The sequence below is a fragment of the Nuphar pumila genome, chromosome 3 (assembly GCF_984573655.1).
Source record: "Nuphar pumila chromosome 3, dmNupPumi1.hap1.1, whole genome shotgun sequence".
Classification (NCBI taxonomy): Eukaryota; Viridiplantae; Streptophyta; class Magnoliopsida; order Nymphaeales; family Nymphaeaceae; genus Nuphar; species Nuphar pumila.
The window spans coordinates 133,339,794-133,411,882 of record NC_143251.1 but is presented as its reverse complement, the minus strand read 5'-3'; the positions used below and the strand labels follow the sequence as shown (position 1 = coordinate 133,411,882).

At 37.0% G+C, this 72,089-nt stretch overlaps 2 protein-coding genes across 3 annotated transcripts; one reads left to right on the top strand and one right to left on the bottom strand.

Annotated features, from left to right (window-relative positions):
* The first annotated feature begins 16,988 nt into the window (after positions 1-16,988).
* LOC149843914 (receptor-like protein 6) lies at positions 16,989-21,879 on the top strand. 2 transcript variants are annotated; one of them, XR_016430937.1, is made up of 3 exons: positions 16,989-20,127; positions 21,171-21,332; positions 21,421-21,879. XR_016430937.1 is itself a non-coding variant. In XM_090000159.1 (2 exons), exons 1-2 carry the CDS (start codon positions 17,226-17,228, stop codon positions 21,272-21,274), a joined length of 3,006 nt encoding a protein of 1,001 aa, XP_089856285.1. In that variant the 5' UTR covers positions 16,989-17,225; the 3' UTR covers positions 21,275-21,879. The 2 variants fall into 2 exon arrangements, 1 of the variants encoding a protein (XP_089856285.1); XM_090000159.1 differs by having other exon boundaries at positions 21,171-21,879.
* A 9,330-nt stretch (positions 21,880-31,209) lies between these two features.
* Positions 31,210-67,111, bottom strand: LOC149843913 (uncharacterized). Its single transcript, XM_090000158.1, has 3 exons — positions 66,940-67,111; positions 34,236-34,349; positions 31,210-31,614 (listed from the first exon to the last, which is right to left on the bottom strand). The coding sequence occupies exons 1-3, from the start codon at positions 66,952-66,954 to the stop codon at positions 31,480-31,482; spliced, it is 264 nt and encodes an 87-aa protein (XP_089856284.1). The 5' UTR covers positions 66,955-67,111; the 3' UTR covers positions 31,210-31,479.
* Positions 67,112-72,089: the final 4,978 nt, after the last annotated feature.

Sequence of the window (72,089 nt, the reverse complement as noted above, 5' to 3'; positions counted from 1 at the left end):
CTCGTTGGAAGTACTGTTGGAAATCAGGCTGTCTAAACCCAAAATCCCTTAACATTTAAACCCACAATTCATCAATTACCCTAAACTAGTGGTTGCCCATGGGAAATTTATCGAAAGCCTTCATATAGGAGCTAGAAATTAAGCCAGAGACCTTTCAATTGATGAGCATTAACTCACTGTAGTTTTGCTGCAAGGTTGACCCAATTACTGAAGGTTTGACTTCAATTTTCCTTTATACGGATTGCTCTTTCAATGATTTCTTTTTTCCATTGTTTTAATAGCGTGTTGTAGAAGCTGTTGTTCATCGTTTTAGTGGATGTCTGATCAGAGATTTGGGATGTATTTTTTTCGATTGAGTACCTTTGAATCTCAACTTACAATGAGTGATTCCTCATCTCTCATTTATGTAGAAGCCAATTCTTCCTACCAACAATATGATATATTTATAAAAAAAAATAGAGATCAACATACAGGGAATTATGTGTGTTAGTGAAGCTAAACGAGAGAGAGAGGTCATGATGCCCGAAAGTGTGATTTCGGCAAGTATATGTAGAGTGAATCTTGGTGAGACTTTTTGGGTGGAATCTTAGTGACGTGTTGTACATCAAGCTGTTGTTCGTCAGGTTTGGGCAACAGAATGGTAGGTTTAAATGTTAAGAGTTCTATTAGAAAGAAAAGAAAATAATAGAAAAAGTTGGAAAGGGATTTTTTTTATTTTGGGTTTTGATGGCCCGATTTCCAGTAGGCACTCGCACGAAATATAAGCTTCGGGTGGCTTTTCCGGCAGGTAGATACAAGGTTGGGCAATTGGTGAGTAGACGCAGTGACAGAAAAAGGTGTTTATAGTTTTTAAACAAAGGTAGATTGATCATTGAATATAAAAATTAAATAATACTTTGAAAATCACCAAAAGCCCAATGCAAAAATTACAAAAAACCGCATTTTGAATGACATATTTTGTCTTAAAATAATTTGTGCATGACATTAAAATGCACAAACGGTTGTAAATTGTAACACTATATATATATATATATATATATATATATATATATATATATATATATATATATATATATATATATATAAACGTTTCTTTTCTTCAAGTAGCAAGAAGAATAAAGATAAGATGATACTATAAATTGGAGACAAATGCTTGACTTGTATTAACAAAGAACACCTAAAAAATTATTAATAATATTGGAGAGTCATACTACACGAATAGTTTTTCTTCATCCAGCTTCCCAAGGAGGAGAACTTGTAGCCAGTTCTCTAGATGATTTATCATGTACAGGTATGTGGGTGGTGAAGCCTAGAAGTAATTAAGCAATTCCCTTGGATGATTTATCATTCATTAGTAGGCCATCTTCTGAACCATAGAAATCAGTTGAGCAATAATGTATGAGTGTACCTTTTCAATAAGTACAACAGTTGAATAACTTGTCAGCAAGACTAACCGCGGAAAGTTGCACCTAAGTGAGTTAAGGCTAAACTATTTCTCTGCATTTTTACACATGAGGAATGGGTTCTAATATGGTAACAGCTACTAATAGTATTCTAATAAAGGGGAAGCTGCTTTAGAATTTTCAGAATGTGAAGAAACTGTTCAATTTTGTTATGTCGCACATTTTAGTGATACCATATTTTTGTTGTAGATTGAAGAATGAAATACCATCATATGCTAGAAAGTTCATTGAAGCTTGATCAACGGAATGAGAACTTCCTCTTCTTGGTGGAAATATTTCGACTATTTACAATTTCTTAGAACGATAAACCCCCAATCTAGGTGGGCATTCCGTTGATGCATCATATATATATATATGTAACTTGTGAAGTATTAAGTAGCTCCACATCGTTAACCAAATAATAGCCTGAACAGGGAAAGAGTTCTCGTCTAGTCAGAAAGTAAGAAATGAGTAAAAAATATTGGTCTCCAACTTTCCTAGCCTCTTAACATGCACTAACCTTATTTTTCACTTGGCCTTGTGTTGCTTCTGATATTTCAAGTGTTTGTGACCCATTATGGTACCTGTCATTTTGCGGTTTCAATCTAAGTGGAGTTCCATTATGACAGAAAAAATAAGCACTGAGGCCCCAAATTTTGTGGTCATGCTCATTTATAATGTTCATGTGATTTATGTGACTTCAAGTTTCATAAACTTTCCTAGGAGTCTATATTGTAGCACAGATTTGCTGATATTGGTTTCTGATCAGAAAAATATCAGCAATCAGGTACCCTTGTTACTTTCATTGTGGACTTGTTCTAATTAATGCCATGACCATTATTATTTTATGGAAAGTAATGGCTTCTTTAAGGTCTCCAGATCATTTGTCCAATCACAGATTCACAAGAGACATGATAAACTGAAGCTTAGTGGAAAAGAAAGGAAGAAAAGGAAAAATACGGTAACCTAAATGAAGGGATAACGATATTAGCAAACAACACATACTGAGCAAAGCCTTGTAGTCATCACAAGCAGTTTCATATCTAGAACGGCTGACAGAGGATAAAACTGTCATAGTACATATTAAAACGCTTTAAGAAAAACATATGACAACAGAACGAGCTAGAAAACCAAGGTTATCATGAAAAGAAGGTACCTTGAGCCGTAATACCTAGTCCTTCAACAGAACTCAAAATCTCAACTTGTATGAAGCCAGTGAATATAAATGCACAATTCCAAATCAGTAATTAGGCTTTGGCTTCTTGAACATTATTTCAGAAAAAGTATAATTTATATGCAAGTTCCGGGTGCAAAATCAACTACCTAGCGTCAAGAAACGCATTCGAATACTAAACCTATTTGCATAGTAAAACTTTAATCCTCGAACGGTAAACTCCCCAAGTTCCAAATTTGTAACAAGGAACTGCATGACCTAAGTTTGGTATCAAGACTCTAGCCTCGGAAAGGCAATAGAACAAGCAAAGTCCAATCTACTAGCAATGTAATCAGGGGAACTATTGCTGTAGTAGTTATTTGTCACCTCCTAAAAGTTGCAATTACTATAACGCCTAAAGCAACCCAAAAAAAAACCTCATTACTTGTCATACTACCCCTAAAACTAAACACCAACATCGATATACCAGACACCACCAACATAAATTCGATAAATACATGAAAGAAGCGATGGAGATTAGAAGTTAAAAAGGCAGAGTAAGCATCAAACGTTCCCATCTCTCCATTTCATTTATTCAACTTTTCTTTTCAATCAGTCAGGGATTTGATGTGACATTCATGTTGAGTTAGGGTTTTCAACGTCCTTAACCGGCATTACTTGAAAAAAACCAAGAAAGATAACAAAAAATAACAGCTAAACCTAAAAATAAAGAGGGGAAGAAATCGTTAGAAGAATGCGAAAGTACCTCTTTTATAGGCACTCTTAACAAGGGCAAGCTCACTCCCACTGCACCAACGAACTCAAATTTCACAGATCGAACAGGAAACTCTCACTATCATCCCACAGAGAGCAAGGGTTGGAATCCATGGGAGGCAATGCATTCAGCACGCTAGCATTATCATAGTCATGCCACAATAAGCTCGAAGTTGGTGACTGAGGAACTGCACTAACAGCACCAACATCACTGCTACTACTACCAGCATTAGTCAGCGAATCAGCAACAGGAGTAGAAGGGTTGGGCAGATCCGGCACAAGAACACCACCACCATCATTCCTCAAATCAAGATTCTCAGCCATGGCAGGACTGGAAGAAGAAGAGAGCGACAGTCTTGAGCCAACCGACCCAGCAAGCGAACCGATCTCTTCGTACAAACTCGAAATGGAGGAAGAAGAATGAGGCAAGTGAGGGTGATGTTGAGACTGATCAGGAAGAGGAGAAGGATTTGTATGAAGCAAAGGAAGATACGGCTCAGTGGTGGAGGAAGCCAAGGGGTAGTACTGACCAACAGAGCACTGAAAATGTGGTAACATGCAAGAAGAAGGGGATGCATTGTGGTGGAAGTTAAATGCATGGTGATAAGGAGAGAAGCGAGGGAGGATAGGTCTGAGAGTGGTGGTGGTAGTGGTGGTGGTGGAGGTGGACTCTGAAGTAGGCCTTTGGCTAGGAGAAGGTCCGAGATTGAGCTGAGCCCGGGGGCCGTACAAGATGGTTGCGGCTCGGTCGTAGGCTCGGGCGGCATCCTCGGCGGTGGAGAAGGTGCCCAGCCACTTCCTGGTCCTCTTCCTCGGCTCCCTTATCTCCGCCACCCATTTGCCCCAGCTACGTTGCCTTACTCCTCTGTATCTAAACTTGCTGTTATCCGGGCCTCCTTTGCCCTTGCACTTCCGAGTGCGGCCCTCGTTGTTGCTTCTGCTTACGTTGGCGGTGGTGGTGATGGTGGTGGTGATAGTGTTAGTAGTGGTGGGAAGAGTGGTGATGTCACCGCCAGAGGGAGAAGAGGAAGGAGAAAGGTTTTGGTTTTGTTCTGGTGCAGTTATTATTGGATGCTTTTGTTTCTCTTTGCCTTCCATGGCCAGACAGGGACAGGTCTTTTTGTGTGGAGTGTGTTGCTTTTGGAGGGGTCAAGCAAGAGCAACTTGTTCCTTCTTCTCTATGGATGGAGAGGGCGGTGGTCTTATTTATATATTTTACTATTTTAATACTATAGTAAGGGGTGCAGTTGGATAGTGGCCATGGTTGTGGCTGTGGATTTGTCAGCAACAAAGCGAGTATAGTTCACACATTTGCTCGTGGGAATTTCTCTCTCTAGAATTTTTTATGAGGGAAAGAGATATTGCTTAGTTGTAAAGCAAGTACAACAGATTTCTGGTTATGGGTTTTTACTTTTTACTGTTTTGCATTCAAATGCAAGGGCAGTGAAACAGGGATGGCGGTGCATGGGAAGGTAGGGACGTGGAAACAGAGAAAAAGAGGAGCAAGAGTAAATAAACCACCCTGTCTTGGGAATACGCGATTATATATATATATATATATTTTCTGTTGTTTTCTTTCTTCTTTTGGTTTTTCTCTATTAGACTCTCTATCTCCTTTCCTTCGGCCTGCCCCTGCAATTCACAGCTTTAATTTTCACGGCAGGAAGCCAACAAAAGCGAATTCAATCTCCTCTATTTGCTCTCTATTTTAGAGAGAGAAAGAGAGAGAGATAATGGGCCAATGGGTGAGGCAAAGAGTGTAGAAAACAGGAGATGATGATGAGGGAAAACTGTGGCCCACGCGGTTCGGTTTTCCGACGACGATGGCCAGATCTCGTCTTGCTGCTTTTTTCCCTACGACGACGCGCGCCTTTCCGATGCATCTATGCATATGCTTCCGTACCACGCTATCGGATGTTTTGAGAAGGTAAGAGGAGAAGGATGAGGGTTTTGAACCTTGTGAGGAAGGAAGAGAATGTGATGAAAATGAGGGAGCATGACGTGCTGTTGTTGCATGATATGAGATAAGGTGGCATGCACGCGTCTTAGCTGTGTGACTGCCACACAAAACGCCAACTAGGGAAGAAAACATACAACTGCATGACATATAGTTGGTGACTCCTCTATCTCTTTTAAATAAAATAAATAACTATATATATTAATATATATATTAATGATTATATTAGTAATGATAGGGATCCACAACAATCTAGTAGAAGCAATAAATGTTGATATTTTTTAGTTTTTTTACCTATTAAACCCAACACACACATACATATATAGTGCTTTTATGGTGGTACGGTACCACCATTACACACTTGATTTTCTATATATCTAAGCTCTAAATGCAAAATCTAACAAGTGAATCATGTTTAACATGTTATATTTACTATTTTCATGTGTTAAAGTTGATTACTATTTCTAAAAATAAGCTTACTTTCATGCATTATGATCAGCTGATTTTCAGTGTCTCAGAAATAGGATCTTAAGATGTATTAGACATGATAAAACCTTATAGCATAGTAAATAAACCATGCTAAACATATCTATACGGTTAGATCTACCATTTGATTGCTAGATCCATGCAAACAAAAGTGTATACCACCGTACGGTGTCATGATTTAAATTCCTTATATTTTCTCATATATGTAGAGAGAGACTAGAATATGAGAGTGAACTGAGCATTTTCAACCTTTTTTTTTTGCAAATTCAACCATGTAAATGTGTTCAGCATGGTGAATTTGCTAGGAATCAACTCTTGGATAGTGTATTTTCAATGAAAATATAATTTTTGGATGCTTGAATATTTAAGAAGATTGTGAGCCACTTATTTTAAAGCCTTTAAAGCTATTAATTCTTCATGCATCATAATCGGATTATTCAAGAGCTGGTCCTTATTCTAAGCATGTCGACCACAATATGTATGGTTATATATATATACATATATATATATATACATATATATATATACATATATATATATATATATATAGAGAGAGAGAGAGAGAGAGAGAGAAATATGTTTACCAACCAAATATGTTTGCTGGTATGAATTGAGATTTCCATAGGTTTTTTTTGTAAATCTAACCTTATAGATGCTTTCGTTATGAACCATTTGGTAGGAATCAATTATTGGATTATCGTAATCGGATCAAGAAATATAATTTTTTATGTTTGAATATTTATAAAAATTATAAGTCATTGGTTTTCAACCCTTAAAAGATCCTTATACATCATAATTGGATGACTCAAGAGTCTGTTTCTATAAAACCAAACGTCTAGATCACATCCGTACAGTGAAATTAAATAAAAAATAAAAAAAACTAAGATAATCATGGTTCATACCACTAAACATATTTGGTTGTTTAACATATTTCAGTTACCCTATATATATATATATCACACCAACTTAGGTATAAACAGTTTTTACAAATTTTCCATTTTTTTTTTAAATCTATACTATAGATGTAATCTATATGTTTAGTTTTGTACAAACCAACTCTTGTATTGTTCAATTGCAGCATGTGAACATGTTTTACTTGGAGATTCCAAAATCAACAGCCAACAATTTTTATGAAATTGAAGCCTCAAAACTTGTATTCTTCATCAAAAAACATGACTCAAGTTTCAATTCCTATCAAACGAATCATGTCAAAATTCTCTCTCAAAAAAAAAAAAAAAAACAAATCATGTCAAACACATTTGCAGGGTCAGATTTTGCATAATTTGAACATAGATTTGTGTTGATCATAGTTTGCTATGTAGAAAAAGTGTACTAGATTAGGCATGTTTCATGCTTCGATGTGTTTTTTAAGATATGAAAATTCAATGACTCACATTACCTTAAAACTTTGTGAATAACACATTCATGTTTTTTTTTTTTTTGACAGAGAAAGCTGGGGTTAGGCAGACCCCTACCAGTTATACAACCATACCATGGGGTTCAAACTTAAAACTCTCCAACACAAGGTGACGTGCACTAACTGCTCCTGCTAGACAAACGGAGGCCCCGTTGCTAACATATTCATGTTTTTGGCTAAACCAAATTGATGTAAAGCATGTAGTTTACTAAATAAGTAATGGCAAACGCATCCACAGTTGAAATTAAGAACAAAGCACCTACAACTATCATTGGTTGTATAGTCCTGATGAAGGGACTCTCTCTCTACACACTCACGGGTATTTATTTATTTTAATATTTATATTGATACCAAATCACTGTAACTTATGGTGGCAAACTCTTAATTTGTTGGAATCATCATGAATTGTGAGCCACTGATTTTTCACTATTTTGCAAATTTGAATATTATGATGTATTAGAGTTATTTAAACCTACTAACATAGTAAATAATCATGCTTAGTTAGATCCAACATGTGGCGGTTATACTTGTACAAATAATTAGAGGGCGAACAACCATATGGTATCGCGGTTCAGAATGACAACAGATGAGATGAGAGAGATAGAGAGACAGACAGACAGCATCTTACCCGACCAAGTAGTAACAGTTGTCACATGCTGATTGGTTATGGCCACGTCGGGTATAGAATCCAAGTGAGAAAGGCCAAATGGAGAAGAAACTGGATTCATCCGTTCACGAGATCTACTGTTGTGCTTCTGCATGATTGTAGACCTGCCTTGAAGTCCGAACTGTGAAGAACCTGCCCGTGGCACACTCCCTTCCCTGTTTTTTTTTTAATTCCCCTCTCTGTGTTTGATTAGCATTGTGCTCACAGGTAGGGCTGGAAAATGTGATGAGCAGCTCGCCATTCGGATTAGCTCAGTTCTTGATAAGCTCAACTCGGCTTGGAAATTGAGCTCCATGAGCCAAGCTACAAGCCAGCTCGTTTTAGGTAAATGAGCCGAGCGCTTACATGTCAAGCTAGGCTCCACTGGCTCGTTTTTCATATTATATATTTTGTACATATATTATATATATATATAATATGCAAATTATATATGTATTATATAAGGTTAATATTTGGTGCTATTGAAGGCACATAACTATTTAGCTGAAAATCATAGGTTTGAGCTTTATCAACTCATTTTGGCTACATAAATGAGTTTGGTTCATTAGCTAAGATTCAAACCTTAGATCATGTTATTTCAATCTAACAACATGAATTTTTGAGTTTTTTTTTTTTGGATAAGCAAGTTGGGGTTAGGTAGACCCCTACCAGTACATCAGCTTAACAATACAAAGTTACAAGGCAAAGGGAAACCAATCTGGTGGTTTGTCCTTCCAACACCAATCACTGCCAAGGACCTCAAGACTTTCCAGATGCACCCTCGTGTATATGTGCTCTCTTGGCATCCAAACACATCTAAATCTTTCAAATTTTAGGAAAAACTCCACAATCTCTTTATCAATCAAACCTCTATTGAGCCCACCCTCCATATATAAACTGTAACACCCCAATCCGGGACCTTTGGAGTCTGGGTTTGTGGGCATTACTTCTCAAAGAAAAATACCAAAGTAGCACAGATAAACATAACACCAATCTTTTTTTCTAAATAAACATTATCATTTAAATTTAAATAAAGAAATCCTACATAAGCCATAAAGGCTACATCATCCAAATGAGTCATCACCTCTCTAATTGAATAAAAAAAATTGCTCTATCGAAAAACGAGGCCATCTATGTCCCGCAGAAGGTTGACAATGTTCTACACCAAGTCTTGTCTTCCAAGTCACTTAGAACTTACAGTTGTAATAATTAAAAATGAGTGAGTATAAAACTCAGTAAAGATTAAATTATAAGCAAAATAACTCAAATTACAATTATAGTGGGTTCTAAGCCCCTAGTTTTATCTAGTTTCTCACTTGATTCTTACAAGTTAGCATACTCTTGATGCTAACCACTATCTACTTTAGCTATACTGGTAATAGTTTACTGTGGGTGTAGCAACCGGTGTAGAATACCTCAATTCTACAATATTAGCCAGATTATGAACCACTTTGAGTGATTTTGTTTGAAATCACTAGGCACTGCAGTGAAAAAGATCCACCGGTAGTAAACCGACAAGTCTGTATTGTAGAGTTATACTTGCCCAAAGGTTTTTCGTAGTTCTTGCTATATCTTAATCTAACTTTAGAGTCTTACTCAGGGCGAAATCCTAAAATTTCTTAGAACATATGCATCTCATGCATTCACATGAATTCTCACTCGAGTTGATACACACTGTCTCCCAACAAGTGTTCTCAAGAGGCATTCTTATTCAAGTACTTTCAATGGACAATTCTAGTGTTCTGAAGTTTGCCAATTTTTTAAGCATGCAGAGATGTAGTTTCTCTGTATCTATAATTTTTGAAGGCCCAACAATGGCGACTCTCACACTGACGGCCATCAGATAGTCATTTCCACTTGTCTCCTCCAGTAATTTATGAGGTTTAGCATGGTAAAGTATTTCAAGTCATAGTAGCACCTGTATAACTAGTATAACACTCAAATCTTATCTTAAGGATTTTGTTCTCATGCATGTACTTCTAAGTTCTTCACAAACTCAAGTATGCATTTAATCTAAAATATAATAATTCAATACATGTAACTCATGCTGAAGTATTATATATACATGAAATTATTTATTATCTTTAGGACTAATTCATACATATTCATTCTCGAAACAGTCTAGTGAGGTTTACCTCAGCATAAAAACTGTCACATTATTATGGATAGAGTCACTAAGGCCTCTAGGCATACAAAAAGACATAGCATAATAAACACCCAAATGGCTTTGTTTGATGCCAAAGTCAAGTTTCTCCTGCGTAACAGGGTGTAAATGAATAATTATTGAAATAATGCATCAGTTATACGTACAACGATGAATGAATGAATGAATAAATGTGTGTTAGTATTACTCATGTATCACCTTGTGTAAGGTATTGATCTCGGTACATTATTGAATAGATCGGGCAAATGACTCAATTTATATATGCATGGCTAAGTTAGGCTCAAGTAGCTCTTGTTTCGATTCATGGGATATCAATATGCTAACTCATAGAGACTTGAACTATGATGAATTCAATTGATGCCCTGAAGTGACTTTTTATGTCTTCAATGTATTATACTTGTTAGAATTGGAATGTTTTTTTACTATAGTAGAAATGGTTCTCATCCCGTTTTATGAGAGATATAGGTATTGAATCTACGGTGTGATATGTGGAGCAGGGTTGCATCAATATTCAGGGTTTCTCTAGACTGTGTTGGACATTTTGTTTACAAACCTAATTTTATCTAATATTGTTTTACCAAGCAATAATGTTTATAATAAATAATTTATTTTGGTTTGCTTAAATAAAATATTTTGGTGGACAATGAGTGATTGGCCACATATCTATGATTTGCCCGACATCTTCTAAAATTGACAACTAACTATCATCTATTTCTACTGCTAAAGTCTTTTTCAATTTCATTGCAAAGAAAAAAATTTATAAAATTTGGATAAAGTTTTGTTTTGGAAATTCAAGTTGTTACAGGCACCCAGACATGAGTGGCCTCTGACCAACCTTCATGGCCAGATTGTGGCATCAACAACACTATTGATGCTACTGCTAATCTCCATAGGAAACATAGAGGGCGAGAGAAATGGCGGAGGGCAGCACCAGCCTGCCAACTGCAATAGCAGTTGCTGCTATTGTTGTTGCTGCCTCCCAAAGAGGCCAAGGGAAGTGGCAAGATAAAGAAGAAGAAGAATGGAGGAGAAGAGGCAGGCCATACCTTGGCAGTGGCAATGACGGATGCAACCTCTCAGCAGAGGGGTGGCAGCATACACAGAGAGGGAGAGAGAGGAGAGTGAAGGTCAAGAGAGATGGTGGGGGATGGGGGTGTTATCAATTATTTTTTTTAATAAGAGAGTGAGAAGGGGGTTTTATAACCCCTTTCATGGTAGTGAGGGTGTTTGGGTGTGGGTTGAATTCGGTTGGATCCAACCCAAACCCAAAACACTCAACAATGTTTGGAAGGGGGTTGGATTGTGCTGGGTCCATTTGGGCCCAATTCAATCTAATTATACATGTGTGTGTGTGTGTGTGTGTGTGTGTGTGTGTGTGTGTGTGTGTGTGTATAAAGTGTGTGTGGTTTGGATTTGGACCCTTAAAAATCCAAATCCATTTCAAAACATTATTTTAAGGTAAAGTGCATCAAATTGAGATTGGATTGGATTCAATTTCAATTTTAATGTAATAGTGTTGTGTTCTTTGTTGGGTTGGGTCCAAATGGACCCAAACTCTAAGTTATTTTATGTGAGACCCACTTTGGGTCTTGTTTGAATCTCTTATCCAAACAATTCATTCATATTTCTATTTTGATATATATTCTATATATATAGGTCTTTACAAGTTTTGAGAACTGGTCTATATCTTTGGATCCAATTCTAGACCCATAGTGTTTATCAATATAGATCTTATTTGGATCCAACTTGTTTTAAGAGTGGATCATTCTAATGGATCTAGTCTTATGTCTTAAAGGTTTTGAGTGATCCAGATCTCTTCCGAAATCCGGCTCTAAATTATTCTAAACCCAGTCTGGGTCCATTGAAAGGATTCAAGTCCATGTTATGATGTTTCAAAATTTTGGATTATGCACTGGATCCAAAACTGTTTAATTAGGAGATTCAGTGGATCCTACTCATGCCAAATATATGACTTGAAGTGGGTTTTATGATGGTCGATCCTCATGGGTCCCCCATCAAGATCCAGATCCAAAGGTGTTTAAAAAGCTCGCATAAGTTAAATAACTTGATAAACATCCAAAAGTTCATCGATTATTAATTGTCGATAAATTTCTCATAAAAATACCGAGAATAATCCCTTATTATTTATGAAAAATCCAAAAAATTTATGGACTTTATAACATGTCTCTCCCATTTTGGATCCTAGTAAAAAGTTCTCTCCCTTAGCTGCGGGAAACGAATGATAGAAGTTGAAGTGCCATGCTTTTTTTTTTCTGTTAGGCTACTGTGAGTTTTGTAAATACAAAGTCGTGCCATGGTTGCTAGATATGTTAGTGTCAATTCCGATGCTTAATCGCAATATTAATATGCCTCGTTGCATTACAAGTTCAGGCATTAATTAGTGGGGTTTTTTTTCATCTGAGATTTGCAATTACATTTGGCATTTAAGCCTTTTGGTTTATAATTTGTTGCTTCGATTTCTATAGTTAAATTTTCTTTATGTTGCAAAACTTGTGAAAGGATAGTCGGCTGAACAACAACAGTCTCTCGGGTCGCATTCTATATTCTCTGACCAATATTAAAGCATTGCAAGTCCTGTAAGTACTAGTAGCTCATGGGTTTCTTTTAACTTTTATCTACTATTTGTGTTTAAAATGCTTATTGTAGTAGAATAGGGATTGAATGTGTAAATACAAACCTTTACTACTGTGAGATTTGCCTTGCCGATATATAGCCGAGACCAATATTTGTCACTATGGTACCATCCCATTATGATGCAAAAAACAGGATGAAATCCAGGTGGGTGGAAGCCCCAACACCCCCACCCCCCACCCCCCCCCCCCCCCCCCATCAAAGAGAAAAAATCGTTTTTCAAGGATATAGATCATAACATGTATGCCTTCATGAGAAGTACATGAATGTCATGCAGTATCTTACCTGAAGCCACCCAAAGCCTGAATACTAACTAGATCTAGTGCAATACAGTTCCCAACTCTTTACAACTCACAGTTGCATATTATATATGAGATAAAAAAAAAAAACAATAAAAACTGCATGGTTGGATATGCATCATAGTAGAGATATGGTTTATACAAGCATCAGGAAGAGTTTAGGCGTTGCTGTAACATACAAGGACTCTCTCTCCTCTCAGTTTTATATCTGATTTTTATTTTTTCATGTAGGTTTTAATTAGAATTAGTGAAATTGATGGTTTTCTGTTGCTTTTCATTCAAAAATACGTATATGACAATGTCGTTTTGCAGGTTATGGGGTATCATGATACTGATGTTGCTGAATTTTTGTTTAAAAGCAAGCCTCAGTTGGATCAGTTGATAAAATTATACTTGTAAAGACCTCAGTAAAGCATCTTCTACCAAGCCTCCTCCTGTTCCAGCGGTAAATGATGTATTCAAGACTTTAAACTAAATGTACTTTTGTATTTCTAATTTTGTTATTACAAAATAATTTTACTAGATGCTTTTTGTGCAAGTTCTGTTATAATCCACAAGCCTTGCTGATTTCCTCTTAATAGGACTTGCTGTTGGAAATTCAGTTCTTTCTAGCTAACCCTGGACTTTGGGCTATGAACCGGACTTGTTACTAACAAATGGAACCATATTCCACTGATGTTAGTTTTCTGGATGTTGATGTATGATATTTTATTAACCAAGGTGTATTATTTCGCACATATTTTGTAGGTGTAGTAAGAGGAAAAAAATGAATATATCACTGCTGGATCTGCCATACTGCTATAAACCAAAAAGTTCAGAAAGTGAATGGGGAAATAAAGATATAGCAAAAACAACGCAAGTATCTAGAAAAATTTATATTCCATTTGTTTTGTGGGTTCTAAAAATTGGTTCTATTTTCACAAATATAATTTTTTTAAATAATGTTTTTATTGGCGCAAAAACTGAACCAGTAAAAATATATTTTTTTTAAAAAAAGAGACTTTTGCCACCGATATTTATTGTCGGCTAATTGAACATATATGATTTTTTAATATACATATGACGATAATTATCATCGACTTTAATCTATAACCGATGATATTTATCGTCGGCTTAAAATAATATAGGTGACGATATTTATCGTCGGTTTTAACTAACATAGCCAATGATATTTGTCGTCGACTATTTGGACATATATGATTTTTTAATATAAATACAACAATAATTATCATCGCCTTTAAGAGATAACCAATGATAAATATTGTCATTGATATTAAATATGGTCAATGATATTTATTATCGAATTTAATTACTATAACTGATGATATTTATCGTCGGCTATTTGAACATATATGATTTTTCAATATATCTATGATGATAATTATCATCGACTTTAACATATATAACCAACAATATTTATCATCGGCTTTAAATAATATATGCAATGACATTTATCATCAATTTTAGCTAGTATAGCCAATCATAATTATTGTTGATATTAATTACTATTATTGATGACATTCTAGAGGCGATCATTTAATATCAACTATATCAAATTGTTGAATTTATTTTTCTAAAAATGATGATATATAAATATCATATAAAATATTAATATAAATGATAATAAAAATCTTACGCACTGGGTGATGATATTTATCATTGTTTATATTATTAGCTACCATAAATCATATATAAGTGACGATAAATATCATTGCAATGACATGCTTTCTTGTAGTGTATACTGCATGCCTACATTCGCAGGAAAAAACTAATGCTCCTTTTGCTTTTAAAATTTTTCAATCTTTCAAACCACATATATATTTATAAGATTTATCATTCAAATAATAAAACCGATTATAACAAATATGTGCATTAATTATCTCAAATAATTATAATTAGATAATGGTGAGTGAAATATCATCTAATCCATCAAATTGTACAAAATGCCAAATTTTGCTCCTGATTTGGACAGATCACTTTAGTGTTGATGTAGATTCTAAGAACCTTTTTTTTCTGTTAAGGATAGGCCAAATTAAGGAAAAACCGCTTATCACCAATCTCTGTGACAAATATCATGAGATTTGTAAAAATCTTGCGATAATATCTTGAGAAATTACTTGAAAGTTTAAAATGGAAATTTCTTGTGAGATTTTCAAACCGTGACAAATGTGGTGATATTTAAGGTTTTAGCGGATATTTATCGTGAAAACCCCCAAGATTTTTATTTTTAAATATATTTTATAAGAAAAATAAATTTTTTTTTTTTTAAATTTTTAGTGCCGAGATTTTGCTGAAAAAAAATGAAAGATTTATGAAAATTTTCAAAATCTCCCGACTTTTTTACTGCCCATATTTTGCCGTTTTAAACTTTTTGTCACTATGTCACCAACCCCACAATGGCTGGCCTCCGGTCCGTAAAACCCTTGATGTCCCCACACCACCGGGGAATACACCCACCTTCAACCTTTTAGCAAAAGATACCCCAAGTGAGTTTTGAAATCGTGACGTTCCATCAACTTAGTGACATTTATAAGTGGCTCCTACCAAGTCAGTGGAACCCATGTGGGCTAGATTCTTAGAACTATAATTAAAGATACCCCAAGTGAGTTTTGAGATTGTGACGTTCCATCAACTTAGTGACATTTATAAGTGGCTCCTACCAAGTCAGTGGAACCCATGTGGGCTAAATTGAGGGTGTTGACATTTGACCATATGAGAGTACATACCTGAGGCCAATTAATCTCTCTTCTTGGCAGCTAAACCGTTGGGAGAAAGCCGAATTATTCAGAGTGGGAGAGAGAGAGAGAGCGCAAAACCAGGATTAGCTTTTTGGTTTTGGTAGACAAATAAAGAAAATCACCACATTGACAAAACCTCAGGTCTTCCCTTCCCTGCTCACCAAAGAGCACACTAAAGTACGTTTGGTTGCATCTTATGTGATTTTATTAGATTTTAGAAAATAAATCTCATTTGAATAGTACCTCAAAAGTATAAAAAAAAATTAAAAAATTTAACACGTAAATAAATAATAAGAAAAAATAAGTTAGTACGGAACTCAAAAATAAAATTTAAAAAGTGAAGATTATAAAAGGTGAATATCACTTTCTATTATCTCATAAAAGGTAAATCTTTTTTGAACAATACTTTTATTTTTCAAAAATACAATCACTAAAGAATATGCATAGTGGGTTTAGGTCCCGTACTAGATGTTAAATATCAGAATTAGCTTTGAATTGATTGAGCCGTTGGTCAGGTTTCGAAAATATTAAAAACCACTTTGATCGAAAGTCAAAACACCTAATCCAATAATCTACAAAGCTAATAAAGGCTGGGTCTTTGTTGGCAGCCCAAGTCTGTGCGACTGAACCCAGGTCCAAGAGGGGCCAGATGGGCGGGCTCGCTAAGTCAAGGAGTGCTCACAGGGATTCGTACCGGTGTGGCTTTCACCATCACGAGTTCACGGCATCAACTGGGAACGAAGAAAGTGGGAATTTGATGATACAGTGACCAACCAACGCGTCTTCCTTCCACGCTGGGCCCCACTTTTGCACCCCTCCCCCCCCTTTTTTTTTCTTTTCTATGGTCATCGACCCACCGTAAATGCGACGACCTGCCGAGTTCAAAACTTGACCGAATTGCCTTCACCTACTGCAAATGGTTTCGATTTGGGTGTACCTCCATCAGGATCCGAGATATTTAGGAATAAGATTAGTGAAGCGTAAATTGATAAAATACATGAATAGCATTTTTATGTGGGTCCATTTTGGATCCGAATTAAATCCCACCCACTTATAGTGTTTGCGCGTAAAATGCTAGTTCATAACCAATTTTATTGGATCCAGTATCACCATATGAAATTAAGATCCGGCTTCAACTCTACCTTTTCCGCCTACCTAGGCCCTAGGGGATCGGATCTCTGTATGTGTGGAGCAAAAGTGCAAAAACGTCGACATTACCTTGCTGTGTATGCTGCGGACTGCGGAGGCTGCCACACACACGCCCAACGTTCTCTGGTTTCTGCGCCATCAGTTTGCTTCGTTTTTTCCACGGTCGGTCGTCGTCCTCATCAAAATTCCGTAGCAGCAAAGCAAGGGCAACAGTGTGTATTTTAGGAGAGAAGAGATTGAATCATTGAAGGAAAAAGGAAGAAATCGAGGGTTTCATTCACACATAATTAGTTATTTGATGCGTTGCGATGGCGTAGCAGTTTTGGTTTTGGGGAGGTTGGGAATTCGATGCGGTACCATCGGTTGCTATGGGCACCAAGCCGCGTGCTGTTCATCGTTGTCGTCGTCTTCTTGGTAGCGACGAAGGAGGCGCCATCAGCTTCCGTTTGGGCTCTGTGTCTCTCGAACCAGAGCTCGGCCTTGCTCCAATTCAAGAGGGGGCTGTCCTTCCAACAGCCCGATGGCCTCAGCTCCTGGCGCAACGGCACCGACTGCTGCGCCTGGGAAGGCGTCACCTGCGACAACGCCCCCGCCAGCTTCGTGGTGGCGCTCCAGCTCAGCGGCGTCACCGCCGCCGCCTCCCGGATTCTGCCGAATTTCAGCCGCATCGACGGTTCCCTCTTCGAGCTCAGTCGGCTCCGCCTCCTCGATCTCAGCTACAATCGGTTCGACGGGAAGATCCCTTCCAGGTTAGCGGAACTCAGGGACCTCACAAGTCTCAACCTCTCCAACGCCGGCTTCTCCGGCCAGATCCCCGCGGCGATTTCGCAGATGACATGGTTGGTCTCCCTCGACCTCTCTGTTTCCTACCTCAATTCCCCTTCCCTAACGCTCGAGGACCCTAATTTCGTCGCTCTGGTGAAGAATTTGAGCAATTTGAAGTCCCTCCACCTCGACGGCGTCAACATCTCCATGAGCGGGGCGGATTTCAGCTCCGCCGTTTCGTCGTCGCTGCCGAACCTCCACAACCTCAGCCTCTCCAGCTGCTTGCTCTCCGGGCCGATGAACGAGTCCATTCGCGGTCTCCGATCTCTCTTTCATCTCGATCTGAGTCGCAACAATCTAACGAAAGTTACACGATTCTTCGGAGAATTGACCTCGTTGCGATTTCTGGGGTTGAGCTCGTGCTCTCTGCAGGGGGTCTTCCCTCCCGGCATTTTCCGGCTGCCCCATTTGCATATTCTTGACATCTCCAACAATCCGAGTCTCAGCGGCTCCTTTCCGGACAGCATTGGAATGAGCGAGCTTCGGATTCTGAGTATTTCTTCCACCGATCTAAGCGGAAGCCTTCCACAGTCGATCGGCAACCTCACATGGCTTACGGAGTTGAAGTTGGGCAGCTGCAATTTCACAGGTTCGATACCTTCATCGCTCTCAAATCTCACCCACTTGCAGATCGTAGACATGTCGTTCAACAGCTTCAGCGGCCCGATTCCAGCACTTCGTGCATGTGGGATCATGCAGATCGATCTCTCTTCGAATAATTTGACAGGCCTCATACCTGAATCCTTTGGTGAGCTTGACAACCTGACCACACTGAACCTCAAGAACAACCTTCTAAGTGGACGGATACCTTCACGTCTTCTAAACCTTCCCTCCCTGAGGACAGTAGACCTCAGCCAGAACAACTTGACAGGTTCCATCTCCAATGTCAGTATTGCACTTTCTTTGTTAGAGACTCTTGATCTCAGCTACAATTCACTGAGCGGAGAGATTCCCTCTAGCATAAGTAGGCTGTATCAGCTCAAGGTTATTGCGCTTTCCTCAAACAATTTGAGGGGTAACATCGATATCTTTCTGTTCATGAGCTTGAAGAACCTTTCCAGCTTAGACCTTTCAGATAACAGGCTAATCGTAGAGTCATTCCGTTCTAGCAATTGGGACAACCTTGCTCAGCTTACCACTATAAGGTTGAGTTCCTGCAACATCAGCAGATTCCCTGAATGGATCCGCACACAAACGAAGCTTGGCATTCTGGAGCTCGGCCACAATGGCATAATTGGGAAGGTTCCAGAATGGCTCTGGGGTGTTGGGAGCCTCTCATACTTGAATCTATCTCATAACATGTTAAGCAGCTTGGAGGAGCCGGTGGATATCAGTAACATGAGATCTTTGTTGATGCTGGATTTGCACTCCAACTTTTTAGCCGGTGATCTTCCTCCATTTCCTACCTCAGCAATCTTCTTGGATTTCTCATCCAACAGGTTTACGTCAAAAATCCCCCCAAACAACAGTACCTCCCTCTTATACTTGTCAATCTCAAACAATAACATCACTGGAGTAATCCCACATTCTCTCTGCAATCTTGCACTAATTGTTCTTGACCTGTCCAATAATAATCTAGAAGGGGCAATACCTGATTGCCTTACTAATTCAAGTGAATTGTCTGTGTTGAACCTGCGCAAAAACCGACTTACAGGCCATATCCCTGATGTGTTCAACACTGGCAGCAGTATAAGGACTCTTAACTTGGACAGCAATCAGCTCACAGGGAAAATTCCAAGATCCCTATGTAATTGCAGTAGCATGGAGGTTTTGGATTTGAGCAACAATGTGTTGACTGATGAATTTCCCTCTTGGTTAGGGTGCTTGACGCAATTACGAGTGCTAGCCTTGCGTTCAAATCGTTTTAATGGTTCGGTTGCTCCCCTTGGGTCTGAGAATCCATTCCCTGTGCTACAAATCATCGATATCTCTTGCAACAACTTATCTGGGATTCTCCAGCCTAAATTGTTTAAATTGTTCAAGGCTATGATGAAGAGAGGATCAATGGATAAAGCAAAGCGTGTGGGTTTTCGATTTTTGAGTAATGTCTACTATGATGATTCAGTGGTAGTGACAATCAAAGGGGTGAATTTTCAGATAACGAAGATAATGACTATTCTGACCTCCATTGATCTGTCAAATAATACTTTTTCAGGTGAAATTCCAGAAGAGATAGGGACACTAGAAAGCCTTTTGGTGCTGAACATCTCTAGGAACCATCTAGGTGGTTCAATTCCAACGTCTCTAGGAAAATTGAGTCAACTTGAATCATTGGATCTTTCACATAACCACTTATATTGGAACATACCGGTTGAGCTAACAAAACTCACATTTCTTTCAGTGTTGAACCTGGCATTCAATAATCTCCAAGGGAACATACCTTGGAGTACTCAGTTCTCTACATTTGATGCTGCGTCATTTGAAGGTAACCCTGGGCTTTGTGGGCCACCATTAAAAAAAAATTGCACAGATTCTGGTAGTCTTGATATACCTCACACCGACATTGCTAATCAAGGAGTCCAAGAGCTGGAAGTGGAATATGTAGCATCTGGGTTGGGTTTTGGAGCAGGAATTGCTCTATTTGCTATGTCTGTTTTGTTTATAAAGAAACAGAGAAAATGGTACTTTGATCATGTGGACAGAATGGTAGTAGCATTGCTCTTTGTGCCCATTGATTGGTTCTGTAGTCGTAGAATGATCAAGAATGAGGGAGCTGTGAAGGGTGATGATTTTGATGACAATGATGAAGATGATGATGAAAGAGGGAAAAATTTAGGAATAGCCAATGACTGTAGTCGGCATTTTTGTGTCTTCTGCACACAATTGGGGCATGGTGCAACCAGGGCAGTTCATAAAGAATGTTGTTGCATTGCTAATGACAGTGTGCTTATTCATCCTCCTTAAAGCACAAACTGTTCTCTGGTTATTTGGAGTTCTGCATATACCTAAGGATACCTGTGGGCTGTAAGGACAGTTTGAAGTGGACATACATAGGCCTAAAGATACACGTGGGCTGTAAGGGCAGTTTGGTCATACATAGAACTGGAAGCACTTGCAAGTTTGCTTTGGATTTTTTGTATTGAAGAGGGATAAAGTTGTGGAACTGAAGTGATGCTTGAGCCAGTGACCACCATTCACCTAATGATTGAGCAATACATGGATCTTGGCAAGCACCACCATCTGCCTCAAAGATGGATTTTGATTCCTTTATGATCAGATTAACAAGTCCATGAAATCTTATTTTTATATGCATTTTTTACTCCATGACAGGAAACATAATAAGGCAGTGTATCATAAAAATTTCCCGCTTGTTTAAGGCAGGAAATTGCCTATTGTGTACGTTCAGGTTCAGGTACGCCCAAACTACAGGCGTGCCTGATAGACAATTGTATTCTCCTTTGCTTTGGACATCCATGCATTTTCAAATTTGTACATGATCTATAATCCATTTGACATTTGTACATTTAGTCCTTGCAGGACTGTATCTGTTGTCAAAGCAAGAAGTATCAGATTGCCAGGGGACATATTCACTTCATGAATCTTGCCCATGGTTACTTTGTATCTTTGATTAGGGGATGCATGCTTCTGCCATGTGATGGGTGTGCTCTGTAGTCTTCAAAGGTTCCAAATGTAAGTGTTCTACAGCTCCCTAATTTTTTTAAACTTTTGCTTTGCTTTGGATGGTTGATTGGTGTTGTTTCTATGAAACAATCTACAGAACAACGTATCTGCTCTTTGACAAGGTAGAACTGTATCACTCTTTAGTATTGTACAAAATCTCACCAAAGGAAAAAAGAAAAGCACAGGCCCCCATACCTACAACCACGTGCACGCATCTGCATGTGTGTGAGCACAACCAATCGTGCATACAGAGGAAAGCAAGTAAATCAAGTCAGCCATTCCATTGTCTCTAGTATTGTGGGACTAACTGAAGTAACTCACTACCAAATTAACTGATAAAAGAGTGCTCTATGTGTTCGTTTCAGGCTAGGCCTATCTCCTTTCTGGGATCTCATTTCATTGTTGCTAAGACAACTATAAGACTTGCAATGTTGAAGATAAGCTAAGTGCATGTAGCTCATTTTCATTTATGTCACTACTGATGTTATAAAATACTGCATATTACTCTTCTTTTTCAATTTATCTTACAGGTTAGGGATCTTTATTATTGTTTCAATATGCTGTAATTCAATGGCTCTCTGAAATTTGTTGACCAATTAACATTCATTCACTTACTCCTAGGACCATACAGTAATCTCAAATGTAGAGTACAAATTGGAAGCTAGATATGAATGCTTACATGCAAGTAAGCCAGCGATAAAGCTTAATATCACAATGTTGCCTTCTCTCCAACAAGACCTTTTCCCAAGGCTTGTATTCATTTCTTTGGTATAACTACTTGTTCCTGTAATGTCATACATGCTACTTCCATTTTATTTCACAATTGCATAGTGCACTTGAAGTAAAGCAAGAGCTTGTTATCTACTCTAACTGAAATTAAGCATAGAGAAGTTATCTGCCAAAAGTTGTGTAGAGGTTAACTTTGGGGTGCACATATATCTAATTCCTACTATTGCAAGAAAATGGGGAGAGAAAACTTAGGTGCAAAGTTGTCAGATTGTAGGCTCTATTCCCCTTTTTAAAAAGCATTTCCTTGTCTGCGTGAGATCCTTTGTAAGAATGCATCCATTCAATACACTTCTGGTGGACACCCTTGAAAAGATTTTAGTATAGGTAGCAAATATTTTCGAGATAATGTAAAATGGATAAAGTTCTCATCAGTTCCCAAGTAGTTGAGCACGACAACCATGGTGTTGAATTTGGTTGCAGAGGGCCTCTGTGACAGGCAAATCCTTTAAATAGTGCCCCACACATACTGCGTGGTCAGATGGCATAGCCAGTTAGAACTGCTGCAAGCTATGGGCTTAATAGGATGTTGTGTAGTGTATGTACAGTAGACAAGTGTGCGTAAGAAAGCATTTTATAAAACTAGGTGAAGCCAGCTGAGTGTATATACAGTAGATAAGTATGCAGAAGAAAGCATTTTGTAAAACTAGGTGAAGTCAGCTGAGTGTACATACAGTAGATAAGTATGTAGAAAGCATTTTATAAAACTAGGTGAAGTCAGCTGCATATGTAATGCTTGAGAGATTTGAGGCAAGAGAATCTGTCTGAGTGAACTGCTTTTGCTGTGTAGGAACCAACTCTCAGAGATGGTGATAGTTCACAAGGATCAGCTTTAGAAGAGTGGTCTAACATGACTGGTCCCTTGAGATTTGTTAGAGAAGTGATGAATCATTGGGAATCAGTTCTGTTCGTAGAGGACCATTTCATGTGTGTCCTGGCGTTCAAATTCAATTGGTTGCACTTTTATCTATCATAATGGATGATCACACTGCAGCCAATCTCCATAGCTGCCCACTCTGTTGTAACTATGTAACTCTTCTATCTTCCTTCTTGCCTCCAGCTATCCCCTTCCTCTCTTGAGCAGCTCCGAGTCCAAGTCACTCTTTGCTCAGGTTGCCTTTTTGGGGAAGCAAACTGAGGGCTTGCTAATTTCTTCAAGACCGAATGTTATGTACCTAAGCAATGTAGCCAAAAGCCCTTAGGGAGGCTAAGGTATGGTAGAAAAGGCTCTTAAGCCTTTGGTATCACAAAAAATTAGTTTGGTACTTTATTTTACTCTTGGGCGCAGTCTGAATAAATCCACAAGAAAATCCACAGTGATGCTGGAGATGGTTGTAGAAGTGTGCAGTTGCTTTTTATCAAGAATTAGGTATAGACAGCTCAAAAGTTTGAATATTCTATTCCATAAAAGGTAGTAGCCAAGAATATTTGAAGTGCTTAACCTAATGAGTATAGCTGATGGCTGAATTGCATCAAAGTTCTTTGTAAAAGGGGCCCTGTGTTTTGAGCAACCGAGACTGCATGTGAAGGTAGCCATGTAACTTTAATATCTACAGAAAAGAGGGGAATAATTTTGCTACAATAGCTTGTATCTACGATGATAGACGGACTAGGTATGACCAGATCCCGACCTGTACTGGATCCTATAGGATCAGGGTTTGATTACAAATAGTCCAATTAACTATCTGGGTTGGACCCATGAGGTCCAATTATTAAATGGTTCGGGTATGGTTTATGAAATTTTATACCAAACCCAGGTCTGACCCAAGTTCCCATTAAGATCCACAATTTTTCAATGTAAAAAACTTTAAAAATATTTTTCTATCAGGTATGGACCGAGTCTGGTTTATGTAATTCTTATTGGATCCGTGCATGGTTTTTCTTATGAAAAATCTGGTTGGACCTGAATCTGGATCCGATATCTGCAGTACTTAGTCAGATCCAGGTTTGGACCCCCACCTATTTTAGCAAAGGCCCAATCCGTTCACACCCCTAATCTACAATCTAGTTGAGATCTCATGCTACAAGTTTGGACTCAATCTGTCATTGTTTTTTAATAAATGCATAAAATAGTAAAAAATATTTTTTATTATTTTAATGGTTTTGACACGTCGCATTATGATTGAATTGTAATATTTTTTTTATCATTTTCTCACCGATACAGAATGATTCACTTGAGTATGGGTATCGGTCGATATAGCTGAATCGGTGGCCCAACGATATCGATACTGACAACATTACTTACACCTCAAGGCCGAGGCAATGCTTCAAGCCTCAAGGCACAGCAGAAAAGTGCACATGTATATAATGTGTGTGCATGCGTTGCTTTAAGATGTATGCCTCAATAAGAGGTGTGCACCTAAAGAAGAGGCATGCGCCTCAATTGCCAGTTCAAAATAACAGTCAAAACACTATCACACATGTTTGATTGTAGAATAAAAGTATGAAAATTAAAATGAAAAAGGATTGTACTTGTCATGAGCCTATTTCTTCAATAGGCGAGTGTGGCGCGATGATTCTTCCTTACCACCGCAAGCCTTCCTGTCGTTTTGTCACAGACATAAAATCTTTTGCAAACCCGTGATGGCACCAGACTGCCTAGTCTTTCCAGCCTAATGGTCAAAGGTTGCGCTCTAATACTTTTTCATGTGCTGAATCATTTTCATTGGCCTTGCACACCATCTCGTGCGTAACTGCCTAGTGGAAGCTGGTCAAGCGCATCTTTAAATGTGAATTTCATCTAGTCTATACCATTTAGTGCATAGTCGTTTTATACCAGCTATCACTTCTGAAAAGGAGCACAAACTTGCCTTAGTCTTACGTGCCATGAAGCGTATTGTGACTTCATCGCACGCTATAACCAAACTTCGCCACTGAAGTAATAAGACCTTGTGACCCCCAATCCGAACACCAGTTGATGATTGAATATCATAGCGAAGAGCACCACCTAGACTCATTCGTTGGTGTTTAAGCATTCACTTGCCTAGCTCTGAGTCACCATTACCCTGGAAGAATTAGCTATAACCCACACACACACCCGTGCTTCCAATCGTTACATGTGGGAACTCTTGCAAGCCGAGAAGTCCTTAACCAAATCTCCAAAGGCAACATCCTTTGATCCATTGGCACTGCTTAACCAAACAATGCTCCACATCTGTGCCACCACACAGTGATGTACTAATGACGATATCATTGCCTATCGTGTGTCGTGCTACCACTGCACGTGATCGATCAAGCTAACGCACACTGTGCGTTCCTACACTCGATGCATTTTTCACTCAGTAGAGCTTCACACTGCAACTGCTTCATTCTGAAGGTTCGGTCTGGGACATTCTTCCTCACCCAAACCATTGTCGGCCTTAACAATGTCGGTGCAGGTAAGAACACAGTCTTAATAGATATTTCAGTTTCCCTTTGTACTTATCTTTGGTTTACTTCTTTTCTTCACCCTACTTAACTTATTCTGGTTTTCATCCACCATCGTCGCAACTTTTAACATGTCAAGTCTTATTCCTTAGCGCGTCTTTGATCACTTAGACAGCGGTCTTCTGCTCAATCAACATCGAACATTCTTTGCTCGTGGGACTCCAGTGCAGTCGGGTCATCCTTGCCCACACGATAAACTTGTCATTTTAATGCTCATGGTTGGGGTGCCTTCCAACCTCAGCAAGGGCAATTTCAAGCCCTTCGTGGTCCTCATAGACAAGGATGACCACCAATGCGTGTCGCAGGGATATCAACTCCCTGAAAGCACAAACTTACAGTTTTCTAACGGTGCAAACTGGTCTTCAAGTGGAAGATACTTACTTGTGTATCACCCCAAAGCGGTCTTTCAAAGTGTCTTCTTCGACACTCATCCTCACAAGGGGAAACACGCCCAACGTTGCAACTTTCATCAAGAGTCAGCAAAATGTTATCTCAGGAACTAAACCAATGAGCCATAAAGAACAACTTTTTTTGCACATAATTCACAGAATAACTGTAGTCAATTAGGGACCTAAATAATGAGCATTCTGCTCAAGATGGGCACTCCGCTAATCCACAATCTTGGAAAAGAATATAGAAGTTTAGTTGAGTCTCACATACCCAAAGGTACAAATTCATCTAACCGAATTCAACATGTATTCTCTGCTTGCACAAGACAAACGTCACGCTCCACATGCGAGCCTAAAACACAACTGATAGGAATCTTTGGCTTATCCACATTTTCTTAGTCAACTAAACAACAACCTTATACTTCTGCTTATCATCGACAAGATGACTCATACCACCCTATTAATATATTGCTTATGTGGTTGGTCAATAACTTCAGCTGCATAAATTTGTATAACTAGGATAAACCATCATTGTTTTCTTTAGTGTCATACTCAATGAACAACAATGTCTCAGTGAATCTTTCTAACATGAATACAGTAATATCAATATTTAGCACCATTGATGTTTTAACTTGAATACAGTAAATACACAACAATATTTAGCCATCTTTCATACTGACCCACCATTAAAATTCATAAATCTAATTGATAATAATAAAACAACATGAATATAAACTTCAATTCATATTTGACATTAAACACGTGAGGAATCAATTAAAATATGATATTCTAGATTATTACAGACATGATAATATCAATATTCTCTTTTCTAACATGATAGAATTCATTAACATGCTCACAACAATCTGAATCAAGCAAAAGAACTATTCTACAAAAGTCGATTTTGCCTTTTTGAAACTAGTTTTCTTCAAAAGTGTTTTTCTCAAAATCAATTCTCCAAAACACCATTTTTAGTTTTTTAAAAAAAATCATGTAGATCCAATAACCATAGACGTTCTAGGTATAGATCACATGTAGCTCCAAGCTCTAGATCAAAAGTGGGTATGCTAATGCATCCTGAAATCGAACCCCATAAAAGTAAAACGTTTTTATCAAAAACGCATTTTTTGCAACGATACCACCACTTTTTTTTCATACGCACTTCTTTTTTAGTTGGTTTAGACCTTCACTAAGATAGTTGCAGGCTTCTAATGGAGGTTTGGACCACCATAAAGGTTGGGAGGAAGAAGGAGATGTGAAGATGAAGAAGGAAGAGATGCACCTCAACTAGAAGAGGTGACTTAAATAGATCCATAAGGGGGGGGGCTCCTCTCAAATTCCTAGAGATAGAATCTATCTCTAACAAACTTTGGTGGGCCCGAGGACGTCCCACCTAGAAGGCTCTTTATTGAGTCTTTAACTTAAAATAGAACTCCTTACTTAAAAGACTTTTAAAACCATCGATTTCTTAAGAGATTTTTTTTTCTAGAATTAATTTGTATTTTTAATTACATGTGGGGTCTACTAGGGGAGGCGCCCCACCCTTTCTAAAACCCCTATGATTTAACTAGAGTTCCTCTTTAATGAGGACTCTAGAAGGTAGAGTGGGCCTCACATCGAGATTCGAAACTATAAACCGGAACTAATTCAAGTTGGATTGAATTCAGGTACCAAACATCAATTTCATATTCAATACTTAAAACAAATATTCATATCCATAAATGAGGTCCAAATCAATATTGGATCCAAATGCTAAGGTTTAGACATGAATATGATTCAACTCAGATTCATAAAAGTCATTGGCCACTACTGAACCCCTGCGAGCCACAACGTAGGCTCATAGCACCTCGCTGGGTTGGGCATGATCCTTTGAGTCTCATCGGGACCTAGTTTGAGTCCAAAACATAGCCTGATCAATTTAAAATAACCAAATTTTGAACCTTCTTCAAATTAAAAAATCTAAATTAGAGGTTGGTTAATTTTAAAAATTATATATTTTGAATTAACATATACCAAATCTGATCTCCTACGAGATCTATGGCTCGTAACGGACCTAACTAAAGTCTTAGTTCAACTTAGACTCTCAAATTTTGCCTTAACTTAAACTGAATTTTGTTCGAATTTAAAAGTTAAAATAAAACAAATTCATAGGTATTACAAAGATAGTTATATTCACAAATATTGTCAAGTTTATAAATCTAATAGTTATTGAGATGTTACGACCTTCGGACGACGAACATATTTATCGGGCGAACATGAGCAAGTTCATTTGTGTGAAGGGTGCAAATGTCTTAAAAAAAGTCAGGAATCGACAAATTTGGACTTGGAGAGGAATTCTGCAAATTAGTAGGCATTTTAAAAAATGTGCCATTTTAAAATGACAATACTTCTTTTGGTCTTTGTGAAATTATTCAAATAGGATGATGGTGACAGTTAATGCGTGAATTTTCATGTTATTTCTTAGTTTGCTAATAGTGCAAACTTGTGGCTAACATATTAATGCCCACAAAATGCCATGGAAGTTAATAGCTCCACACACACACACAAGTTTGCAAGTATATGATGCATTGGGCCAGAAACGCCATTATCATTTTGCCTTCCAACTACTTTGGTTTATTTAACTGGTATTTAAGACCTAGTAAATTGGATTTAACGGTGCAACTGGTTTGATATGCCCATTACATTCAGTGGCCCTCATCAATGATGCTAGACGTCAGGCCAATCTCAGCTAGGCATGATGGATGGACCATAAGAACTGGTCCTCCCATGGATATTTGTTAAGCATTTGCCATTTGGCTGAGCGTGGGTGAGCCTCACTAAATCGGACCGCATGATATGAAAGTAGTGCTTGCATTCAAATACCCAGATAAAAAGAATATGCTCCTTTTGTGACATCATTTTATTTCCAAGAAACCATAAAAAAGTTTTCAAAGTGACATCATGTTATTGAGATCCAAACTCTTATAGATAAGCAAAGAAAATCCACCGCAAGCATTTCCAACCTCTCTCTCTCTCTCTCATTACTCCTTTAGCTTCTATGGGTCTGGATGGCAGTCCAAGCTTTGCCATCCATGGTGAAATCATGATGTTGGTGGTGGTTTCTCTATTCGCCCTCTTCCTCTTGGTCATCCTACTGCGCTTCTGCATTCGATCGACTAGAACAGCAGCCATGTCAGAGAGCTCTCACCATCTCCAGCATCAGTCTGCTCACTCGAGCCAATTCATCCAACCACACCCATACACAAGCAGTAAAAGCACCACACGTATCCACTACTGAGCCAGTTCAGTTTGGGTTTAACAAGCCTATGGCACAAAGGAGACTCGGTTATGATTTGAGAGTGCATACACCTACACTTACACATCTTATCTTGAGCTTGTCAAGTTTTGTCGATGCACCGAGTTGCATGGGCTCGATTGATGGATTAATTGGCGAATCTTGGACCAAGCTGGTTCATTGCTTCTTTTCTGGCAGTCTACATGACTCCTTGGATGGACAACGTTGAGTAATAGAAACTACCTTGTGTTTATTCCCATGGTTCAAATGTGTCCAGCAAGTTGGTTCTGATGCTCAGCTGATTGCTGAGCTAATCTAGGCAACGATGAACTGACTAAGATCCAGTTGGGGTTGTGATTATCTGTTGGTTCCAGTATGAGAGACATGGGAACACCAAGAAATTGTCCACAGAAATGGTTTGCTTATGGTATAGGATGAAACACTCCGATTAACTCATCTGTGACTGCCGGCAGTGAACTGATCTAGTGTGATCCTCGCGTTCAAGCACCACAACAACGTTCACGAGCTGGATGATGGTTTTAATCATGAAACGGGGGATAGGGTTCCCCCTGAGCAGCTTCTACATCTGCTAAGATTAAAATGACAGTAAGAATGTAAATAATTTGTATGTGACGTGTTAAGCAGCCTTGGAAATATGATGTGAACACGAGTCTTGGTGCTGTATGATTGATCTCTTGATGAACTTCGCTGAAAAGCAGAAGGAAAACAACAAAGGCGAGAGAGAGAGGGAGAGAGAGAGAGAGAGACGTCTACTGCTACTTTTTGTCTTCTTTCACTGGCTACTGTGGAAAAATGGGGCATATGCACATTGAAATATCGGACATTTTCATGCATGTCTCAAAGTTAAACGACTGTGGGGCCGTACTAGAATCTAATTTGGTACCGTAATATCTTGAATCATTGAAGGAACTGGACGCTCCCAAACAAATATTACTCCATACTGTCGATCTGTCATTCATTGAGATGCACCACACAAATGGCTCCTTTAAAAGGATCTTACAACTATAACATGAATATTAGCCCATTGACAGGTTCCTAGGTTGAGGCGAACAGCTGCCTATGAGCATCTTTCAATTGATGACAGTGGAAACTATGCTATGCCATGTGACGCTGTTAAGGAATATAACCAACAGAAAGTTAGGAATCTTCACGGAGCTTGTGCAATTGTAGGACAAATTACTGTCCATGAACAAATAACTTTTGCCAAATCATCCTTCTTCCAAAGCATAGATGCAAGGAGACCATAAATGTTAGGTTTTCGACAAGTGGGACCCTTCCACATCCATGTAGAAACCATTTCATTTATGGATAATACTCCAGAACAATAAGGAATCCGTGCAAATTCCAAGCACTAATTCTTCTTAATGATTGAACCAGCTTTTCAGAATCTGGCTCATAACCTAAGAACAGACAACGACTTGGCTAACCTGAAACATAGAAGAGGCTAGGTACCATATTAGTAGTTTACAGTTTGTGTTCAACATTAGTCCTCGGCACTGCTTACTGCGTGGACAACTCTGCATGAAAGAAGTGCAGCAGAATCACAGATGGGCACCGGCCAGTGAAATCATGATCTATAAGCAAGTTTATCGTCACTGTTGGCACTGATGCAAATTAAAGTTGCTGCTATGACAATGGCTCTAATGTCTTCCTCTAATTATATCATCATGGCAAATACAATAAAAGAGGAAAGAGTAAAAGAAGAAATATGATGAAGGATTTTTCAGCATGGTGCACCAGTGCAATAAGCAATATGCAACAATTTCAGGAGTTACCTACCTGACCAACCAGTTTGATTAGTCAGACACCGATCCGATAATCTTTGCTGAGTCTTGGCTCATATAGTCTCTACCTAGTTATCAAGTACTCCATACCTAGTTGATGCAATTTATTTTATCCTTTTCACTGGACTGCATTGCAGTTTCAATGAATATCATGCAGAAGAACAGCATTTGACTCATTTGTCCATCTTTATGTGCAACGAACAACATGAAAAATATCTCCCATTTGGAATGGAGACATACATCAAACTACTGAATAACAGGTAGAGGAGACTCCCAACTCTGATAGATACTGTACACTGTTCAAGTATGATGACAGATTTTCACATGGTAATGCCTTATTTGTACAAATTTTCACTAGCTATCCAACTCAAACATCAGCAATTGTGCCAACAGGATGTTAAACTGATCATCTACATATATTACAACGCTAAATTGCTGTCATATACGATTCACGGAATAAAGAATTGCTAATAGCGCTATAAAGCATTGGAGCTTAAGCTGTCAGTTTTCTCTCCTTCCATCCCACCAGATGAAGATGGTCCACCAGATTTAACTTGTGATGCAGTCTGAGGTGGGTCCTTCTTCAGACAAGTTGGCATGCCTGAAACCTCCTAAAAATACAAAGGAACAAACAAACAAAGGAAGGTAACATGGGTAACAGCTGCTCTGGTTAAAATAAGTTTGTAACCTTAGTTTTTTATTAAATGAATATACAGCACTGTAATTTAAAATTACAATATGCTTGATAATAAACAGGCATCAATCTGTGGGTACTTCTTCAGACAAGTTGGCATGCCCAAAACCGCCTAAAAAATACAAAAGAGCAAACAAACAAACAAAAGAAAATGATAGGGACAGTAACTCCAGTAAAAATAATTCTGTAACCGTAATTTTCATTAAATGAATAGGCAGCATTGCTAATTAAAATTATAATATGCTTGGCAATAAACAGACACCAATCTAGGGGGTTAAAAAGACTAACATTATTACTGTAAAATGCATAAGCCACTTGCAATCACCCATATCCACAAATATCAGCATACTGCCCCACCTCTAGGTCTATGATCATGCAGGAAAGGAAGCGAATAGACAACATAGAAGAAAGAACACAGATACAAGAATTTTGTGTAACGAGAAAATGCAAACATGTATTCAAATGTTTGCTTCAAAACACTAATTCAATTATTCTAAAAAAAATTATCATCTAATGATTAATATGTAACTCCAAATTCCTCAAGCACAGGTATATTTTCATACTTTTCAAGTCAAGACTTGATTATTGAAAAAACAAAGTCAAAAAAATAAATTATTAAAAAAAAGATTCAAACAGAAAATTGGTCCAACCATGTGCTGATGCATCAGATGTCATTCAACCCTAGACATGTGGCTAAAAACCACATCTGCCCATGATAAAGCTGGAGGTAAATCAGAAATATGGACACTGATATTCACCTCAATCTTGAAGAACTGGTAGAACTAACCACTTTAAAATTGGTTTGCTTGTTAATAAGCGACAAAGTACCTATTGTACATTGTAGTGCCCTTGTCTCTTAACAAAAATACAGTATTCCCTTGAAGTTAACTCTTGCCTTTTTAGGATACACTAGTACTAATGAATAAGAATGATCTTAGCTGAACCATCACATGTAGCTGATGCAAATAGTAACAGAAAAAAACAACTTAAGAAGGTCAATGTATGGGCATAATCCTCTAATCCATGCAAATTAATTCAAAGGAAACAGCATTCCGGATTTTACTTTTTTTAAGCATTCTGAAAGCAAGGATCAAAGGGAGTGTATAGTTGCTTTCCTGCAAGTTTTCATTGTACGTATCTATGTTGACAAGTAGCTGTCTCGTTTTACCTTGCATAACAGTGGTATTATGCTGTGTTAATAATTTATTTGTGAAAAAAACATCTCTTACCTTTTTCTACTGATGAAGTTGGTAGACAAGTCTCATTCACTTGAATGTCCTTTGAGATCATGATTATCATAAGAGGGACTCATTTTCCCAAGGTTCAACAGCCCTTGCAGTATTTATGACTTCTTATACACTCTAAACCATAGTTATCAGCAGCTTCTAAAAAACATGGAAGCTCGGTTCAGAACTGCTAAACTAGGTGCTTCTTTCACATTTGTGAAACTTCATGAGAAGTTTGCTTCCCCAAAAAATAGAAATGAAACCTTCATTGATGTTGGAAATGCATTTTTCATGTGAGAAAAACCAGTTATTAATTTTAAAATTATTTTTTATTATAAAATCTACATGTGATGGATATTTTTAGGCAAAAGGTTTAAAGATGCATTTAAGTAAAAAGTTTCATGTTTTATTTACTTTTTTTCTGTGACTTCTCACATGCTTCTATTATAGTTTAGTGATTGCTTCCTCTTATGCTTCCTAAATGCTTCATGTTTCACCCATTAAGGCATTTTTTACATACTCGCTTTTTGCTTCCCACCTTCTCTGGTAAGTATGCTCTAAATAGTTTATGGTGATGGTGTCTTCAATGACTTGGGTGCTACATCTTTGATGTTATGTTGCAGCCAATATAAGTAGAAGATATTTGAGATTGGGAATCGACTATAGAGAGAGTGAGAGGGGGGGTTAGGGCACGATGACAACACATTCCATTGCTAATATGGCATATTACATATTTATACTTTGTAAACAAAAATACCCTAAAACATGTTAATAATAACAAAATACGGTGGGATAAAATTACCAAAATGTTCCGATACATATAATTAAGTACCTACAACATTCTAACATGGTGATGTCAGAAATTGGAGTTCGCACCATCTTGAAAGGCCATGCCCTAAGGTTCTATTAATCCTTATCAATAAACTATGTCACACAGATATTCCATTTATACGCCCGTCCTGCATCTCTTTATATACTATTTGCAATGGAAATTTTCATCAAAAAGGTTGCATCCCCTTATCTATAGCTGTATTCATGTGACAGTCAATAAACATGATTTTCTGTGGTAAAGAGAGTGCAAAAGACAAGGAACATTAAGCAGTATGCCATAACAATGCAAATTTCTTGACAGAGGCTTAAAGAGAATATAGATTCCAAATATTTAATCACAATTAGTTTTTCCTAGATTTGCTGAAAAATGTTGTGATAGAAATTTCAAAAACATCACCATTTATTACATACATGACACAGCTGCATAGAAACATAACCCAAGAAAGATAATAATAATGTAGTACATGATCATTGACTTTACCTTCATCAGATGAAGCCTTAATTTACTAGGTTGAACACCCTCCCCAATGCATGCCATCACAAACTGTGAATACTGATATAAAGCATCAGCTGCAGCCTGCTTCCGTTCTTCTGTCTACATTTTAACCACCTTTTTTTATCAAAAGGGTGTCTAACATACTAATTGGAAAAGAAAAGGCATCACTAGCCATAAACAAGGTCTCCTGCTTTTGCCAAGTGGTATGAATTAAATCCAACAAAACATGAATGAGACTCTAATCTAACAGAGCAGGAATAAGAAATTCCAAAGAAGATGTCCCCCAAAAAACAACATACTGCAGCTTGTAATTTTTTTAGACTGTCACAAAAGAATTCAATTATAGTTCAGAATATCATTATTTTCATTTAAAACTTTAAAAGCATAAAAATATAACCCATGATTTTCAACAGAATGCCAAATCTAGATTTATCACATTGTATATTGATATTATCACAATAATCTCACAAGATTTCTCCAACATCATCCCATAACTTATTTTTGCAAACAACCATTTCTTCGTTATCCCTTTCTCTTTTTCAGAAAAGTCTATCAAGGTATTCTTGAGATGTTTGCATAAAATATCACCTGGCTAGATATTCAGTGATAAGGTTTTAGAGAATGTTATTCACGAAGTAGGATAGTGGCTGAAAGAATATGGTTCAGACATGAATGAGAAAAAAAGCACCACAGTACACACGCACAAAACACTCAAATTTTATGTGGTTCAGTTCAGATCTGAACCTACGTCGACGATGTGTGGTTGCTTACAATGTAGATAGCACTCTTGTTATCGCAACACATCTTTGAATGACTAAAGATGACGATAATCCTATCTTTGAGAAGGCTTCTCAACCAATTAATCGCCATAGTTGTCGTTGTCATTCCATTGAAGATGGTGAGACCTTCTGTTTGCTTTTTACATCTCCAAGATATTAGAGAGTCCCCTAAAAACACAAATCCAATAGTTGAGACCAGAGTTGCCGAAAGCGCAAAACATGGCGCTTCCGAAACGAGCTGGGAAGCGCCAAAAAATTTTGGGAAACGCGCTTCCCGCCCATTTAGGAGAGACTCGCTTTCCTTTCTTTTTTCATTTTTTTGTGCTTTTATTTTTATTTTTATTTATTTTTTCCCTCTTTTTCGCTTCCCCCTCGCTTCCTAGGTCGCTTCCGACACGATTCCTGGTTCACTTCTAAGTCATCCCATGCTTCCCGCTTCTTAAAATTTTGAAAGTGCCCTGCTTCTTGCTTCTCGCTTTCGCTTTTCGAATCGCTTCCTGTTTCTTCTTCCCTGACTGACAACTCTAGTTGAGACTATATCATTAGGATTTTCGCCCCAGTCTGCATCAGTATAAGCAATTAATTTCAAATAAAAGGAAGAGGATAAGAAAATCCCTCTAGTTATAGAATTTTTGATGTATATGACTATCTTCAATATTGCACTCATATGCACCGCTGTTGGTGCATGTTGAAACGGACTTGTTGAATGGACAACATGAGCTATGTCTGGCCTTGTAATAGACAAGTAGGTTAGAGACCCAATCAACTGTTGATATGGCGTTGGATCTTCAAGAAAGATTTCATCTTCCAATCTTAATTTTGCATGGACAACTTCTAATATATATAATTTTTTGTCATCTAAGATTTTTTATTTGGCAACAAGATTTGCAGCCAACTTCATTTGAGATGGAATATATCCTTTGAGTGAGTAAGCACTTCTATAAAAATTATCTCAAATAACGAAGATCACACATATCAAAATGATTTTTAAGAATAATTTTAATTTTTTTAACTCCCTTTTCGTCACTTCCTGTGTCACATAGGTGCGGGTGCGACGATGCGACACTTTAAAAAAACTTGGGTGCAGAAGGGTGTATATATATATATATATATTAACAGTAACACTAATGAAATAAAAAACAATTATAATAATATCATCAAATCAATTTATCATGCATACAATAAATCAAATTAAAAATCTACAATTATAATCTTCATCATAAAAACTAACACCACAATTAAATTAACCTAAATATATTATGGAAACAATTGAAGAAGTAAATTATACATTATACTAATAAAAGAAGCAAACAATGCATAATTACATACCAAAAGTATATCCTACACAATGTATATGACGATGAGGTAATGATCCAAATAATTTTTTGCTTCATCATCAAATGCATCATAAGAAGAAAGACTAGGCTCAGATAAGTCCATGTTTGTAATGTTGAAATCGTGCTCTCCCTCTAAGTCACACTCTTCTGGGTTTACATCCCAAAATTTGAATGATCTTTGTCTGCGTTACAAACCTAATTTGAAAATGTTAAATACAAGAAAGCAATTAATACTTGTATTCATCATTGGTTCGCAAAAGTAGTTAAAGATTAGAATGAACATATATTAAATCCTCTGCACGCTTGTTGGTGAGTTTGTTTATCTTTATTTTGTGGATTTAAGAATATGTGCTCCAATTTCTTTCACAACAAGCTGGGATAGCAATCTCAATGCAAGACGTTTGAGAAGAGGTGTTTCTGATCCATATTTTGACCACCATGTGATAGGATCTATATTCTCTTCCTCTCTCGCTATTAATGTATGTCCATATAATCTCGAAGATAAAAAATTTTCAAACTCTTGTGTGACTTGATTTAGAATATATGATTCTTGATAAAGTCTTGCCATACACATAATTTTATGCCTTGATGACTCTAGGTCTAAATTTGGAGAGGCACGACAAACACCACCTTCCTGCCACTTCTTTGCATAATATTTGAGATTAAGAGAATGTGTCATGCAATGCAAAGGAGTGTTGCTCTTATCCCATCTTCTGACTAAAATTGAATGAATATGATAAAAAAATTCTGAATCATCCAATGCAGGATTTTTTTTCCCATACTTGAAAACTACAACTCGTATTTTTTCAATCATATTATCCCACATTTCATAAATTTTGTGAAGCATGGGCTCATCCTTATCAACTTCTCTTAACATTTCCCAAATAGGTCGAGTAAACTGAAGAAAGTATACGACTCTATCCCAAGCATGGACTCATACATATCAACTTCTCTCAACATTTCCCAAATAGGTCGCATAAACTAAAGAAAGTATACGACTTTATCCTAAAACTTATCATCAACAATGAATTTCTTAATTTCTTAAGCCCCGACAACATCATCAGCATGATAAAATGTCCAATTCTCATCAATCACCAAGTTAACCAAAGCACTCTTCACTTATCCTTTTCACCATCGTAATGATGGACGCAAAACGTGTTTCAGCAACCTTCAATAATTTCATATCAGAATGCCTATTAAATATAGCATTAGCATGATGATGGTTGACAACAAAATTCCTAATGCTTTTGACATTTTTTTCTAATTCCACAATCCATGATTATAGAGCATATGCTGGTGAATTTTTTTCTTCTTTGAGGTTGCAGATGCTCTTGATGGCCAAATTCAAGTTGTGTGCTATACAGAGAGTTCAAAAAATATGATGATACTCACTCTCCAAACTCAATGCTGCACTTTTACAAACTGGAGCATTGTCTGAGATGATTTGCACAAGTTTATGATCACCCATTTCTTTTATTACTTCTATAAACAACCCCTTCAAATACTTAGTATTTTTATATTGCCCAGATGCATCAACTGCTTTAAAGAATATTGGGTCACTAAGCAAAGAAGTAATAAAATTAATCAGTGGATGCCTTTGAATATCTATCCACCCATCAGAAACAATAAAACTTCATTTTATTCCCATGAAAATTTCTTAATCTCTAGCAATCTCTCAACATTTGACCTCTCTTTTGTAAGAATTATCATTCGTAGTTTTTCTGAGCTTGGAGGTACATGACCACTCAAGTTACAATTTGTCAGTAAAATAACTAAATCCTTCCAATAAGGATTCCTAGCTGCATTAAATGAAAGTGATATAGAATAAAAATACATTCCTACTTTTTTATCAATCTCTTCCCTTTCATATGTATTGAATGATGCTTGTATCGTTCATCTTCCTCTACTTCTTACATCCACTTTTCTTTTCTTTTTAGCATCTTCTTGGTGGCTTAAAAAGAATACACTAATGGTATAAGAATCACTCATTGTCTTCTCATTTTCATATTCATCTTGTATTATCTTCGCATTGCCTCATCAACTCTTTTGCATCTTGATCAACAAATGAGCTTTAACTCTTGTGTAAGATCCAACATAATCTCTTTCACAAAGCTTGCATCGAAATCTCTTATTTTCACCACCTCCTCCAGCTTTTTCATGTTTATCCACATGTGCCCATAGTGGCCTTCCATCATAACATATTGCAGCTAACAAACGTGAATCAAAACTCTCACTACTACTATCAGCAACACTAGCAGCAAAACTTACATGTGGGGATGAGGATGACACTAAGTCCTTTCTCCTTATCAGTCATTTTTGTCTTTAAAACAAAACAATTATTATATTAAAATAAAATTCATATAAGGGTTGGGTTTGACTGAAATTCCACTAGAGGGGGGGTGAATAGTGAAATACTAAATAGATCAATAAATTAAAAATATAATGCAATAAGAGCACAACACATAAACACAGAATATATACTGGTTCGGTCAAAACCCTGACCTACATCCAGTCCCCAAGCAAACCACTTGAGCTTTCCACTATAACATCCGAGTCACCGGATAAATAGTACAACACCCTCTTCCTCAGAGGTCTTCTTCTCTCAATAGAGAAGGACAACACCCTCTTTCACAGAGGTCTTCTTCTCTCAACAGAGAAGGGCAACACCCTCTTTCTCAGAGGTCTACTTCTTTCAACAAAGAAGGAATACAGTGAATAACAGAAAGTTACAATACTTCATATAGAACCTTCAGAATGATATGAATGCACGAATGAAGGATTCTCAGAATGTTCTGTTCTTTTCACTCAGAAGATACTCTTTGTCAAAGAGTTATTCTTGACTTTTTCTCTTTCTTTTCTTTTTCTTTTCTCTTTTTTTTTCTAGGCTTTCTTTCAAATATCGACTATGAATTTTTCTCGTTGTAAGCTCACATGTCCATTCCTTAATAGTTTATTTGAGTGTGTTTATATAGCTTTGAAAAAGTAGTCGTTGCCTTTTTGAAATGATAGTCTTTTTGAGATGTGAAATGTCATGTCATTTTAAAAACCATCTTTATGGATTTTCGAAAAAGTCTTCTTTCCATAAAAGTAACATATGGGGTACAGTAGACGTTGTAATATTTTAGGTATTATATATTTTATGTAAAAAGTCTATTTCTTACAATAGTACATTGAACGTTGGATTGTAGGCTCTCATGTAGTTTTGTCTTTATTCTAATTAATGATTTGTAGTACATAAGTACTTCTTTACTTAAATGAGTGTAAGTACAATAAATGCTTTGAGATCTTTATTTGTACATAGTCATATCAAGAGTTTTCTTTATGATGTGATTTTCAATGTCTACAGAGAGAATGAAGACTTTAAGCAAGTCGACATTCTTGAGATGGATATTAACAAAGATTTTTTTTACAGGAGGTATTTAATGCTATACAAAGAGAATGATGACTTCAAGTAAATCGACATTCTATGGGTTTGTAAAAAGGTAACTAAAGTCTTTTCAACACATTATATTTGTTTTTTCTTTGTGTAGCTGATTTCCATGTTTTGTCTTTTTCCTACATATTTGAAATCATTTCTTTTTAAGTTGTCTTATACATGATAGAAGGTACAATTATTGTTTTTTGAAATCATGAGCTAATATATCATGTCAAAATACCTTTTCCATAAAGGTTTGTAAGAAGGTACAATTATTGGTTTTCAAAAAGGTGTTTTCTGAAACTATCGTATACTTTTATGAAATAGCTTTCATGAATGAGTATGTAATATACAATATGCATGCTTCTGAAGGTTCTGTTACATATGACTCTAAAGAAGAAAAAATCTTCATCTTGAGGTAGCCGATCTCTTTAGATGATCTTTAGGAATGCATGGCTCATCAGGCTTTTTCTTCAAGGAGTATGATTGCACCATAGTTGTACTTGAACAGGAGGTCTCTATCCTTTTTGAGTGAGATATCCTTGCATCAAATACTCGTTAGATATATGGCAAAACATATCCAGTCATAATATAACATTTTTCAAGAAGACATATTATCATATTATATAAAATCAAATACGACAGTGTATCATATTATGTGACATCAAAACAGAGTTTCTCAACATTGACAACCCAGGGTGTTGGGAGTCGAACCTAACCTAACAGGGATGGGTTCAATCGAGTCAATCTCGACGGCTAGCTAGGTCGGGCAAGGAGAACGGAGCTAGGCTCAGTGCTATCCGAGCTCAGCTCGACTGTGCTTGATAGAGCACGCAAAGGGAGAGCTGGGCTCATGTATTTCAATCACACAGTATCAATTGAACCAAAGAAGAAAGTGTTTCAAGACATAAAAATTAGGTGAGGGTGACTGGGTTAGTCGGCGTATGGCGGGGTGTTCTGAAAATAAACAAAATAGAATGTAGAGGAAAACAGAAAAAATAATCATCGATGAAAATACAGAACTCATAAATAACAAAATCAGGAAAAATGATAAACTTACAAAATATTCAAGAGAGAGAAATCACCATAGATTTTATAATTAACACACAGAAAGGAAAGCCCAAAATAGGAGTAAATTTGCACAAATGTTGGGAAAAAGGAAAAAATATTCGGGGGAAGAAAACCCCTCTCAATCTACCAAGAAACTAGGAAAAGATTCAATATCCAATACATTTTGATCGAAATTAATCAAAAAGCAAAAGAAAACAAGAAAACGAACTAAATTTCATAATCTTTAGGAGAAAAATAGAGAGACAAGCTCCAATACATTTGATCGAAACTCTGAAGAAGTTAGAAATCAAAAAGCAAAAAAAAACAAGTGATCTAAATTTTGAATCATCTTTTAAAAAAACAAAGAAACATTCGAGAATTCAAAACATTTCATTAAAATCACAAAGAAGTTAGAAATCACAACGCAAACAAAACCAGAGACAATCATCAACGAAGAGAGAACAGAACGGAACAGAGGGGTGGGGGAGAGGAGAGATAACTGATAAAAGGGGACGATGATGGGGATGGTGAAGAGCACGAGGTCGGCCGACGTGGTGACAAAGGTGGCGATTGGGTGGAAGATGACAATGATGGCGGCGGCGGCGGCGGCGGCGACGACGACGATGGCACCAAGTTGGGCTCAATGCCAGTTGATCTCGAAGCTCTGCCCGCCATTGGTGACATGGCTGATGTTAAATTATAATCCCTAAACATTGTAATTCTATATATATTTTATATATATAAAGGAAGATACATATACATATATATTTCATATATATGTACATGTATCTACCTTCTTATATATATATAATATTCTTTTCCCATATTAGCCGTAGGGGTATTTTAGTCTTTTTCTCCATTTTACGCATATTCACTTTTTTTAATATTTAATATGTTTGTAACTTCCTTTTTCTTTTTTTTTACACTATTGTACCTTGGGGGGGGGGCACAAACTAGTCGTTGGGCCCCTCCAACGGTTGCTCCAACGACTATATTGGGAGCCCCTCCAAGGGTCATTGTATGCCCTATAAATATGGGCCTCCTCTCTTGTATTCTTCAAGGCTTTGAGACAAAGCCATTGCTCATTTAATCAAGTTTCTTTTTCTCTTTTATGCCTTGGTGCATTTGTGAGCCAGTGTGGGTTGTGCCTTTGTGCACAAGTGTTCTAAGTGTTCTTATTGTGCCTTTGTGCACACGTCATTCATCAAGTTCTTAGTGTCTTGATTATAGTGTCCTTTTTTCAGATACTTTTACATGGTATCAGAGCAAGGTTGAAGAAATAAGATCGTGTGGTTCCTCATATTTTTCGGGTGCCTCGAAAAACATGCCCTCAAATTTTTGATGATTGACGTAGATTCTTCTCTTCATCCAATATTTTAGAAGCCTCTTTTACCAAGAAAGATCTAAAATTCTTTTGTGGTAAGTATCTCTTTCTTTCATTTTTCCTCTAATGGGTGAAAAAGAATTACATTTCTCTCTTGGTTTTAAACTTAATGGCTTCAATTATCACGTTTGGGCCGGAAACATGGAGGCCCATATTAAAGGAAAGGGGCTTTGGGGCTATGTCCAAGGCTCGATTCTGGAACCGGAGCCTAAAATCACATTGATGGAAAAAAGAGAAATAAAGATCCTTAAAGGAGAAGAAAGAGTCAAGGCTCTTGAAGACTATAGCAAAAGACAAGAAGAATGGGAGATGAGGAATTTCAAAATCTTATCATGGATCTTCTCATCCGTTGAGACAAGGATTAATGTCAACATCATCAAGATTAAGAAAGCCTTTCAAGCGTGGAAATACCTTGAAAAGATGTACACTTCAAAGGATTTGTCCCACAAGTATTATCTTCAAAAAAGGGCCTTGACCCTTCAACAAAATGAAATGACTATTAGAGAGTATTTCACAGAATTATCCTCTATTTGGGATGAGCTTGCTATGCTTGAGCCCAAATGGAGTGGAGAGGCTATTGAACTTAGGCATAAACAATAAGAGGAAGATCGCTTTTTTAACTTTTTGAATGGGCTTAGACCATGGTTGCCAGTTGAGGAAGCGGGAGCGGGAGCGGGAAGCGAGGCACTTTCAAAATTTTAGGAAGCGGGGAAGCGTGGGACCACTTAGGAGCGATTCGGGAAGTGTCTCGGAAGCGACCTAGGAAGCGTCTCGGAAGCGAGGGGGAAGCGAAAAAAATAAAAATAAAAAATAAAAAATACAAAAAAATTAAAAAAAACAGGGGAAGCGTGATGGGAAGCGCGCTTCCCATTAAAGGGAAGCGCGCTTCCCATTAAAGGGAAGCGCGTCCCCCATTAAAGGGAAACGCGTCCCCCATTAAAGGGAAACGCGCTTCCCAAAAAAGGGGGACGCTTCCCCCCACGCTTCGGAAGCGCAACGTTCCGCGCTTCCGAAGCGCGCTTCCCCTTTTAGCTAGGCGCTTCCGGTAACCCTGGCTTAGACCCGAATTTGAACAAATTTGATCCTCCCTTCTATCCTCTTTCACTTCCCCCTCTCTTGAAGATGTAATTACAAAACTAAGTGAGAAAGAGACTTGTATGGGTATAAGCAAAAATAACCCAAGTGTTCTAGCAACACCTTTCAATCATGAAGAAAGTGAAGGTGTTAATGTTGTCTCAAGACCGGTAAACAACTTGAGAACCTACAAACCTCCTCACTTCAATAATCAAAGCCAAGGAGCAAGTGGTCAAGGCGAAAAGAGAGATTATAGCAAGCTTGTGTTCCACTTTTGTAAGGAATCGGGGCACATCAAACCAATTTGTCCAAAATGGAAGAAGTTGCTAGCTATGGCTACCACATCTCAACCTCAAAAGAAAGAGTGTTCGTCATCTTCAAATGGAGCTCTCTCGTTACAACAAATTGTGGATGCACTTCGACCTCTTCTCAAGAGGGCAATTTTTGGAGCCGCCATGTCAACCTCTTCGCCTCCCGGTAAGACCACTTGGCTCTTAGATTTGGGTGTTTCATTTCATATGTCCCCAAGTATTAGTACATTTTCCGAATACTCAAACAATTTCTTTTCGTCCTTTATTTCAACCGCGGATGAAACTTCTCTTGAAGTAAAAGGAATTGGAATTTTTGAAAAAACAAGGGTTCTTTATCTCAAAAATTAGATTTATACCAAAACTAAAGTTAAACTTGCTTTCGGTTTCTCAACTCTCGGATCATGGGTGTGATATAAATTTTTCATCTAATAATGTTGGATACAGGATCGTCGGTCCAGGAGATTGATTGGGGAAGGCTCTAGGAAGGGATATCTATATTATGTCGATTCCCTTCAAATTCCAAAGAACCATTTTTATAATATTGTCCAACAAAAAGATATTAATGTATGACACAAGAGACTTGGACGTCCCCAAATGTTATAAAAAATTCTTATTTACCTTTTGTTAAACACCTATGTAAAAGTGATTACACTTGTAACGATTGTATTCTTGGGAAAATGAAAAAATTACCTTTTTGTCAAAGATCTATGTTTACAACAAGACCTTTTGAAATTGTCCATTCGGATGTATGGGGACCGACACCAGTTTTATCAAAAGGGGGTTTTGCGTATTATGTAATCTTTGTTGACGACTACACAAGATATTGTTGGATATTTTTTCTTAAACACAAATATGAAGTTTTTTCGACTTTCAAAACCTATCATATGATGATTAAAAATCAATTTCATGGAAACTTAAAAATCTTTAGAACTGACTCTGGGGGAGAATAGCTTTCCAGTGAATTCAAAAATTATCTTGAAAGTCATGGTATTCTTCACAAAAGATCTTGTTCGAAAACTCCTCAACAAAATGGATTAGCCGAAAGAAAGCATAGACATATCATAGAGACAACTCGAACGCTTCTTATTTCTCAAAACATCCCGAAAGGTTTTTGAGCCGAAACTGCTTTAACATCTGTCTACCTTATAAATCGGCTACCATCTAAAAATTTGAACAAAATCTCGCCTTTTGAAATGTGGTATACCAAAGAACCTGACTATAGTCTCTTGAGAATTTTTTATTGCAAATGCTTTGTTCTTACTGACAAGAACGATAAACTCTCACTAAAAGCCATTACATGTGCTTTCCTTGGATACTCCGAAACCCAAAAAGGGTTTCGATGTTATGATGTTAAGAATGACAAGTTATATGTTTCTAGAAATGTTAGTTTTTTGGAAAATGTTAATGGCTTTGAAAGAAGTGAACCTTTTAAAGAAAATATGGATTATTCCTTTTTATTTGAGCTATTAGCTAAAAATGATGATAGTGATGATGAATTCACTCATAATGAGGCTAGTGATAATGAAGATGAGGAAAATATTTCCTTCCATCCATCTACCCACCAACACAATGATGAAGGAGCATCGAGAGATTCTATAACATATACTCATAGAGACAGAGGCAGTTTTAGAAGTGCAATTGAAAAATACAGTGAACCTAGTGGCTCCACTTCAACAAATGAAGAAAACCTACGAAGAACTGAGAGAAATAAAAAGGTACCTTCTAGGTTCATCTCATACGATTCTTTTACACCTAAACATAGAGCTTGTCTCAGTGCCATTCACTCCTATGTAGAACCCAGAAACTTCGAAGAAGCCAAAAAGAATGATGAATGGTTAAAAGCGATGGATTGTGAACTTAGAGCCCTCAACAAGGCAAAAACTTAGAAATTCCAAGATCTTCTCAAAGGTAAGAAAACAATAAGGTGTAGATGGACATTTAAGGTAAAAACTAAGAGCAATGGATCTCTTGAGAGATATAAAGCTCGGCCAGTTGTTAAGGGATATAGTCAAGAATACGAGATTGACCATGAAGAAACATTTGCCCCTGTGGCCCGAATGGTCATTGTCAGATGCCTCATCACGGTTGCTTTAATTAACAAATAGAACATCTATCAAATGAATGTTAAAAACGCTTTTTTAAATGGTAATTTAAATAAAGAAGTATATATGGATGCTCCGCTAGGAATGAAAACTCCTAAAAGAAAGGTGTTTCGTCTTCGAAAAGCACTTTATGATCTAAAACAAGCCCCCAGGGCTTGATATGATAGATTTAATTTTGTAATGTTAGAAAATGGATTCTCATCCTATTTTACTGACACTGCTTTGTTTGTTAGAAAAGCCAATGTAGGGATAGTAATATTGCTTTTATATGTGGATGATATGCTAATAACTGGAAGTGATACGAAAGGAATTAAAAGCATAAAATCAATTTTAAAGGATAAATTTGAGATGTCAGACTTGGGATTTCTAACCTATTTTTTGAGTATTAAAGTGGCATACTCTCATAGAGGGTATTTTTTATCTCAAACTAAGCTTGCCTCGGAGATTCTTGACAGGTCAGGTGTTACCAGAGTTACCAGTCGAGGAAGCGGGAGCGGGAAGCGATACGAAAAACGGGAGCGGGAAGCGAGGCACTTTCAAAATTTTAGGAAGCGAGAAGTGTGGGATGACTTAAAAGAAAATTATGAACCGTCTCGGAAACAACCTAGGAAGCGAAAAAAATAAAACTACAAAAAAAAAATTAAATAAAAAAAATGAGAAAGCGAGAGGGAAGTGTGGGGGAAGCGTGCTTCCCTGCACGTTTCGGAAGCACAACATTTTGCGCTTCCAAAATGCGCTTCAGGGAAGAGTGCTTCCCCATGCGCCTTAGCGCTTCTGGTAACTTTGGGTATTATAGATGATAAAGTTTGTGAAACTCCTACTATAGTAGGAGCCAAAATGAAAATTGATTATGGCATTCCCCTCACCGATCTCACTCTCTACAGACAGCTTATGGGATCGTTGATGTATCTAAATATTACTAGACCAGATATTTCTCATGCAGTTCATACTACAAGCCAATTTCAACATAAACCAACATTTGTTCACATGAGTGTCATTTTGCGGATCATCACATACATAAAGGGTACATTAAATAAGGGAGTATTCTTATTGTAAAACACGTAATTTTTAAGGATTATTAATAAATAAATAACTTCATTTTTTTATCTCCAAATTAGAAATGTGTTTTTAGCTTTTGAATTTTATTTATTTATTTATTACATATTCATTTGTTCATTCAAGCCAATCAGGGTATAATTTGCATTTATAGAACTATTTTGGGCTATAAATCACTATATATATATATTTAAATATATTTTTTATGGAGTTTGTCAATTATTGGAGTGTATTTGTGTATTATTTGGCTTTTGGTAATGATTTATAGAGTAATTTGCTATTTTTGGCTAATCTTGTTATAATTGGCATTTTTTGAGTTTTTGGCATTTGTGATCGCACACGAAAGGTTCGTTGTATTGCTTGGGTAGCAGTCTTTGCGGACTTCGAAACTCCTCGATCTTTTGAGTTTTGATTCATTGTTCTTCACATTATTAAGGTAAGATACCTTAACTGAACTTATAGAGAGCATGTTTAAGCACTAATTGTGTAAGCATGATATTGCACTCAATATCTAAATAAATTGCAAATACAAGTTATGCTCACACACTTCACTTAGTTATGGATATCTAGGACTCTTGTGATTGTAGTTCGGATATCATCTTTGTCATGATTGTAGTTAGTAGAATATGGAGTGTGTTTGTTGTAGGTACACCTGTGTGGGTTTGAATGCATGTGCACTCATAAATGTATAATATGTACGCAATGTGTGTCATCATACTTTGGTTTGCACATACTATGTTGCTTTGTGTGTTTGTATGAATTTGATACATAGTGCACATATAACTACTATGGATATGTATAAGTCGTGTTCGATGCATATTGTAAATGTTATATATATTGTCTTGTCATATGATGGACTCATTTATTCTTGTATAGAAGAAAGCATGTGAATGTTATAAATTGTTTTGAACTTGTATGTCTTATTTGCTTGAAAAATATATGCATATGATGTATGGTAGGATGGTCAATGAGATTTTAACCAACCCTTACATAATTATATCTAAGGTGATATATCGATTCATGTGGTGAAAAATGCATATGACTTTTATCGTGTGCAAATCTCAAACTACGTAGGAGTTATTGTGAAGAATCCTTGCAAACAATCAAGTTTTCAAATAACTTGATACTTCAAATACTCAATATACAAAATAAATGCTCAGTGTTTATAAGCTTTACACCACAAAAGAAGTGCAATAAATGCACAATGTTTATAAGCTTTACACCAAAGAAAGTGCAATAAATGCACACTGTTTACAAGCTTAAGGAGACAACTCCTTACTCTAATAATTCATACAATGGGCTCACGTAGCCTTATTTATAAGCAAACTTAAGAGACGTTGGGCTATTCCCAACAGCTCTTATTAGAGACGTTGGGAATCAGCCCAACGTCTATATTTTTAACACTGTGTACACAGTCAATGGCTGACTGTTGTACACTGTACACAGTCAGTACAAAAACATTATATAAAAAAAAACAAAAATAAGAAATGAAAAAAACTACAAAAATAAAAAGGAGGAATTACAATCATATTAAAAAATATGAATATGCGTAAAATATAGAAATGACTAAAATACCCCTACAGCCAATACAAAAAGAAATATATATTTTATATATACATATATGAAATATATATATATGTATATGTATCTTCTTTTATATATAAAATATATATAGAAAATACATTGTCTTATAAATTACAATTTAACGCCCCCCCTCAAACTTAGGGCAAGATGACCGAAAGTTTGCCAAGGAGGAAATTGAACCGCGGAGCACACAAAGCTTTGGTGAAGATCTATAACTCCTTTCAGATACGCTTCCCGAACATAGTGACAGTCCATCTCAATGTGTTTAGTCCGCTCATGAAAAGTATGATTTTTGGCAATGTATATTGCACTCTTGTTATCACAGCATAGCTTGGTGGGCCCTGCTATTGAGATCCCCATGTCTTCTAATAGCTGATGAATCCATACAATTTCCATGGTAGTAGTCGTCATGGCACGATATTCAGCTTCTGTTGAGGATAGAGACATTTTTTGTTGCTTCTTACATCTCCATGAAATCAGCGAGTCTCCTAAAAACACACAAAAACCAGTGGTGAAGTGACAGTTATTTGGGTCACCTCCCCAGTCAGAGTCAGTATAAGCAATTAATTTTAATTCAGAAGAAGATGATAAGAATACTCCCTTATTTAGTGTGCCGTTTATGTATTTTACGACTCGCAAGATGGCACTCATGTGAACTGATGTAGGCGCATGCTGAAACTGACTTGCAGTATGGACTGCATGGGATATATCTGGTCTGGTAATACTCAGATACATCAATGATCCTACAAGCTGTCTGTAGGATGTAGGATCCGAAAGGGAAACCCCATCATCAATTTTCATTTTTGCCCCTACTACTGCAGGAGTTTCACAAAGCTTCTCATCTGTAATACCTGACCTGTCAATGATCTCAGAAGCAAACTTAGTTTGAGATAAGAAATATCCTTTAAGGGAGTATGCTACTTCAATTCCCAAAAAATAAGTTAGAAAACCCAAATCAGACATTTCAAATTTATCTTTCAAGATAGATTTTATACTCTTAACCCCGTTAGAATCACTCCCGGTGATGAGCATGTCATCAAGATATAATAATAAAATCACAATCTCTGCATTGGATTTTCTAACAAATAGAGCAGTGTCAGTAAAGCAAGAGGAAAATCCATTTTCAATCATTATAGAGTTAAACCTATCATACCAAGCCTTGGGAGCTTGTTTTAGACCATAAAGTGTTTTTTGAAGACGAAGCACTTTTCCCTTAGGAGTCTCCATTTCAAGTGGAGCATCCATATAAATTTCTTCGTTTAAATCGTCATTTAAAAAAGCATTTTTAACATCAATTTGATAGATGTTCCACTTGTTGATAGAAGCAACGGTTATAAGATATCGGACAGTGACCATACGAGCTACAGGAGCAAAAGTTTCTTCGTAGTCAATACCATACTCTTGACTATATCCTTTTGCAACCAAACGAGCTTTATATCTTTCAAGGGATCCATCACTTTTAGTCTTTACTTTGAAAACCCATCTGCACCCTATTGTTTTCTTACCTTTAGAAAGATTTTGAAACTCCCAAGTTTTGGCTTTTCTCAGAGCCTCAAGTTCATTGTCCATTGCACTAATCCATTCAGGGCACTTTCGTGCTTCTTCAAAATTTCTAGGTTCTATATAAGAGTGAATGGCACTAAGGCAGGCCCTATATTTAGGTGAAAAAGAGTCATAGGAAATGAACCTAGAAGGAGTCTTTCTACTTCTTTCGGTTCTACGAGGGATCACTTCGCTCTGAGGAGTACTTGGACTAGCATCATCATATCTTTCAAGAGCACTTCTAAAGTTGTTTCGATCTCTATGAGTATAGGTGATAGGGTCTCTAGGTAATCCTTCATCAATATGTTGATGTGATGAAGGGAGCAAGGGGATGTTTTCCTCAGTTTCAAATTCATTTGAGTTACTTTGATCTGACTCATCATCACTAGTATCATCGTCTTTATTCAGTAAATCAAATAGAAAAGAATAATCCACGTTTTCATTATGAGATTCACAACGTTCGAATCCACTAAGATTTTGCAAAAAACTCACATTTCTGGAAACATACAGTTTATCACTTTTGACATCATAATAACGAAAACCCTTTTGAGTTTCAGAATAGCCAAGAAAGGCACAAGAAATGGCCTTAGGAGAAAGTTTGTCATTCTTATAAGTAAGAACAAAACATTTACACCCAAAGACCCTTAACCTGCTATAATCATGTTCCTTTTCGTATAATTTTTCAAAGGGAGAAATTTTGCTTAAATTTTTCGATGGAAGTCTGTTTATGAGATAGACAGAGGTAAGGGCTGCCTCAGCCCAGAGATTCTTTGGAATGTTTTGTGAAATGAGTAAAGTCCTAGTTGTTTCAATGATGTGCCTATGCTTTCGTTCGGTTAGCCCATTTTGTTGGGGGGGTTTCGGACAAGATTTTTGGTGAAGAATACCAAAATTTTCAAGATAACTTTTGAATTCATTTGAGAGGTATTCTCCTCCAGAGTCGGACCTAAGGATTTTTAGGCATCCATTGAATTGATTTGAAATCATCATATGAAAACTTTTAAAAGTTAAAAAAACTTCATGTTTATGTTTAAGAAAATAAATCCAACAAAACCTAGTGTAGTCATCCACAAAAATCACATAGTATGAAAATCCTCCCTTTGACATCACAGGAGCCGGACCCCATACATCGGAATAGACAATTTCAAATGGTTTTGTCGTAAACATGGATCTTTGAGGAAAAGGCAAACATTTCATTTTCCAAGAATACATTCATTACATAGAAAATCGCTTTTACAAAGATGTTTAATAAAAGGCAGATAGGAGATTTTAACAATATTGGGATGACCCAATCTCTTATGCCATACATGAATATCTTTGTTTTGAACAACATTACAAAATTGACTCTTGAGAACTTGAAGAAAATCAACGTAGTAGAGGTCTCCTCTTCTAGAACCTTCCCCAATCAATCTCCTGGACTGGCGATCCTGTATCCAACATTTATTAGAAGAAAATTTTATATCACAACCATGGTCCGAGAGTTGAGAAACGGAAAGAAGATTTAAATTAAGTTTTGGGATAAGACGAATTTTTGGAACAAAGAAGTCTTGTCTTTCAAAATTGCCTATTCCTTTAATCTCAAGAGGTGTTCCATCCGCGGTTGAGACAAAGGATGGAAAAGAATTTTTAGAAAAAATTGAAAGAGAGCAAGTACTAGGGGTCACGTGAAAGGATGCCCCGGAATCTAAAAGCCAAGATGTCTTATCGGGGGAAGAAGATGACATGGCGGCTCCGAAAATGCCTCCCTTGAGAAGAGGTTGCAATGCCTCTACGAATTGTTGAAGGGAAAGAGACTCACTTGATGATGAAGATTGTTCTTCTGCTTGGGATGCCATAGCCGTTGCAATTAATTTCTTCCATTTAGGACACATAGGTTTGATATGTCCTGGTTCTTTACAAAAGTGGCAATTCAATTTGCTATAGTCTCTTTTGCCATACCGATCATTTCCTCCTTGACCTTGGTTCTTGAAATGAGGAGGTCTATAGGTCTTCACGTTATTCCACAGTCTTGACACGGCATTAACCATTTCACTATCTTCTTGAGTAGAAGAGGTAACAAGAATGCTAGGATTATTCTTGCTAATCCCCATACGGGTTTCTTCACCACTTAGCTTGGTGATTACATCTTCAAGTGAGGGAGATGTGAAAGCGGAGAAAAGAGAGGACCGAACTTGTTCAAATTCGGGTCTAAGTCCATTTAGAAAATTAAAGAACCGGTCTTCCTCAAGTTGTTTGTGCCTTAATTCGATTGCTTCTCCACTCCATTTTGGTTCAAGGATGGCAAGCTCATCCCAAATAGAGGATAATTCGGCAAAATACTCCCGAATGGTCATTTCATTTTGTTGGAGGGTCAAAGCCCTCTTTTGGAGAAAGTACTTGTGAGATAAGTCTCTTGAAGTGTACATTTTCTCAAGATACAACCAAACTTTGGAAGCTTTTTTAAATTTGATGATATTGGCGTTTATCTTGGTCTCAACGGATGAAAAAATCCAAGATAAGATCTTGAAGTTCTTCATTTCCCAATCATCATGCTTTTTAGAATATTCCTCAAGAGCCTTTTGTCTTTCATCCCCTTCAAGGATCTTAATATCCCCTTCTTCAATGATGGTGATTTTGGGTTCCGGTTCCGGTATTGATCCATGAATGTAACCCTAAAACCCATTTCCTTTAATATGGGCTTTCATATTACCGGCCCAAACATGATAGTTTGAGCCATTAAGCTTAAACCCAAGAGAGAAATGGGAGTCTTTTTCGCCCATTAGAGAAGAAAGAAGACAAGAAATAATACGTACCTCAAGTATTTTTCGCGTCTTTCTTGATAAAAGAGGCTTCTAAAATATTGCCCGAAGAAGATGATCCACTTCGATCTCAAAAAGCTTGAAGGCATGCTTTTCGAGGTATTCAAATGGAGGAGAATCACAATTCTTCTTCTTCAACGAGGCTCTGATACCATGTGAAGAATCCTTGCAAACAATCAAGTTTTCAAATAACTTGATACTTCAAATACTCAATATACAAAATAAATGCTCAGTGTTTATAAGCTTTACACCACAAAAGAAGTGCAATAAATGCACAGTGTTTATAAGCTTTACACCAAAGAAAGTGCAATAAATGCCCAGTGTTTACAAGCTTAAGGAGACAACTCCTTACTCTAATAATTCATACAATGGGCTCACGTAGCCTTATTTATAAGCAAACTTAAGAGACGTTGGGCTATTCCCAACAGCTCTTATTAGAGATGTTGGGAATCAGCCCAACGTCTATATTTTTAACACTGTGTACACAGTCAATGGCTAACTGCTGTACACTTACAAAAACATTATATAAAAAAAACAAAAATAAAAAATGAAAAAAACTACAAAAATAAAAAAAATAAAAAGGAGGAATTACAATCATATTCAAAAACATGAATATGCGTAAAATGTAGAAATGACTAAAATACCCCTACATCCAATACAATAAAGAAATATATATTTTATATATATACAAGTAGATGAATACATATACATATATGAAATATATATATGTATATGTATCTTCTTTTATATATAAAATATATATAGAAAATACATTGTCTTATAAATTACAATTTAACAGTTATGTATGTTGAGGTTTGGTTGTTTCATATTATGAAATGTGCATGTTCAAGTATGCATGCATAGAACTCATGTTTTGTTTACGCATTCTTCGAGGTTCAATTTATGAAGTGCAATATTGTTTGTGGTGATGATATGATGCGTAGGATAATATGCTTAAGTATGATATGATTTAAATGCCACGTGAAATGAAATTATGCATGCATGCGATAAATGTTTAAGTTCAATAGTAAACTTAGTTCATGAAGCCTTATTGGTTAAATGTGTGATTTTATAATTTTAATGTCATATGAAGTGATATATGGTGTGATGCTTTGATTGTATACATGCTTATGCCCGTGTTGATGGCTATCAATCCTGAGAGTGGTCAATTGTATTGAAGCATGTATCACAATAGTTTTCACTGGATATGGTACTCGTTGAGGAACTGTTCCCAAAAGATTCTTTGTGAGGATGTGCATGACCAGATCAAGTAATCGGGCTAGAGTGGTAAGTCGTTGTGAGGAAGTGCATTGTCCAAGAGCGGGTAGCCCGCGAAGACGGTATATTCCTGTGAGAAAATGCATTGTCCAAGACCAGGCAGACCATCCATCTAGGGCGGTAACTCCTTGTGAGGTTGTATATTTCCCAGACCAGGTGATCCGGCGTGGATTTTGTAAATCTTTATTATGAATAAATGAAATGTTATGATGAATTGTGATGAACTTCTGAGTTGATTAAGATAGCCAGTTATGAATCTAGAGATTTGGCTTTTCTATTATAGCATAATTATATATTAAACTCAGATATGATAATCAGATCATTATTGATTTTAGATCTTGATATGAGGTTGTGATTGTGACGCTTATGTTAGCGTATAGGTGAATGACACATCACGCCTACAAATGACTAATTTTGACTTATTAGGTGAATGATACATCACGCTTGCATAGTTTCATTGCAAATGATTGTCTGAGTAAATATATCACACCTATGTATCATGATTGATGTGTATCATGAATATCTAACTAAATGATTTATAAGGTATGTGCATGTGTTTCACGTTGGAATGGTGAATGTGATTTGACTTATTGTTTATAAGAATTATGAATGCATATGAAAATGATCAATGATCTAAATGTCTTATATATATATATATATATATATATATATATATATATATATATATATATATATATTATGCGATGACTTGTATGACTTGAATGCATATAGATTACGTTTTATTACGTGAGTTAAGGTTGAATAGTATATTAATGAAATGCTTTTAAATGTTTTATGTTTGAATCAGAGTTACGGGAAACACTTATAGAATAGGGGAAGCGCACTTCCCCGGGACACGCTTCAGAAGTGCGAAATGTGGCGCTTCCGAAACTCGAGGGGAAGCGCAGGTTCAATTGAGGAAGCACGTCCCCCTTTAAAGGGAAGCGCGTACCCCTTTAAAGGGGAACGTGATTCCCTTTAATGAGGGTACGCATACCCCGATAAAGGGGGACGCGTACCCCTTTAATGGGAGATGTGTACCCCTTTAAAGGGGGACTCTATTGTGGAAAGGACGAAGTTGCCCTTAAATTATTATTTTTATACATGAATATGTTTTTTACTAAAGATAAAATGGGTATTTTACAAAACCCATGAAAAAATAAAATTGAAAGGGGCTTAGGGTTTTGTTTTTTCACGTATCATCCGACTCCTCTCTCTCTCTCTCTCTCTCTCTCTCGAGTTTTCGGCGACCTCCGAGTTCCGGCGACCTCAAAAAATTCCAATGGCCTCCACCGACTTCCGGCGATGAAGATGTTCAGGACCTTCAGGTACGCTATCTCTTCTCTCACCCGCTCTCTCTCATGCTCTCTCACTCTCTCTATCTTGGATCTGTTTTGCCTCTCGACCTTTTTTTTTATGAGTTCTGGATCTGCTGGGTCCTTGGTGAAAAGGGGACGGCAAGAAGCAAGGGTTGGGTTGGAGGGCTCGACCAGTCCCAACACGAAGCAAGGGCACACTGGGCGCAGGGTGACGGTTGGGTTCTGCCAGCTGCGAGCTAGGGAGACGAGGACCTCTGACCACCTGTGATGGCAAGTGGCGGTGTTGGGCATGGGGGGTTGGCTCGACAGAGACACACAAAGAGGGAGAAGGTTGGGGGAAGAGGCTCCAACAGGGAGCACCACCGGCAGGGTGTAGCTAGGATTCATGTGAGGGGGGGGGGGGGGGGGGGCAAACAGGGGTGTAGCCAAAAAAAAATTGGTGTGATAGTCTGGGGTTCGGGGACAGCGCCCCAGAATTTTTTTTTTTTTGAGATAAAATAAAAAATGGCTACAATTATTAATAAAAATCTATTTCATATGGACAAATCAAACTATTCGCTGCAGTCAGGGCTGGGCTAGGACTGGGCTATAAAAATGGATAAAAATCTATTTCATATGGAATCAGAGCAGGGCTAGGACTGGGTTTAAAAAAAAAATTAACTGGATCGGGAGGCAGGACTGGGCTACAGCCCAATTCTGCCCCCCCCCAGCTCCGCCTATGGCCATCGGTGGGTTGGGGCTCACTGGAGGTAGAGATGGTGGTGTGTGAGGCGTGCACGCCGAGGGGGGTGAACCAAGAGAGTGAGAAGAGAGGGAGAAGAAGAAAGCAAAGAGAGAGGGTGAAAAAAACAACATAGAGAGTGGGGGTTATAGATGGTGGTGGTGCCTTATTGTATGGGTTGGATCCTATGTCACAGGGATTCGGCTAGCAGGGTGCCGCACCCGCGTCGACGCGACTCGACGCGGGTGCGGGTGCGGCACTGGGTGCGGTCAACCCGACCCTGGGTGCGTTGACCGCACCCAGGGTCATTTTTGTCTATTTTTTTTTTGGATTTTAAAAAAAAAAACCCTATGAAATGGGCTGCGGAATTTAAAAAAAACTCTTTAGGGGGGGCACTGCCCCCCTATAACCCCCCGCCAGGGGCGGCCCCCCTGGACCGCTGACCGCGCAGCGGGACCCGCGTCGGGGGGAGCCCCGGGACCCCCCTTCCTGCAAGGGCAAAAACAATGAATAAGGCTCCACAACTCATCACTTTCATCTTTGGGGACAACCATATAAGATAAAAAAATGGTGAAAAGTAAGTTAGGCATAAATGTCATGGACCTTAACAGCTACCATACATTCATACATATAGACTATACATGGTATATATATATATATATATATTTATTTATTTATTTATTTTTACATTTTTGCCCCTGCCGCACCCGGGTTCTTTGGAAGTGCCGAATCCCCGCACCCGCACCCGCACCCATGTGACATAGGTTGGATCCAAGTTCCAACCAACTGAGATTGGGTATAAATGGGGGTTAGAGTGGTTTGGGGTTGGATCCTTATGGGTTCAACCCAAACCGAGTAGGTGAGAGGATGGTTTCGTGGAGGCTTTTGGTTTGGGTTGGATTCTTATGGATCCAACCCAAACTAGGTATTTAAGAGGCATAGTGGGTTGGGTTGGGTCCAAATGATGTTTATTTTTTTGTTTTAGTAATTGGTAAATTATGAGAGTAATGATTTCATTGATTTGTGTTCTTCACTCTCCATCATTTGCTGTTAATAATAGTTTGTTTTTTGTTTTAGGCTGATTCCATGTGGTGAAGCATAATTTTTTTGACTCTTGAAATTTCAAAAGTTGAATTCTTTCCCTATTACATGGAGTTATTCACTCTAAATGATGATCACTAATTAGTTTTTTAGTGTGTCTAGATTTCTAGATTAGCAAAAATGTATTTGTTGAGCCATCTCAGTTTTCACTTTTTGTGTTTAGAATAAAAAATGACTTCAAAAGTTCAAATTAATTACTACAAGTATTAGGTTGAAGGTAACTTGTCCATGGGTAGTAAGAACTGGTACTTGATGTGTTGCATAATCGAGCTCTTTTGTTATCTACATTCTTTTTTATTGTCATCCATTTGTCCTTGTGAACTTGTCTCAGTATAAAGACAACCATATATGTTTTAATGGTCTTAATCCATTGAGACTTGAGAATCTGAAATGCATATTTCTGTCTCAGCTTACATTTACCTCACCCAATTCCCATTCAGTGTCAATCTGAATTTTGTCTTTCTTCATTGTGATGTTGTCCTTGTTTAACAATTTTTCATAAATGCAATCTTTTGAAAGAACTTCCTTTCTTTTTTTCTTTTTCTTTTTTTATTTTTGTCGGCTTCATCATAGTATATTAGAGATAGATCTTTCATCTTTATGAATGATGCTTATTTAAAATTTTAAAGTGTTTTAAGTTGATTCATATACTTTTATGATGCAAGTATATTTGCATGTTCTTTGCTTCATTGATGACCATCAGAAGCTATGATCACGACAATTATGATGACGATGATGATTCTTTGTACAATTTGGACTTGGAGCATGAATTGTCTAGTGGTGTTGGGAAGGACAATGCAAGAAAGGGCAAGAGGTCTTCTGATTTTCCATATCAGTTTGAGGACAGAAACGAAAATTGTTTTGATGAAGAAGAATATAACTTGGATGATTACTATTCTGAAGATGACCAAGATGATAAACCACCTAGCATGCATAAAACAACAATGCTATGGCGCCATATATTGAAACAAAAGAAGAGTGGGCAAGGAAAGCAAGGTGGAACCCAGGTTTTTATGCGCAGGCACTGCAAAAATATTTATCGTGGGTCATATACTCGAGTTTTTGCACATCTCATGGGATCTTCAAAGGGACAAAGTGTTGGGATTGCCTTTTGCCCTGTAGTTGCAAAAAATGCAGAATTGGCAAAAAAAATTAAGAGGCAAGTTCGCCGAGTGGAGGTTTCATCAAGTGCATTTGAGTTGAGGAGATCAAGAATTAATAATCCGAAGAAGCCTATTAGTATGACTACATCATCTAGTGGAAGCCGAAAAACAATTGATATTCGTGATATCTTTAAAAAGGTAGAAAGAGATGATGTAGATCACAAAATTATCAGATTTTTGTGTGCAAATGGCATACCTTTCAATGTGCTTTGATCGCCATATTGGGAAGAGATGATATCTACAGTTAGTAAAGTGCCTGGATATAAACCCCCATTATATGAAAAAGCGCAAACAACGTTGCTTGACAGTGAGAAAGAGTGTGTTCACAGAGAGTTAAATGAATTTCGAGAAAAGTTTGAGGAGTTTGGACTTTCCATTGTCTCCGACGGTTGGACAAATATAAAGAACAAACACTTGATAAATATACTTGCATCAAACTGTTTTGGTTCGATGTTCTTATATGCAAGCGATTTTTCTAATGTGCAACAGTCAGCTGCAAACATTGTCGAGTTTTTTAATACGGGATTTAAACTTATGGGGCCTTCTAATGTAGTGCAAGTGATTACAATGCAGCAAATTGCAAGTTAGCAGTTGAAGAATTAAAACAAACGTATAAGTATATTTTTTGGTCACCTTGTGTTGTGCATACACTTAATTTGATCTTCAAGGATTTGGCACATGAGTTTCTTTGGTTGGGAGAAACATATTTGCAGAGTAAAGAAATTGTGAAGTATATCACAAATCATTCAAAAGCACTAGCAATCTTTAGAAGCAATGGAAAATTAGAGTTAATAAAGATTGCAAAAACAAGATTTGCTTCACATTATACTACTTTGAAGTGCTTGCTTGATGTAAGGGAGAGCTTGAGGCTCACAGTAATTTCAGATAGATAGAGCGAATGAAAGTAATCATGCATGGATGAAACTATGAAAAAAAGGGTTGTTACAACATAAACAAATGTTGTTGATGAAGAATATTGGGATTTTGTTCATTTAGCATTATTGATTACAAAACCCATCTATAAGATGATTAAATTTTGTGATAAGGAAGGCCCTATAATTGGTGAAGTGTATAAAGGCATGGACAACATGTTGGGGGAAATCAAAGACAATCTAAAAGGACAACCAGATTTGTATAAAAAGATTCATAAAATTGTCTCAAATAGATGGGATAGAATGAATGTGCCTCTCCAGAGTCTAGCCCACATGCTTACTCCAAAATATTACAAGTTAAAGTATCTCAAGATCCCAGGAGCAGGAGGAGTCAAACGAGTTTCTCCTGGTAAACATTTTATTCTATCTATTTAATAAAGTTTAAAGTTTAATGATTTAATTATTTTTTTATTTCATTTGCATTTTCTTGTTATAGTTACTAAACATTTTTTTTTTGCAGAAAAGGATAATGATATCTTAGATGGTGCAATGCTCGCGCTTGAAGTGATATCTGCTGGAAATGAAGAGCTCTCTACACTTTATAGGTCACAACTTGTAGCTTTTGCATCAAGAAGTGAAAGATTTAGCCGAAATACAGCAAGAATAGATACATTAAATCCTACAATGTCGGTGCTTAATTGGTGGTGTTTTTATGGTGGTGATACACTTGAATTGAGAGCATTAGCCATTAAGGTTTTATCTTAACCTATTAGCACATCTTCTGCAAAAAGAGTGTGGAGCACCTATAGTTACATTCACAATGTTAAAAGAAATAGGCTCAATGAAGATCGTGTTGATACCTTGGTGTATATTCATTCCAATCTTCGATTGATTGACAGGTATGATTAAATCATGTTGTACTTTTGTTTTGGTATTTTTTTTCTCTTTTTTTATAATTAATTATTTATTACCATTCATATTTTATATTCTTGTTATAAAAAGGTGCAACAACCGCTACAAAGAAGGACCTAGTCGAAAATGGAATATCAATCCATAACTTCCTATTGTAGAAGAAAATACAGTGAGATTAGAGGACATGCGGTGGATAGATTTGAATGATAGGGCACAACAATCAAGCATTATTTTCAAATTCAAACATAAAGATGCACAACCAAAAGCTCCATTACCTCCAATAATCATACGTACAAATGAAGTTGAAGAGGATACAAATCAATCCAACAGAGCTAATAGAACTGCAGATATACAAGAGCGACCATCAGTTCCTCAAGGTCGGATTGATCGTTTCTTTAGCAGGAGACCTAGGCAAGGTATGTTGATATTATGTTTTTTGTATTTTAAATTATGGTTTTTGAATATTTTAATTTTTTAACGTATTCATTATAGGAAATGAAGGAAGGAGCAGAAGACATGGTTGTAGAGGACAAGAAGCATGTGATGATGCAGAAAGTTCGCGATCTATTGTTGACTTGAAGGGGAAGAGAAAGATTACAGATTAATGAACTCTTGAATTATTAATTATTTTTTTGATGATGTAGTTGGAGTAGTCCAACTTAAAAACTTTTATGTTACTTTTTTGTCATGGTCTTGTAATATTTTTTTGATATACTTTTATTTTGAATCTTGCGTGATGAAGTGAAGTAGTGGATTATATTAATTTTAAGTTTAGAGTTTAGAACTTTGTAGCCTATAAATTACAATTTAGAAATTTATAGCTTAAAAATTTAATTGTATCTCTATGTAATCTTTGAGTTTATTGATTTCTCATTTTCTGTGTTGCAGAGATGACAAGATTTACAACAATCACAATATCAAATAACAAGTCATTTGATTCTTTCGTTGAAAAAGGTACGTTTTTTAATCAAATTTATTTGTTTTCTTAATGCATTATTTAGTGTTTTCATGCATTTGTTAAATGGTTGCAACAAGAATGTGAATTATGATCTTCTCTTGATGTATGGTTTTTTAAATGCTTGACAGTTGCAATATGATACATTTGTTAGATAATTACAACTTATATTATTTATTGTCTATATACATGTTTTATTTTGTCAATGATGACATAAATCTTATTTTTTAATAAAATAAAAATATATAATTACATTTTTGCTTCCCTTTTGATTCTTATTCGTTTCTCACTTGAATCCTATGTCGCTTCCTTCTTCGCTTCTTAGGTCACTTCCGGTTCGCTCTCTAGGTCGCTTTCGAGACGCTTCCTAGGTTGCTTCCGAGACGCTTTCTAGGTCGCTTCCGAGACGCTTCCTGGTTCGCTCCTAAGTCGTCTCGCGCTTCCCGCTTCCTAAAATTTTAGAAGTGCCTCGCTTTCCGCTTTCCATATCGCTTCCCGCTTCCTCGACTGGCAACTCTGGTTCGAATGCTTGAAATGAATGACTCATAGGACGTTGTTCCCTTGTTTATCACTTGACGATGGATGAATAATATATCTTTACCTTTAATGCTTGATATGTTTTCTTTAAGTTTGAGTTTGGGTTGTTTTACCAGACTTTAGCGAGTCTGACCCCGTTTTATGGGGGACAGGTAATGCAGGTAAAGTATGATGAGTAGTTTGAGCAAAGGGTTGGTCGAGCTGCATCCTCGAGGGTCCACTCTTACCTTGCGATCTTGGTATTCGTGATCTTTTCGTTTTAAGTACTTGATCATGTAGAGACTGAAGTATTGTTTTCATACTCTGATTTGAAATGAAATTAAAACTCTTCATATTTCAGTCTTATATTGTACATGGCTTGAAATTTGTATATCCCGTACATTTTGATTTGATTGTTATCTTTAATGTAACCGCGCCCAAAGTCTTAACCGTTTTTAAAAATTGTTTCCGCATTATAAGATCTGATTTACTTATACTTATTAAAAAAAATTGGTCTCGAAATTTCAATATTTGAACTATAATTAAGGTTAAAAATTTTGGGGTGTTACACTTATCATCTTCCTCTGAATTGAAATTAATTGTTTATACTGACTTTGACTGAGGAGGTGACCCAAATAATCGTCATTCTACCACTGGCTTTTGTGTGTTTTTAGGAGACTCGCTGATCTCGTGGAGATGTAAAAAGCAACAAAATGTGTCACTATCTTCTACCGAAGCTGAATATCGAGTCATGGCAACTACTACCATGGAAATTGTATGGATTCATCAACCATTAAAAGACATGGGAATTAATATAGAAGGCCACCAAACTATGCTAATGATAACAAGAGTGCAATTTATATTGCCAAAAATCATACATTTCATGAGCGAACCAAACACATTGAGATGGACTGTCACTATATTCAAGAAGCATATCCGAAAGGAGTCATAGATCTTATGTATGTAACTTCAGAATATCAGTTGGCAGATTTCTTCACCAAAGCACTATGCTCTCCGCGATTCAACTTCCTTCTTAACAAACTTTCGGTCATCATGCCCTAAGTTTGAGGGGGGGTGTTAAATTATAATCCCTAAACATTGTAATTCTACATATATTTTATATATAAAGGAAGATACATATATATATATATATATATATTTCATATATATACATGTATCTAGCTTCGTATATATATAAAATATATATTCTTTTCCCATATTAGTTATAGGGGTATTTTAGTCTTTTCTTCCATTTTATGCATATTCACTTTTTTTAATGTTTGTAATTTCCTTTTTTTCTTATTTTTTCTTCTTTGTACTATTGTCCCTTAGGGGGGCCACACACTAGTCGTTGGGCCCCTCCAACGGTCACATTTGTGATCGTTGGAGGGGCTCCAACGACTATATGGGGAGCCCCTTCAAGGGTCATTGTATGCCTTATAAATATGAGCCGCCTCTCTTGTATTCTTCAAGGCTTAGAGACAACTCATTTAATAAAGTTTCTTTTTCTCTTTTATGCCTTGGTGCATTTGTGAGCCATTGTGGGTTGTGCCTTTGGGGATGGTGAAGAGCACGAGGTCGGCCAGCGTGGTGACGAAGGTGGCGATTGGGTGGAAGATGACAATGACAACGGCAGCGGCTGCACCAAGTTGGGCTCAGTGCCAATCGATCTCGAAGCTCTGACCGCCATTGGTGACGTGGTCGAGAGGCGGCGAACCCGACCACCACTGTCATAGGTGGTCGAGTTGTGCCCTCCCTGCCTCCGGCAGAGGCAGGGAGGAAGAAAAGAGGGCAACGGGGGAGTGAGAGAGATTGAAGGAGGTTAGAGAGGGAGAGATACGCAGAGGGGAGAGAGAGAGGCGAGACAGGGGTTTAGCCGAGAAGAACGAGAGAGACGGGGGAGAGAGATTGAAGGAGACATACCTGCAGTTGTCGCGTCGGATTCGCTGCACCGGAGATAGGCTGGGTTGGAGACGACTCAAAGGAGAAGAGGAGGTGTCAGGGTTGGGATGGGGGGGGGGGGATTTTTTTTGCCCTAATCCCTTGCCCAGCCCCATTTCATTGGGTTTTTTTTAAGTCCAGATTTGGACTGTTATGACCCTAGGTGCGTTGACCACACCCAGTGTCGGTTTGACTGCACCGGGTGCTGCAACCTCACCTGAGTCGCATCGACGCGGGAGCGGCACCCTACTGGTTGAATCCCTGTGACATAGGTCACTTCCAATAATAATCATATCATCCACGTACAATAGAAGAATGACAATGGTAGAACCTGTATCTTTGACAAAAAGAGCAGTGTCAATATAGCAAGATCTATAACTCAAATTTAACGTAACGTTGGTAAATCTATTGTACCAAGCTTTAGGGGCTTGCTTAAGCCCATATAAAACTTTTCTCAATCGAAGAACTTTTTCCTTCTTGATCTCAAGATCGAGAGAAAAATTCATATCAAATTCATCATTTAGGTCTCCTTTTAAAAAAGTATTTTTAATATCTAATTGGTAGACATGTCATTTTCTAATGGATGCTAAGGAAATAAGAGTCCTTACACTAGTCATACATGCTATGGGTGCAAATGTTTTCTCATAGTCAATATCATACTCTTGAGAGTAATCCTTAACTACTAATCTAGCCTTCTATCTTTCTAAAGATCCATTTTCTTTAGTATTGACTTTAAAGACCCACCGACATCATATAGTTTTTTTTCATAGAAACAGCGATTGTATCTCCCAAGTTTTGGCTTTTTCTAAGGCTCTCAATTCTAAATTGATCATATCTACCCATTCAAGAAGATCTTTAGTTTCATTGTAGGAAGAGGATTCATAGAAGGAATGGATGGACATAAGACAAGCTCTATACTTAAGTAAAAAGGACTCATAGGATACAAATCTATTGGGAGGCCTAGAAATACGATCAGATTTCTAATGCTTGGTTCTTTGGGTGTTTGGTTTTGAGTGTATTTATCAAGTGCACATGGAGAATTTTCAGCCGTTCTTCGAGAATAATGTTGTATATCATGAGTCAGTACATAAACATTCAAAGGGTCATTAGAGTTATCAATATGTATAATCTTATCATTAACATGCTCAATCCCTAAGCCACAACCATCATTAGATTTATCATTTTTTGGTAATAAATCAAATAAGAAGGAATACTCGGTGTCATCCTTAAGCTTATCCATACAAAAAACATTTTCATTTTAAGGAAAAGTCGCATTCTTTGAAACATATAATTTGTCATTTTTCAAGTCATAGCATTTATATCCCTTTTGATTTTCTGCATAACCAAGAAACACACTTTCTATGGCCTTAAGAGAAAGCTTATTTTTTCTTTCAAGAAGAACAAAGCATTTACATCCAAAAACTCCTAATCTACTTAAATCGGGAGTGGTTTGGTAAAGTTTTTCAATTGGAGAAATGTTTTGTAAAGAAGATAAATATAGCCTTAAACCCTATTCATCATAGTCAGACAAAATATATAGAGACAGACCAGCATTTCATTAGAAGGAAAATTGAAGATCAATAGTTGGAGGCAAAGTTTATTGGAATTGAAAATCAGCTGGCAAATCTTTTTACAAAATGGATAAGCAGAGGTTTTCATTTCTGAAGGAGTTGTCCATGGTTGAGAACCATGTACAACTTGAGGTAGGCGATTAAGATACTAGATCCGGTCTAGATTCTCACAGATCCCTAATGATTTGTAGATCTATTTTTTTGTTCTCTGTTTTACCCCTTAATGTATTAATGCATTATTTGTGTCATCAGGGTATTGTTGTCATGTAAGATTATTTTTCATATATATAATGGAACAGAAGAAGGCACGCCCCATGTTGGGGCATCGTGTGTTGTTGCAGCCCTAACTCTTTTATCTGTCTCTCTCCTCTGCTGAAGCTATTCTGGTATCTTCAAAATCTATCAATTATCTATATTTTTCAATTTTTAAAGCTTCCAACATTTTCTCAAGATTCTTCTCAGAAAGATCGTTTGTTGAAAATATCTCAAAGAAAAAACTTTGCCAAGAAATTACCTTAAACGATACAGGTGACTATTTGTGTAATTAATAGTTCTTTAAAAGACCATGTGGCTCTTAAACAGCCACGTTATGATGTGTATTATAGGAGGATATATTAGAAACCACAAAATTAAGGAAGGGTGTTAACAGTCTATAAATATGTAAACTTGGTTCGTTTATAAAACACTCCAATGCAATGAAATGTTAGATATTTTTGGAGTCGATTCTAATGAGCACTAAATTCCATGAATGACTCCCCTTGCTTTCTTGAGTTGCAAGTGTGTTGTGTGTGTATATCCAAGTATTGGGTTGTGTTAACATCAATTTAATTGTTTAGTTTATATTCAGCATATGGCATTGGGCAACGGATCTTTCTTTAGTCCGACTTGAAGCTCTGCTTGAATTCCACTTTGTGCGACCCATCATTCATCAAGCGGTGTCAAAGCGCACCTGGCCCATGGAGACCACCAACTCAACAAATATATCTCATGGTAACTAATCATGCTGTTAGATTATAAAACAAGCCGGTTGGTGGGCATTTGCAATTGTAATGATGGCTCCCACATGTGTGAAGTTGTAAAGATGATTTCCCATTTAACAAAGTGTTGGGGAAATGTTACTCTTCTACATGTGGTAGGCCTACATCTGGAGTGCAGTAACAGCATTCCAGGGAGCTATACCTAGATATAGTATCTTCATTCTACAGCTACTAAGGGCCATCCATTCACCTGAACATGAGGAACTGTCTGAAAAGTTCTAATACATAGATATGCACATAAATACTTCTTTAGAGCACCAGCCTATAGTGTACCACAACCAAACACAAAAAGAACAAACTCGCATTCATTATGTATCATAAACTCCATTTTCTACACCTAAGCTGGAAAACAAGTGCCAGTTACAAGTAATACACCTATGAATACCTGAATTCCAAGTAGCAGACCGTCTTACCATGATTGATGAACTCGGCATTCAACATGGGTGACCTTTCGAGAAGATCTCGTTTCTACACATTAAGTTTTCTTTATGTTTTTTCGATTACTTAAATTCTTCGTGCAATAGACGGCACTAGAGAGGCACCGACTAATGCATTAGTAGTCTGTTTTGGCCTCCCTCCCTTGATGGAGATAAGGTGAGATAAACTGGGATATTGTGCTTCCTCCCCCGATGCGATTTCTGAATTATACCATTATTCTGAATAAATGGGTGCCCCCAAAATACGACTTAAGTATTGTAAATCTCACGAATAAACAACGAATCCATGGAGATAAGGTGAGTAAATGACAATATAAAATTGCGAAATTCTGAATGAAGCAGGACAAAGAATTTTTGCAGACAGGGAGAACAAAAAATCTAGAGGGGAATTTTGGGGTTGCCGGATAAAAACAAAATGAGAGAGAGAGACCCACCTCGTAGTCGTCCATGGTGCCTCCGGAGATGATAAGGTTCGTCTCTCTTTCTCTCTCTCGCTTCTTCCCCTCCAGAATTTTTTGGGACGATCGATCGATCGATCGAGCGGGCTCCTCGAAGAGAAATTTCTTTGGTAAAATAGGAAGCGTTGTTTCAAGAGAGACGACCGATCGGAAAATAAAAAGAATCTTTTACAAAAGCAAAAAAAACTGATTCTACGATTCGAGCCCGGAACTATCGAATGAGAGCCGAGTATCATAACCAACTAGACTATAATAGATTTGATGTAAACGGCCTACATTAATTTAATTAAAGTATATTTTATACATTAACCTTCTTTTTGGCACGGGGGGGGGAAATTTAATTCATGTAAGAAGGTGAGGAAAATTTTGGCATGCATCTATGGCTGGTGAACGAGTTGAACATGAAGTGTGCCAACTCCGCTTGTGCATATAGCAAGCCAAGTGAGTTCATGCTCATGATGAGTCGAGCCAGCTTGAGCTTGCTTGTTTACCAAAAAAATCTAAAAGTAATAGGATTTCAGCTCTAAAGCTATTAACCTTAAGCTCAAAGTGACTTATTTAAGTATATTATTTTAAGGCTAGAAAGGACAAGATTTAAGCTTTAAATCTATTGCCTGCAGGCAGACACAACAGCCATTTATCATACACTACACTTTACCATATAAATAATATATCTAAAAATATATTGATTACTAGTTAATGGGCCAAGCTCAGCTAAACACTTGAGCTATTTATGACTTATGAGTTCTTTGTGAGCACTACACAAGGGTGGAAACAAATGCACAGTAACTCAGGAATAGGCTTATCCGCTAGTGACTCGTGACTCAAGCGGGTCAACTCGATAACTCATTAAGTTTTATTAACTTTTGATTTTGTATAAAAATAATATATTATTAGTCAACTAAATAAATTTAAAAAAAAAAATCAAAATAGCATGATTTTTTTGTAAAATCATTAAATAAATAAAATAACATTATGCTAAGTTACAACTAAGCTACATCTAGTCATTTATTAATAAAAAATTTGAAATGCCAAATAGCTAAGCTAGTGTCTCCAACTATAGATTATATAACATAGTTCATATAAGCAGGCTACCAACATCTATATAACTTATTCTAACTCGGAAATCAAAATACCAAATAGCTAAATTAGTGTCTCCAACTATAGATTATATAACATAGTTCGTGTACCAACATTCATAGAACTTATTCTAACTTCGGGTCTTACTTCCAACATTCATAAATTTATTCAAACACATTTTAAGTTTCTCATCAAACATTCGAACATATAACTTCATAATTTACCTATCAATTCATTCAAAAATATAAATTTATTATCTACTCATAAATTCATTTAAATATTCAAAGTTCAAACACAAACACAAACATAAATTTATTCCTGTGTAATGGTAAACCCAGCAAGTCCTCTCAGAAGACATCTGAAAACTCATGAACCACGTTCAACTGCTCTAAAGGTGTCTCATGATTGTCCGTGGTGGACACACTGGCCAAGAACACCATACAACCCTGTTTATGATATCTCGAGAGCTTTATTGTTGAAATGATCTTCACCTCACTCACAGGCCTAGACGCCTGAAACACCAACGTAGACAAGTTGGGGCGCTCCAACTGAACCTTCTTCTCCCAACACTAAAGAGTCATATTATGTCTGAACAACTAGTCCATACCTAAAATGACATCATAGAAAGTCATGTCTAGTATGACTAGGTCGGCAGACAACTTATGCCCCTCGATGATGACTCAAACTGCATGAAGGTACTTCCTATAATGAGTACACAAGCATATTGGAGACATCACATCAAGAGTCTTCTCTAGGCTAGACAGAACAAAGTCAAGCAATCTTGCAAAAGACGAAGGAATAAAAGAATGGGTAGCCCTCGAATCAGACATAACACAAGCAAGATGGTCAGTGACTATGAAAATGCTTTTGATCAGGTCGGCCTGTTTGCCCTGCTCTGTAGTCGTGGCAATGTAAACTCTCTCAATCGTCTTACATTGTGTCTGCTATTGAGGTCTTTGTTGTTGCTGACTACCCTGAGCCGCCAGCTTGCTTGGACAATATTGTGCCACGTGTCCTGGCTGCTAGCACTGGTAGCACACCCCCTTGAAAAGAGGGCAATAGCCACTGAGATGACTCTTGTTGCAATGCTTGTAAACAAATTGGGCCTTCTCTTATTGTTGTATAGACTATGGTAGACCCTACTGAGTCCCCTACTAGTTCTCCTGCTGGGGTCTTCTGCTTTTTCACCTTACCCCCATGTGCCTTGCCGCCGACAGGTGGGTTCTTCCTCACACCACTGTTGTCATTGCCTCCCTTCTTCGGCGATTCATCCTTGAACCGCTCACACTCCTTATTCAGGATGGATGCAGACTTAACCACATCGCTAAACATAATAGGATGACTCATTATGACATGAACCTAGAGACTATTTTTTAAGCCATGAACATACTTCGCTACCCTCATTTTATCATCAGCGAACAGGTTCAGGCAATACTGCTCCAAATTAAGAATTTTGGTGGTGTAGTCCACCAAACTCATGTTTCCCTGAACGAGCTCAAAGAACTATTGTTGCATGCACTCTCAAGTGTAAGAAGAGAAATATGCATCCAGGAACTCTCACTGAAGGTCTCGCAGGGGATATCATCCACTTTGGCATACATTGTAATGATCGCAATTTTTTAATAAATTTTCATAAATATTTTTATAAGTGATAATTTGATAATGATAATACGTGTTATACAATGTAAATAGATTGGGTTTTAAATTAGGACTTAGAAATAAATAAACAAAGTACTCAAAATGACAATGGGTCCTTTCGACCCTAGTAGAAATCGTTTTTGAAATACATTTTTGAGAAAATAGCATTTTTAAAAAAGAATTTAAATAAGCTAGACAATTTGGTATTTAAAAGAATGTTATATGCATTTAAAAATAATTTAGTTTATATTTAGAGTTATTTCATTTAAACTTAAAAATAGTTTTGAAAATTTTGAAATCCAAAATACTAAATAAAACCAATTTATAAAATAAGAAAAATGGGTGGAATGGAAATTTAATTTTTAACCATATTATATAAAATGGTAGAGGTCCATAGGTGGGGCCGTCCATCCTGTGTGTTACCTCTTAGTTTACTTAAGAAAAAATAACTAAGTTAAATCTTTAAATTGAAAGATTTTAAAAGTTACCAAAAACCATATTTTTAAAAGCAAGTCAAAACTTGCTATATTTCATAGGGAACGTCTCCCAGCAGGGAAACGTCCCATCCTAGATCTTTTTAGGATGGATTGGATATGAAGAAGGAAGGAAGATAGGAAAAGAGGAAAGGAAAGATATATATATATATATATAGAGAGAGAGAGAGAGATATTAACAAAGTGAAACTTGCTTGCCAAGCAAGCAAACTTGACCATGTGCATTAAGGAAAGGGAAGACCTGTATGGGGGTGTCAACCAGCCTATGTGAGTCGATATTATACTATATACACTAAGTGTAATACATAATACATTATATAAAATAATGTTAGCCTAAGTCACTAGCTAGAAAAAAAAATATATAAGAAAAAAAAAAGAGAGAGAGAATAGGAAACTTAGAAGATTTGAAGAAAGGAAAGTTAGAAGGGATTAGATCAAGGGTTGAGATAAGCACAGTCCCTTTATCTAGTCCCTACACACTATAAAAAGCAAGGAGGGGCTCACGGCCCCCCTATTTGGCCCTCATTATTGTTTTTGAGCTTTTTGTTCTATCTCAATTTTTCTCATTTCCTCCCCTTTCTTCTTCTTTCTCTTCTACATTTCTTTGTGTTTTTCCTCTTGTGCAACCAAGGAGTAAACCTACACACATTGGAGGAGAGGGCTGAGCATCTAGCCACAGCCACCACATGGAGCGGACAACTGGTTTGCTTGACAAGAGTTTTTTTTCGGCTAAGAGGAGTCTTTTCACGACACAGATAAGGGGTTCTATTCTCTACACGTATATCGAAACTCATAGGCATGAGTTTATTCTAATTTTTAATTGGGTGAATCCTGTACCGAACCTCCCATGCGAAGATTCGGTGTTGGGTTTGTCAAAATTAGAATAGAGAGGGTTTTTTAAGAAAACTCATCTGAGAATTTGGTTTTACAAAAATCGATTTTCTTGGAACTTAAGTAAAATTTGATTTCAACGATACTATGTGTCTATACACTCCGAATCAGAGATGTACACACATATATATGTGATGAAAATTGTGATTTAAACCCTATAAAAAGAATATACAAAACGGCTATTAGGTTCGAATATGGGCAAACCAGGCTTAGCCAATTAGCCCGGTTTCAAAGTATTAAGTTTGTTTAACAAAAATAACTTTCGTAAATTCTGACTTGGGTTAGTGAAGAGGAATTTGATTTGATTTTCTCGGAAGAAAATCGGTTCAAACCCTAGAGAGAATGTTTTATTTGAAACAAAAATGAATAATTTTATGTATGTCATGTGTTATGGGTTTTTCATAAACAAAAACCATTTTCGAAATACAGTAGGGTAATATATATTTTTTCGTGTGAAAATTTTAGCTAGATTGCTTGATTTAATGTTATCATAAAAGTTGTATGATGTTAGTTAAGATCTTGTTATTTATGTCATGCAAAAATATGTAATCTTATGCTTGAAATTGAGAAAACACCAAAAATATTGATGAGAAAATAGTATTCGAGAAGACTGATCGATTTTCTAGCATAACAACTACAAAAATGTGATTTGTCTATGATGGATTAGGTGAATATTAGGTAGTCAAATTTTTGATATTTTATTTGATAGTTTGTTGTAGAAAATTCTCGAAAATATGAATTCAGGTGGCCTATTTCTGCTCACACGAATGCTTATTACCCACTATTACGTATTTTTGGCCTGACACTCAATCGGTAAACATTTATATCTTCCTCATCTAGAGAAGTTTTCATAAACGGTTTATTGCGTTGAAAAGCTAACAAAATTTTACACAATATATAAAATATTGAGCTTTGTTCTCGGAATGAGCACAAAATTGTGATAGTCTGAACATAAAAGTATAAGCATGCACTAAACTTGTCATATTTTCTTCATACGAAAGAATTTTTACGAACGGTTTGTGG

Bases quoted from the DNA above. Each gene is read 5' to 3' on its own strand.
- LOC149843914 (XM_090000159.1), top strand. From the start codon at position 17,226: ATGCGGTACCATCGGTTGCTATGGGCACCAAGCCGCGTGCTGTTCATC. The intron at 20,128-21,170 runs GTAACCCTGGGC...TTGTACATTTAG, and splicing joins TGATGCTGCGTCATTTGAAG to TCCTTGCAGGACTGTATCTG.
- LOC149843913 (XM_090000158.1), bottom strand. The intron at 31,615-34,235 runs GTAAAGTCAATG...TTGTATTTTTAG, and splicing joins TAAGGCTTCATCTGATGAAG to GAGGTTTCAGGCATGCCAAC.